This window comes from Malus domestica, chromosome 01 (assembly GCF_042453785.1).
Source record: "Malus domestica chromosome 01, GDT2T_hap1".
NCBI lineage: Eukaryota > Viridiplantae > Streptophyta > Magnoliopsida > Rosales > Rosaceae > Malus > Malus domestica.
In genome coordinates this window covers 15,414,969-15,482,737 of record NC_091661.1, presented here as the reverse complement: position 1 = coordinate 15,482,737, position 67,769 = coordinate 15,414,969, and the positions used below count along the sequence as shown (strand labels likewise).

At 39.0% G+C, this 67,769-nt stretch overlaps 11 protein-coding genes across 15 annotated transcripts in view; 7 read left to right on the top strand and 4 right to left on the bottom strand.

The window, feature by feature from the left end:
* The window catches only part of LOC103403583 (cell division protein FtsY homolog, chloroplastic), a 4,823-nt gene extending 2,529 nt beyond the window's left edge, over positions 1–2,294 (top strand). The window contains exons 9-12 of one of the 3 annotated variants that reach the window (XM_070823490.1): positions 682–750; positions 1,006–1,068; positions 1,205–1,329; positions 2,159–2,294. In XM_070823490.1, coding sequence (XP_070679591.1) covers positions 682–750; positions 1,006–1,068; positions 1,205–1,318 — 246 coding nt within the window. In that variant the 3' untranslated portion in view covers positions 1,319–1,329; positions 2,159–2,294. Of the gene's footprint in view, positions 1–681; positions 751–1,005; positions 1,069–1,204; positions 1,330–1,451; positions 1,876–2,158 lie in introns of those variants that run through there. The other 2 variants (XM_029090871.2, XM_029090861.2) reach the window with 2 other exon arrangements.
* LOC103431940 (uncharacterized) lies at positions 1,808–2,800 on the bottom strand. 2 transcript variants are annotated; one of them, XM_029090966.2, is made up of 3 exons: positions 2,361–2,643; positions 2,142–2,288; positions 1,808–2,052 (listed from the first exon to the last, which is right to left on the bottom strand). In XM_029090966.2, the coding sequence occupies exons 1-3, from the start codon at positions 2,628–2,630 to the stop codon at positions 1,909–1,911; spliced, it is 561 nt and encodes a 186-aa protein (XP_028946799.1). In that variant the 5' UTR covers positions 2,631–2,643; the 3' UTR covers positions 1,808–1,908. The 2 variants fall into 2 exon arrangements, with proteins under 2 accessions (XP_028946799.1, XP_028946780.1); XM_029090947.2 differs by having other exon boundaries at positions 2,142–2,800.
* Positions 2,801–2,886: 86 nt separating this feature from the next.
* Positions 2,887–4,782, bottom strand: LOC103446020 (uncharacterized). Its single transcript, XM_008385082.4, has 3 exons — positions 4,459–4,782; positions 3,713–3,859; positions 2,887–3,169 (listed from the first exon to the last, which is right to left on the bottom strand). Exons 1-3 carry the CDS (start codon positions 4,699–4,701, stop codon positions 3,026–3,028), a joined length of 534 nt encoding a protein of 177 aa, XP_008383304.2. The 5' UTR covers positions 4,702–4,782; the 3' UTR covers positions 2,887–3,025.
* A 2,956-nt stretch (positions 4,783–7,738) lies between these two features.
* LOC103406849 (16 kDa phloem protein 2-like) lies at positions 7,739–9,304 on the top strand. The gene is made up of 5 exons (XM_008345828.3): positions 7,739–7,805; positions 8,554–8,622; positions 8,744–8,870; positions 9,021–9,137; positions 9,241–9,304. The coding sequence occupies exons 1-5, from the start codon at positions 7,739–7,741 to the stop codon at positions 9,302–9,304; spliced, it is 444 nt and encodes a 147-aa protein (XP_008344050.1).
* Positions 9,305–15,759: 6,455 nt separating this feature from the next.
* On the top strand, positions 15,760–18,404 carry LOC103451480 (uncharacterized). Its single transcript, XM_008390883.4, has 5 exons — positions 15,760–15,956; positions 16,772–16,837; positions 16,947–17,073; positions 17,296–17,413; positions 17,679–18,404. Exons 1-5 carry the CDS (start codon positions 15,890–15,892, stop codon positions 18,159–18,161), a joined length of 861 nt encoding a protein of 286 aa, XP_008389105.2. The 5' UTR covers positions 15,760–15,889; the 3' UTR covers positions 18,162–18,404.
* A 1,331-nt stretch (positions 18,405–19,735) lies between these two features.
* On the top strand, positions 19,736–21,544 carry LOC103446049 (elicitor-responsive protein 3-like). Its single transcript, XM_008385108.4, has 5 exons — positions 19,736–20,044; positions 20,674–20,739; positions 20,821–20,947; positions 21,058–21,181; positions 21,298–21,544. The coding sequence occupies exons 1-5, from the start codon at positions 19,978–19,980 to the stop codon at positions 21,382–21,384; spliced, it is 471 nt and encodes a 156-aa protein (XP_008383330.1). The 5' UTR covers positions 19,736–19,977; the 3' UTR covers positions 21,385–21,544.
* A 141-nt stretch (positions 21,545–21,685) lies between these two features.
* Positions 21,686–26,871, bottom strand: LOC103446040 (uncharacterized). The gene is made up of 5 exons (XM_070823516.1): positions 26,513–26,871; positions 24,839–25,095; positions 23,651–23,752; positions 22,427–22,535; positions 21,686–22,053 (listed from the first exon to the last, which is right to left on the bottom strand). Exons 2-5 carry the CDS (start codon positions 24,908–24,910, stop codon positions 21,923–21,925), a joined length of 414 nt encoding a protein of 137 aa, XP_070679617.1. The 5' UTR covers positions 24,911–25,095; positions 26,513–26,871; the 3' UTR covers positions 21,686–21,922.
* A 411-nt stretch (positions 26,872–27,282) lies between these two features.
* On the bottom strand, positions 27,283–30,750 carry LOC103446060 (digalactosyldiacylglycerol synthase 2, chloroplastic). Of its 2 annotated transcripts, none has more exons than XM_008385119.4 (5): positions 30,553–30,750; positions 29,779–30,146; positions 29,090–29,356; positions 28,439–28,788; positions 27,283–28,046 (listed from the first exon to the last, which is right to left on the bottom strand). In XM_008385119.4, exons 2-5 carry the CDS (start codon positions 30,058–30,060, stop codon positions 27,545–27,547), a joined length of 1,401 nt encoding a protein of 466 aa, XP_008383341.2. In that variant the 5' UTR covers positions 30,061–30,146; positions 30,553–30,750; the 3' UTR covers positions 27,283–27,544. The 2 variants fall into 2 exon arrangements, with proteins under 2 accessions (XP_008383341.2, XP_070679608.1); XM_070823507.1 differs by having other exon boundaries at positions 29,779–30,118; positions 30,553–30,730.
* Positions 30,751–37,079: 6,329 nt separating this feature from the next.
* Positions 37,080–40,267, top strand: LOC103406665 (uncharacterized). Its single transcript, XM_008345651.4, has 7 exons — positions 37,080–37,254; positions 37,898–38,237; positions 38,384–38,477; positions 39,035–39,156; positions 39,322–39,471; positions 39,637–39,735; positions 39,896–40,267. Exons 2-7 carry the CDS (start codon positions 37,914–37,916, stop codon positions 39,968–39,970), a joined length of 864 nt encoding a protein of 287 aa, XP_008343873.1. The 5' UTR covers positions 37,080–37,254; positions 37,898–37,913; the 3' UTR covers positions 39,971–40,267.
* Positions 40,268–57,570: 17,303 nt separating this feature from the next.
* LOC114826088 (uncharacterized) lies at positions 57,571–59,596 on the top strand. The gene is made up of 2 exons (XM_070824628.1): positions 57,571–58,065; positions 58,658–59,596. The coding sequence occupies exons 1-2, from the start codon at positions 57,571–57,573 to the stop codon at positions 59,594–59,596; spliced, it is 1,434 nt and encodes a 477-aa protein (XP_070680729.1).
* A 2,563-nt stretch (positions 59,597–62,159) lies between these two features.
* LOC103406667 (probable O-methyltransferase 3) lies at positions 62,160–63,836 on the top strand. The gene is made up of 2 exons (XM_008345653.4): positions 62,160–63,030; positions 63,416–63,836. The coding sequence occupies exons 1-2, from the start codon at positions 62,206–62,208 to the stop codon at positions 63,737–63,739; spliced, it is 1,149 nt and encodes a 382-aa protein (XP_008343875.3). The 5' UTR covers positions 62,160–62,205; the 3' UTR covers positions 63,740–63,836.
* Positions 63,837–67,769: the final 3,933 nt, after the last annotated feature.

Below are 67,769 nucleotides of genomic sequence, written 5' to 3'. Positions count from 1 at the left end.
TAATAAAAAAAAAAAAAAAAAAAAAAAAAGAAAGCAGCCAAACAGAGTCGCCTGGACACCCTGAGGCCCGCCTCTGCCGCCTCGGCGGCTCCGGTGACGCCTTCCGCCCACTCCCTCAAAACAGAGGCAGCAACCCTCACGCCCAGCCTCAGAGGCCGGCTAGGCGCGCCCTGAGGCGAATGGAAAAATCAAGTTTAGTAAAGTGATAGCTGAGGGAAATTTTAGATATATTTTTTCCAGAAACCTTCTATTGGATTAAACCAAGGAACACCTTTCAACTATCTCATGCTCTCAAGCCTTCCAGCTAGTGTTCGTTGCAGATGTTTAATTGTATCTCTATGATAATCATAGCTTTCACAGAGAGTAATAAGTTGCAACTCATGACACAGGCTACAGGTTTCATTGCTGTATTCACCTGTATGTCTTTCCTTTTTTATGCCATATTTCAAATAACCTCTTTATGCTGTACCTGGCACCTGGGCCCTTCAATTGTTTGATATGTGAATCAATCTATTCATGCCTTCCATTACCATACTCATCAGTTTTGTCTGGTGTATTATTTGATTTGTATGTACCCATTTTATTTGTTGAGATATCTAGTAACTTCTCCAAATTCATACAATCTGTCTAGTGTACCATGTTTCTAAATGTGCCTATCAATATTTCTTTTAATACATGCAGGAGATCCTACTAGTTCTGGATGGGACCACGGGTTTAAACATGCTTCCACAAGCAAGAGAATTCAACGAAGTAATGTTCTTATCCTTTACCTTCTGGATTAAGATGGTTGACTATTCCTCGCATGATCTTGTTTGTCTCACCTCTCAAGAATGTTTAAGTTTGTTCCTTTCGTGTTCGTGTTTAGGTGCAGCATGTTATATTCCAATTTTGTCAGTTAGAGTAGAACTTGGATATTTGATTGAATATCTTGCCCTTAATTTGTACTCTAATTCTTTGTGCCACTTCATTCATGTTTCGATTGTTTGCCTTGTAAATATTTGACAGATTGTTGGTATAACTGGTTTGATTTTGACAAAACTTGACGGTTCTGCTAGAGGAGGCTGTGTGGTATGTTCAAATCTTCTGTCCCGTATAGTTTTCGATCTATTATTGAATTGAGATATTGATGTAGCTTCTGTTGTTTCAAGACTTAATTCTCAAGTTTTTTTAGCCTTCACTAATCATAAGATTGCGTCTATTTTAGGTCAGCGTGGTGAATGAGCTCGGCATCCCTGTAAAGTTTGTGGGTGTTGGTGAAGGCGTAGAAGACCTCCAACCGTTTGATGCAGAGGCCTTTGTCAATGCCATATTTTCATAGTCCGAATGTAGGTGAGTGTGCCAGTCTCATATGTCAAGTGACTGTGACTACTCTTCTGATCTCAGATATTATTATTTTTCAATGCAAGTAGATGTTAGTGATTTTTATCAGATGTTTTTCTCTCACTGTATAGAACTCCTGAATCCCCATATATATGCGTGCTGGAGGTCGGTGTTTATCCCTGTACTGAGCCAATAACAGCAGCCGTTTAATCCGAATGGGGAAAAACGGGGTTAGGATGAGACTTCCAAGTTGAAACTCACACGTTTGGTTCTGAGATGATCAGTACTGCACATGAAGTGCTGCTACTTTCCGCTATATTGGTGATGTAGGATGAAAGGTAAGGCTTAGAGTTGATGCAAAGTTGTGAAGCCTTAGGCTGCCGGGCGGTTGTATCTTCTCATCCACTCGAATGTATTCTCTTCCGATGTTTTGTCAGTGTATATTATTTTGGTGCAACTCTGTGATATCACTTTGTAGTCATAATCGAATTTAAAGACGTCGTGGATCTTATTTCAGAGTAACTCTATAATCCTAAGCCATAAACATTGATAAGATGATCATGTGTTAGACAATTTTAATCTCTGAATTCATAATTTTGCAATCGGCGTGTGATAGAAGGTAGCACGAGCAGTGTAAGCCAACTGTTGAGTTTCCTTGAGTTTGAAATCAACTGCTATCACGCTCAGATTTCTTCCACTCTTCACAACAGATCCTTCACCTATCAGCTCCGCCTGTAGCGTAATGTCGATGTTCTTTTCAGATTAAATACTGGTCAATCCGAAAGAAAGAAACGACCGGGGATTATGGTGGACTAACTCACATTCTTTGGTGCAGCAGAGAGGTAGGAGATGCTCAGTTCCCCTAGGAAAATCTCCTTATCCTCAGCCACTACCGTTCTTGCACAAGCTATCGACACTGTCTCAGCTACAGCAGCAATAGCTCCCCCGTGAAATCCTCCGCGGATATTCTGCACATTCATGACAAAATGAAAAGCAAAAGTTGAAACGAAGAAGGGAGAGAATAAGCAGCGAAATATTACAGCAACAGCAGGTTTTACGGAGACAAGGCAGGTGACGCGGCCTTTTCGGATGTGCAAAGGCTTGAGGATGCCGTGAATCAAGGCGGAGTGGTAGTCTTTTGTATTGCAACGATCCGGGATAGGGTCAGAAATCCCGACTCTATGAAGAAAACACACAACTTGGTTCAAGTGTTGCGGAGGAAAGTCCTCAGAAATTATTGCTGTGGAAGAGAAAGCACCGGAAGGTTTTGCCATCTTTGTGTTCATGTCGCGTCGAAAGACCAAACCCATCAATAAATATAATTTTGCAACAGCTGTCTTGTTTCTTTGCAGAGTATGTCAAGATAAATAGGACCGAATCCCAAAAAAATCAAACCGAATTTGAAAAATCGAACCAAATCGATTGAAACCGAACCCAACCCTATGTTTTGCTTTCCTCTCAAAACACACTTCTTTGGGTCTCCTTTCCTTCAAATTATAGAACAGTAGCAATTGCTCAACAATCAAAATATGGTTGCTGGGTATGAAATCAAAGACACTACAGATATGAAAAGAACTTTCATGTCCCCGTTGCACGTAATTGTATGCATACACGTAGATATAATTCATCTTATGGTTACTGAATAGCGATCTATATCGGAATAACCATGCAGATGGCAGCAAATTGACAAGATGTGCTATAGAAATCATAATTTTGCAACAGGCGTGTGGTAGAAGGTAGCACGAGCAGTGTAAACCAAACGCCCAGTTTTCTTGAGTTTCCATTCAAGAGCTATCACGCAGAGGTTTCTTCCACTCCGCACAACAGATGCGTCAACTATCACCTCTTCCTGTAAAAGTCCCATTGGTAAGTAAAAATCAAAACGGAGAGAAACCAACAGCATGAACAACGCAAATTATAAACAAGATTCACGAGTGTAAACTTCAGTTTACTGAATTGCCAATACTGGATAACGTAGATATTTCTCTTATCATGTCTCGGTTAGCTGATTGCACCTTAACCGATGTCCAATGACAAATTGAATACCTGATTAAATGACTCAAGAAAGCCGGAAATATAAGTTCTCTGCACCAAGACGCACGAAAGGCAGACCTTTGACATTCAAGGAATTGCACACAGAAGGTACAAATCCCTCATCACAATTTACAAATTTAAAGTGCCAACAAAATCCTAATCCCTAATTTCTTCCTCTAGTCATTCTACACCAATACCATTACCATTTGAAATGCCTCAGACGACCTTTCGATTTCCAATGAAGACAGCTAAAAAATCATAGTAAAGCTTTGAATTCATTTCAATTCTATTTTGGCATGCGCATCAAACTTTATATATCTACATTTAAAGGAACAAATGTACATTCTAAGGGCCTTACATTCTTTGTTGCACTAGAGAGGTAAGAAATGCTTAGTTCCCCCAGAAAAAGCTCCTTATCCTTAGCCACGAGAGTTCTTGCACAAGCCATGGACACAGCCTCAGCAACAGCAGCAATAGCTCCTCCATGAAATCCGGAATAGAAATTCTGCAGATTCATGAACAAAACATCTTTACATTTGTTAGGTAACTTAGGTTTCAAAGACGACGAAAACATATGAAAATTAACCCGACGTTCAGTGGCATCTTCTTTTCTCCCAAATACAAGAACAACTGAAACACCCAAATACAAGAACAATTGAAGCAGACATCAAATTGAAATACAACTACACATTAGTGAGCAAAATGGCGGAATTTGATGACGATGTTAATAGCTTTGAAATGGGGTCTAACAAAGCATCTTACTTTGCTTTGTATAAGATCAAAGTCCCAATCATACAAGCTAATAGAATGGGCCTCTATCAATATTAATTTTGAACTGGTTATACAAGTAACCATTAAATCAAGCAATTTTCTCAGCAAGCAAGCAAGAACACAGCTCAATTTAGTCAAACCCAGATAGAAAAACACGATGAAAACCCAATTCAAATCAAACACATCCCGAAAGGGTCCAATCCTATTCCTCCAATTTCCCCACTTTTGGGTATAAATAACCCATACCTAGAATTTTCTCAGCAACCAAACAGAACCACTGAAAATTGCAAATTGAAACAAAAAGAGAAAAATAAAGAGGGGAATATAGATTACAGTGACAGCAGGCTTCACAGATACGAGGCAGGTGACACGGCCTGGGGAGATGTGAAGGGGCTTGAGGAGGTCACGAATGATGTCGGAGTAGGTATCCTTTTTAGCATCGAACTCATCTGGGACAGGGTCCGAGATTCCAACTCCTCGGAGAAATTTCAGAACTCTGATTACATCTTCCCCAGGAATGTCGTCTGCAATTTTTGCTTCGGAAGCGAAGCTCATTGCAATGGAGGGTTTCGCCATCTTTGTTTTCTTTCTATATAGCTACGCTCCCCTTGCTCCTGTCCATTTGGAAACTATTCAACCAACTGCATGTTACCAACCGTTACTTTTTTTTTGCAAGTAGTATTTATCTTCATTGATAAGTTGGATCGACAAAAATGATTTTAAATCATATTATTATTAGTCTATTATAAGGTTTAGTCCATTATTTCACACCTCACCTCCTTTAGTTTAGCCCGAGTTTTACTTAATTTCTTAAAATTTTAAATTCAGTATAACACCCTAAGATTTAGATGTGTGTCATAAGTGTCACATGGCTAAAAAAAATTAATATAAATAAAAAAACGTTTTAATTCAAACTTTTCTTTGCATAATTTTTTTAAAAGAAAAAAAAAATGCTCCAATTTATGTCATGTACGTTGTGGCCTATAAATTAAGAGGTGTGTTATCCACATCCCTTTTTATTTCTCTCACATCCCTTATTAATTTCTGTCATTTGATATTCTTTAATTCATCCGATCCGGGTGTGAGAGAAGTAAAAAGGGGTGTGTGAATATCACACCCCTAAATTAACTAAGGGAAAGAGAGGTGCGGCAATAGAGAAAAAGAGATGGAGAATAGGATTGAGGAATGTTGTGTGTTAGTCTTCAGATCTTGTGCCTTTATTTATAGTAATAAGGAGGAGAGAAATTTTCTCTCCAAGTAAAACAAAGTATAATAGGAAATATTTTCTAGATCTCAAAGGATTCCTAATTTATCTCTACTTAGGATTTATTCAAAAAGAATTTTACTCTATTTTCTATAGTGGTTCCAATAGTAACTCGAATATCCTTAAAGCTCAAAAGCAGATTCCGTTAAAGTTAAATCATTGGACAACATAATATGGCCAGTGCCATGCCTCATAATCAGGTTGGATAAGCCTGAAAAGGGTTGTCGGGAAGGTGATTAGGTATGAAGTTAGCACATAGAACTAGACCGCTAACTGCCCCACAAAATATACCTAAGCATGATTTAATTGGATTAGTCGCATGTATTAACTTTTGTCAACTAACTCGAATTCGAGAATAGTAATGATATCCAAACACCAAACTTAAATCTGGGGACATAAGAAATTGTTCACAAAGTAAACCAAATGTACTAGGGGGTTAGGCCAACGTGGCCTTCCATGCCAAAATTTCGCTTTTCCAAATGTGTTAGGTAGAGCAAACTTAGTCTCATGATTAATTACGAAAAGGTGCATAACCAATGATTTTTTCTGTCAAAACGGAAGTAGATACTGTAGGGTTAAGGTTCTGAATATTGTCCCTTATTCTTGAAGTTTTAGGTCATAGGTACCAAGGAATCACGTTTTGGGTGTGATGTCACCCTTTGGCAGGCCTTGATTCTACCATATATTAAAAACAAACTTGATCGTGAGTGTGAGAGAAAGACAGACCCAGACGTGGTTTCGTGAGGTTCCAGCCAAAACTAGAGGAGTCTGTTCGACCTTTGCCGAAGCAAAGCATACCTTTCGGTGCAACTATGCTAAAGCAGAGCATGCATGTCGGTGTATCCCTCCCAAAGTAGGGTACCATCATTCAGTAGTCTTTAATCGAAGTTGAGTCTATACTGTTCGGTATCTCCTAGTCGAATCGCTGGGGTACCATTTTCTCACAAGTGTGGTAGTAATCAAATCCGATAATTTTCCAAACTTTTGCTCTCTGCACTGCTGTTGCAGGAGCAAGTTAGAGACATAGAAAGACGAGAAATTTTTTCTCTAGTCAAAATTCGATCGGATATAAACTTCAAAATTACCTATTCATGAACATAAAGGTTTCAATCATGTCTTGCTTCGGGTAAGAGATCATCTTTTCAGGATAGGAACGGTCTATATGAGCGAGTCAAAGAGCCATGGAATCCTCCTCAATGAGGTACTTCCATTTATAATGCTTCAGGCATAAATCTTTGAATATAGAGCATGGCGGAGGCTTATTCAACTCTTTTATGCCATAGTTGGCTTCAATGGTTTCGCAGCTTTTCGTAGTCAAGTGGAGCATCAAATCTTATATCCACATAAAATAGTTTTTGTTTGAAACATCCAAATCAGTGAAATCAAACTTGTTGCGGTTCGACATTTCGCTGAATGTAGGGAACAAGATTGTGATTGGTGCTATGGAAAATAAAATCATCATAAGCATCCAAATTAGAACATTTATGTTCTACAACATGTTTTGGTTTAAACGGATTAATCATGGAGAACTTCGAATCTCAACATGACTAGTGCGTGTTAAGAAACTTCAAGTTTCTATAACATTTTTCCGAACTTCGAGTTCGAAATTATGAACTGTACCTACAAACAAACGCAATATATACAAGACAATATATATAAAGAAATTGAAAACAAATAATAAAAATGGGTAGCTTCGGAACCTTTTGTGTGAAAGTTTAGAAAACGACCTTAAAGAGTATGGAGCTTTAGGTTAAAAAATAAATTATTATTTTAATCAGCTAGGTTGCAGACCAACAAGAGAGAAGTGGGGTTTATAGAATCTAGGCCCAAATATTAGGTAAGAAAGAAAATGTGAAAATCAATTCCCGTTATATGGAGCAGTTTTTCATGGGGCCCAAAAGAAAAAAAAAAAAAAACTTACCATACCGAGTTTAAAATTAAAGAGGGCTGGTCATGGTGGGGATGAAAATAGCAACTCTTCTAATATTTTTTTCTCAATTATCATGGAAGAATATAATAATAGTTTTTTTAAAAAAATTTTTATTGATAAATAGTGTTTTATTAATAGATACTATAGATAAAGATTGAGAATTTGGAATGAGAAATGAAGAGTGGCAGTCAACCTCTAGTCAAACGGTGGTCTTGGGAAGTTGGTAAGAAACGTCAATAAATAAATAAATGGAAATCCAGCCAAGGTTTCGTCATGCATTGGAGGAGTCAGAAATGCAAGTACAATTGTCACATGAAACTTGAAAACTGCACCATTCCTTCACTACTTTAACACCCTCACTGCTTCACTCTCTTTCCATCCAACAAATTCCAAACTCCAAAGAAACCAACCAAAGAAAGATGCCTCTCGGAACCCTTGAAGTCCTTCTTGTTGAAGCTAAAGGCCTCAAGAACAAAGATTTTCTCTGTAACTCTTTCCCTCTCTCATGTTTGAATCTTTGATTTAATCAACTGAAATGATTTTTGGTGAACATGGTTTGGTTTTTAATTTATGTTTCTCACCATCTGCAGATCTGAATTGTTTGGTTCTTCTATCAGCTGGATGCTGTTAATTTCAAGGCTTTATGAGCTCTTTTGTTGTTGTTCATGTATGCATTTGTGTATGCATGTTTGCAAAATTAGTTTAATATTCGATTGAATACCCAAACAAAAAATCATCAATTTTTTAAAAACCCTTTTCACTGATTCTTGGTAATATCAAGTGATGCAGAAAAGATATGATTTTATTTCTGGTGTTCGTTTTCTCCTCACTAGCATGATCTTTATGTCTAATCCATTTGTTTGTATTTTTCTTATATGTTGGTAGATGCATTTCATTTTCCTGTAATCGGCAAAAGATGAACATACATTTCCCAAAACAAAAGAGAATAAAGATACCCAAATGACAAGCACACACCTTTTTCAATATTACCATTGTTTTTGTTTGATTAATTCAATCCGATGGCCAAAACGAGGAAAAGGGGTGAACAAAAGGAGAAAAATGTTGCGCATAAATCATTTTCTTAAAGGGTTTTTAAGCAATTTTTCGTCTATATATATGATATGTTATTTTGATTTCTGATTTGAACACGCCGCTCAGTTAAATTTGTTTGCATTTGATTTCTGAATAGTGCTAATTAATGTATGTATGTCATGGGTTGAATACTTTGTAACAGTTAATAAGATGGATCCCTATGTTATTTTCACTGTGAAGACCCAAGAGAAGAAAAGCACCGTGGCTAAAGGTATACAGTTGTAGCTACCCCTTGTATATATATATATGCTATATATATTGTTTGTGCACATTCCGATCGGATCCATCTGGTGTTGTCTTCGATTAACTGTGATTAAAAATCATACATGCAGGGAAAGGATGTGACCCCGAATGGAATGAAAGTTTTTTGTTCACAGTTACGGATGATGTTTCTGAGCTTCGTTTGAAAATAATGGACAAAGATACCTTTACCAAGGATGACTTTGTTGGCGAAGCAATGTGAGTACTAAAAAATTTGTCATTTTTTTTCATTTCCATCTTTATAAGGTCACTCAAAAGTTATTTGCACCCTGTTATAGTGTTCTATCTCTGGTGAAGCTATGTAAAACGTGTATGGTTCGATGTCTAATTTATCTATGGCCAATGTAGCGTTCCTTTGGAGCCATTGTTCGCTGATGGAAGGCTTCCTCCGACTGCCTACAATGTTGTCAACAAGGACCAGGAATATCGCGGGGAGATCATAATTGGAATTACTTTCACTCCTGAGCCTCAGGTATCAATGTTTATAGCTTACCAAACTTAACCAGAACTTCCGTTTTTGACTAGATTCGAGGTAGTGTGTGGTGAATCGACAATTTGTTTTTTGCAGAGAAGCAGCTTCTAGAAGATATGATGAGGAGAACTATGGTGGATGGAAAGAATTATCTTTCTAGGAATGACCTGGTGATTTAAAATGCAATGTATGATGCTCATTTAGCTGATAGGTGTTCAAATAAAGAGCATTAGTCATGTTGAGGTTCCCTTTTGGTGTACTGTTTTTGCGTTTAGACTGATATCTATGTGCTTCAACTTATTTGGCAGAATTGAACATTCAGTTAATTTTACTCAGCGTCGCTTGATTTCATATTGGAAATGTTATTGGAACTCCAAACTCATGCTTGCCTTCATAAGAGGGATGTTCTTGGCACTCTAAAATTCAAATGTGTGCACACGTGAAGGTTATTGAAACCTTTTGCAATGCCAGTAACATTTCATATTATCGTAATCAAGATTTGAAAGGTCCCCTATTAGAACCGTCGTTAGCCAAACTCATCATTCAATTATTCAAAGTTATTGTTTCTCAAACCTACCAATTTTTTCTTCGCATCTTGAATTTGCATCTCTATTGAAAATGCTCTAAACCAACGAAAGTTGGACAATGCCAACCATGCAATACACACATATGGCTTTATTCATTACAGGCCTTGCGTTTTGCACAAATCAATAAGGTACACAAGGAAAGATGTCAAAGAACCATGAACTTGACAATGGATACACACGCATACTTGTCCACAAAGCACTTGCAAACTAGCTAAGATTTCGTGATGGGAATGATTAGTGACGAATTAAAAGTGTATTCAATTAAAGATCAAATTTTTGAGTTTGATGACATTTTTCACTAGAAAAACTTTACTGGCCGAGTTTCTTAATTTGTCAGCCATATTTTTGAGTCATACATGTTATCTTTTGAGAATGTTATATCCATCGGGCATTCACTTTTTTTTTTTTGAAAGCTACGACATTAATTCATTGATAAAAGATGAAGAGTGGGCTGGTAAAACCAGAAAATCTAGGCAATACAATCATAGAGTAAAACATCCATGAGAATCTCGGGATGCTCCTCGAACCAAAGACATTCAAATGCTCCTTAACTGGTCCATGTGAATATTCACATGGACCGTTAAGGCAAAACGGGCAAGACGGTGAGCAGCTTCATTATGTTGGCGGTGTGTATGAGTAATAGAAGCTCCAGTAATCACAAATAGCATAACATAGGAATCCTCGATAATGTGCCCGATGAGGGACGAATTCGGAGGACTCTTTTGCATGGCAGAGACGATCTGGAGAGAATTGCTCTCAATAATAATGTTATGTAAGCCCATTTGAATCGCCAGCAAAATTGCAAAAGCCCTTCTCTAACCGTAAAGGCTTCGATTAGGAGAGGTGAGGAAACATGCAAAAAATCTTTGTAGATGCAGCATCAAAATTACCGTGCTCATCACAGACTACAGCACCAACTCCACTAGATTTGAGTGACTCCATCCAAGCACCATCGACATTTACTTTGAGGAATCTCGGTGGAGTTTTAGTCTAAGCAGAGGCAAGAGCTCAATCCCGCAAAAGATAGAAGGGGGATTCCACATGGTTGTTGCAGAGCACACACATTAGATCAGTATGCACATGGTGTTTGTCAAGGGCAGATTTGGTGGGGATGATGTCTCGACAAAATCCTTGACTTTAGATATGCTAAAAAGTCTTTATGATTAGTACCTAATTCTTTTTTATATAAATAGACACTTGAGGTGGGGAAGGTTCCATTGGTGAGATTGATGACAGATAAGTTAGTCCACAAAAGTGAGGTAGCAGCCCGTAGGTTTAGGTGAGAACATTTGGAACTGAGAAGGGGAAGGTAACCATCGGTCCTCCCAAATTTTGGTAGTGCAACCGAATCGATCAACCAATGGGAACCCCCTTCAATAATGAGCCTACCAGCACAGATACTTTTCCAAACAAAAGATGCATTGCATCGAACAATACTTAAATGAAGTTGCTGGTAGGATAATACTTTGCCTTGGGTTTGAGCCACCAAAGAGTGGGGTTTGTGGATGAGTCTCCACCCTTGTTTGGTGATTAAGCCGAGATTGAACGCATACATATTTTTAAAACCTAAACCACCCTCTGATTTTGGGCCACAAAGTTTGTCCCAGAAGATCTAGCGAATCTTTTTAGAATCGTCGACGCCATTCCACCAAAACGCTGTAACCATGCGGTTAAGATCATCACAAAAGCTTTTGGGGAGGATAAAGCAATGCATGGTATAAAGAGGAATAGCTTGGGTGATGACTTTGACAAGCAATTCGCGACCCGTTAAGCTCAGAAGCTTGCCCTTCCAACCCTGCAACCATTTCCAAAGCCTTTCCTTGATATGGCTGAAACATACCTGCTTATTTCGGCCAACTAGAGTAGGAAGCCCAAGATATTTCTTGTGTTTGTCCATTCTATCCACCCCTAGTAGACAACTGAGCCCATCCTAATCGACACACTTGATATTGCGGCTGAAACAAATAGCATTTTTCATAAAGTTAACAAATTGACCCGAGGCCTCTTCATAAGTTTTTAGAACTTTTGCAATATGGAGGCAATTGTCAACATCCGCTTTGGTGAAGAGCAGGCAATCATTCACAAAACATGAGGTGATTGATCGACGGAGTGCCACGGCAAATGGAGATCCCCTAAATTCTCTCGTCACGGTTAAACTTGGTGAGCAGAGCCGAGATGCCTTTTGCACACATGAGGAATAAGTAAGGGGAGAAGGGGGTCGCCTTGCTGGAGCCCCCTTGCAGGGTGAAGGTAACCGCGAGGAGACCTGTTGATAAAGGAATGTGAAACAGTGCTTACACATTGCATCAACAGATTGGTCCAGTATAGAGGGAAGCCCATAGCTTCCAGAATACCTCTCAGAAACCCCCAATCCACACGATGGTATGCCTTACTACTGTCATGTTTCATAGCCATGAAGCCTTTTTTGCCTCATTTAAGCTTGAAAAGGAAGTGGGCAATCTTTGTGGCAATGATGGTGTTGTCTGAAATCAAGCGTCGAGAAACAAAAGCGCTTTGATGGTGGGAAATAATCTAACGGAGGATTAGCTTGAGATGATTGGTTAAGACCTTGGAGGCAATTTTGTAGACGACATTGCAAATGCTAATAGGGCGAAGGTGGGACATCTCGTTGGGATTTGCTTATTTCGGGATGAGAGAGACGTAAGTGTAGTTGATTTTCTTAAGCATTTTCCCGGATTCCATGAATGAGATGACTGCCTTCGAGACATCAGAGCCGATAACGTTCCAAAACTATTGGTAGAATAATGGTGGGAGTCTATCTGGGCCTGGCGTAGTCAATGCATCCATTTGGAACAAGGCAGCTTTGACTTCCTCATCAGTGAAACCAGTATTGAGAGTCGAAAACATCTCATCATCGAGTTGTTGACCCACACCTCAAATAATTTCGTCGCCTCATTCCCACCAAGTTGACATTTGAAGATGTTGGAAAAGTAATCCAGCATAATGTTTTCAATATTTCCTTCACCTTTAGTCCAGTTCTTCGAAGCATCCAACAAGCTGCAAATTTGATTTTTCACCTTTCTACCATGTGCATTGGAAACGTTGCCGCCAGTAAGACTCATCGAGGGAGAGGAGACCATCTAGCTGGGATAGTAGATTAGCTCTCTTAACGATGAGATTCTCGGCTAGTAGCTGATCAAGAAAGAAGCCTAGCTTTGACCATACACGAGCGAAACGTCTCATGATGCCATTTTAGGAGAGCCACACGAACCACCTTGATTTTCTCACAATATGGAACATAGGAATGCCCGTCACTAGGGTACTCCAAGCTTGGCAGATGACATCTTCACATCCCTTGTGCTTGTCCACATCTCTTTGAAGTGAAAGAGAGGACGATTTTTCCAAGTTGACATGGGTTGGTGCCTGACTTCCAAGAGCAGTGATATATGATCAAATTTGCTGGGTAAGAGGTGGTGCACCATAGAGAAATGGTATTTGGATTTCCAGTTAAACGTCGTGAGGACTCGATCGAGATGCTCTTTATTGCCACCATGGCAATTGGTCATCCAGGTAAACTTTCCCCTAGAGGAACCCAAGTCGCCCAAGTTGTAGTTGCCAATAGCTTGTCGGAAATTCAGAATTTGGTGGATGAGCTTGGTCCCCCTACCCTCATTTTCATCTAGGTGCATAAGTTCATTGAAATCCCACCATAGATCCAGGGGAACAAGGATTGGGCAGCCATATAATGGAGCAACGACCAGGATTTGGAGCGATGACTAGTTTAAGGGTGACCATAAAAACTGATTAGGCGCCAGTGATCAATGTCACCATAACCATCGATTTCTGTGTCAATATGGTTGGGGGAAGATGAAATGATCCGTAATGGGGTCGCTAGATTCCACATTAAGACCAGAACCCTATACATCTCACAGAATTAACACAAAAAGCCAAATCGAAACCAAGTTTAACTTTGAGAGCCATGATAGCAGGACCATTGCATTTGGACTCACACAAAAATGCAATGGTGGAAGCTTATTGTTGGATAAGCCCTGTTAGGGCTAGAATTGTCCGATGGTTCCCAAGCCCCCAACAGTTCCAGAACAATACTCTCATTGCTGTCAACAGGGTTGAGTGGGCTCAGCCGCCACCGATTTACCATAGAGACTATCATAGTTTATCTTCCTTCCCAACCAACTGGATGTCTTAACTTCCTCAAGTTCCTTAGAAGGGCTGATGCAAACCTAGCAAAGATTTTTATATGAAGGGACCACTAACCTGACCATTGACCCACGAGAGCCCACAGAGCCAACCTTTCCCCTTAGATGTTGTTTATTTCCCCTGATTGCAGTGTTAGAAAGATAAATAAGCTTCCCTTGTTTGGGATTGTAGGATACCCGAGCTTTCTTAGGAGATAAGCCTGTCAGGACATCAAATTCCGTCACATGATGGATTGGATTCACTAGGGAGTTGGGTTGAGTTGAAGGTAACACGTGGTGGGTTTGGTCCACATCTTAATGTAGCAAGTTGGGCTCAACCTTAGCCTCGGGTTCAGGCCCAAAGAATTGGGGCTCACAGAGTAGCATATTCGACTTCAAAATAGCCCAAGGTGGTACCTTGTCTACATCACACCACACTTTGTCATTTGAAAGTCGATTCACATCAATGGTTAGAAAGCTATTAGAGAATTGGGTCCCGAAACTGTCTGGGTGCCACACGTGTTCGAGGTCCATGAGGGATGCTTAACACATGTACACAACAACTTATGCCAAGCTCTGACAGGTCGCAGAGGTGTCGCACCCAGCGTCATTGTCATGCCAATTTGTGGCAGACACTGTTCGTGATTTATATCGATCCAAGTGGTTGATCGTTTGACATCTTCCTAATACTTCATCCTCGCCATGAATTGTTTGGCCGACTCTTCCCATGCTTCGTCGGGAAGGCCATAGAAGCCGCCCTCCGAGTTCCATTTACGTCACCAGTGGCGTTCGTTGGCACTCGTTGCAGCTGGACATCGGGAAGAAGGGGGAAGAATGGGGGAAAAGGAAAGTTGTGGCCAGTGAGGTATGGGAGACACGTAGCTAAGCAGAGAACTGGCTATCAACAGACCAACCCACCAACGCTTTCCATGGGCAGCCCCTAGAATTGCCCAATTGGCCACAAAAGAAGTAGAGCTACAAGAGACCTTCGTATTTAAGCCTAATGACTTGGGTACCCGAAGTGGGGCACAATAAGAGAACACGAGTGTGCAAAGGCTTAATGGCGTTGAAATCACTGTGCATGTGCAGGAATCCACAAAAACCCTCACCCACTAGGTCCTCCACTTCCAATACAGCCCCGAGTTTCTCCCCAAGGCAATGGGCATTCTTTTTGGTGCAAAGGTTGTGAGGAATCCTGTGGGCTTGAACCTAATAGATTGCCCGGTCGGCTTTTATGTCATCTAGTGAGTGGTAAAGCGGCCAAGGGTTGACCGAGAATGTGTAACCCTTGACAAACCAAGGGGTTACCTTCAAGTGTTCGATGAGCCACTGATTTATCCCCCACCGTAATGGAATAGACGTTAGGTTTCGCCTTGAGGACTCTGACGACTCTGAATCCGTTCCAGACCACTAGGTATTCACTTCAAATTAAAATTAAGTTACAAATTACTAGGGATTTGTAGCTCAGCTAGTTAAGAGTATTAGAAAAACAAGATTAAAACTAAAGATTTAAAAGCACTTTTCACAAATTAATTAACCACTCCTAGGAGTGATGTCAGAGTTAGAGTTACTCAGCAAATCATGGAAATCCTAAGCCACCAATTTATCAAATGCAACAAATTATCTGGCATTTGGAAACAATTTATATCAATTAATTGTTTTTTCTTATTAGCAGATATTTGTCTTTTAATTCCGAGTCCAAATACATGCATATGTTAAAAACGTCACCAGCCAGAATAGGTTAGAAACATATACGCATGGTTGTCACCATATGATTGTTGTGGAGGGACGGAGAGATGAAAACGACATGTAGTTTTATTTATGGGAACAGAAGTATCTCATGAACCTGTCAACCCCTAATTAGCCGGGCTTGGTAAGAAATGTAACAACATCGTAGACTTTCACCCTCTTAATATATAAATGAATTGATTGTCTGTTGTATTGTGTTGTGTTGTTTTGGGTGTGTTGATAATTTCATCTCATCGGAATCTCATCGGAAAGATGCCTCACGGAACGCTTGAAGTTCTTCTTGTCAGTGCCAAAGGCCTCGACAACAATGATTTTCTCGGTAAATTTTGATTAATTCTTTTTTATTTTCAATATTATTTGTAGAAAACAAATATATATGCATAAGAGAGATGATTTCTGGGTTGCACTTGCATTGTTGATTTCTGCTCCATCTTCTGTGGATCTCAAATCTGAATTCATAAATTTTTGGCTGTCCATATACCTAATGCTAGCTAGCTGTTACAGATTTTTCCAGGCCGGATGAACATGTTTTAATTAATTTCATGTGTCATGTCTGTGTATCGAATACATGTACATGTACGTATATATATATATATATATATATATATATATATATATATATATATAAATGTCTTCGAATGTAGAAGGTTGGATTATAGATTCAGTATCCCAAAAATAATCTCTTCACATCGAGCCGTAGTAAATTTTAAATGATGATATATAAATTCTCTCTATTTTCCCATGTTCCTGTTTTTCTGTATTTATGTGATCAAATTGTTTTAATATCAGTTTGATATTCGGGTATTTGGATTTAATTATCCTGTAATCAATCTACAATTGCCGTCAGTAACAAATCAGATGATCTGCTAACATAATTATATTATGGAGGTGTTTGTACGTGGAGATTCTTACATATACGCGTCAATATAACCTACTTTTCATATATCTCTCATTACGTGACTACCGAATCCATCCCTGGGTCAGCCACAAATCTCCTGCTTATTTGTAATCATTGAGATTATTATGATTTTTTCTTTTAGATTTGTCTCCACATATAGTTTCTGAATGCTAATTAAGTTGCTAACTATATGTATGCCTGTATGGATGATGGGGTTGAATGTTTTCTATGAGCAGGTAACATGGATCCCTATGTTATTTTAACTGTAAGGACCCAAGACAAGAAAAGCACCGTCGTCTCAGGTAATTTCCATATATCTCTTTCACCGTCTAGGGTTACATTGGTGTGCAGAATACAGTTATCAATTGATTGTACAACAAAAACAAATCTGTACATGCATGCATGCTGCAGGGCAAGGATCTGAACCAGAATGGAACGAAACTTTTTCCTTTACAGTCTCCGACGATGTTGATGAACTTCGCTTGAAAATAATGGACAAAGATACCTTTAGCTCTGATGATTTTATTGGAGAAGCAACGTGAGTACTTCTCCTTTTCGTCCCTTAATTATGATTCAAAAGCACTTCTAAGTTTTTGTCTGTCAAGCGTTAGTCTGATCAAGCTAATACTAGTGCTCGACAATTATCCTTGTAAAAATAAAATGTACTTGTAGAAATAACTTAGCACAGTATAATGTGACACATGTGTGTTACTTTAAATGTTTAATTAGCTAACCATTGGCCTACGCCTAATTAATGTAGGGTTGCTTTAGAGCCGTTGTTCGCTGAAGGAAGCCTTCCACCAACTCCATACAATGTTGTCAATCAGGACAAGGAATATAGTGGAGAGATTAAAGTTGGACTCACTTTTACTCCTGAGGTAATTTTACGCAGCAATCAAAAGTTGTTGAAACACTTGTAACTTATTAATTTTGTGATACGACTAAAAGTAAGTCTTGATTTAATTGGGACTTGATTGGATCAGCATCTCACATTTATAAGAAAAGATGGATGCCCTTTTTTCTACTTTAAGTCATTTTTGTTCATCATTTTCTTTTAATTTTGTCACAACTTTTATCTTTGATGTGGAAAGGCACTGCTACTATCCCATGACCCACTGCATATTTTCTTTGTTGTTATTGCAGAGAAGTGGCCATGGCGACAGTTCTGGAGACTATGGTGACTCGGAGGGCTATGGTGGTGAGAGGAAAGGATCACATAAAGGTGAGGAAAGGTATGGTGGTGGTGGTGGTGGCGGCAGTGACTACCGTGGAAGTGGCGGCGGCTATGGTGGGGGTGGTGGTGGCGGCTATGGCAATAGTGGTGGTGGTGGGAGGAAAGGATCACATAAAGGTGAGGAAAGGTATGGTGTTGGTGGTGGTGGCGGCGGTGATTATGGTGGAAGTGACGGTGGCTATGGTGGAGGCGGAGGTGGCTATGGTGGAGGTGGCGGTGGCTATGGTGATCATGGTGGTGGTAATGGTGGCGGCGGTGGCCTCGGTGGTGGTGGTAGTAGTTATGGCGATCGTGGTGGTGACTATGGTGGCGGTGGTGGTGGATGGAAAGAATCATCTAAATCTGAGGACAGCTCTGGTGGATGGAAAGAATCCTCCGCATACAGAGGATGAGTTTATTAGTATAATTGACAGTACTGTAATGTATGATTGATCATCATTTAGATGCCTGGTCTTATTGGACAATAAAAGAATAAAGTGCTTTAATCTTGTTCGAGGTTCCTTTCTACATGTGGACCGAAAATTTTACTATGTTACGATGTATGATATTATCGAATAATTAAAGTGTGAGATGTGCATCTATGAAGTTGTATTATTGTATTCCATGTTTTTATTGTCAGTGCGTTGCAAGTGAAAGGCTTTAAGTTCAAAATTTGTAGATAATGAATTCGATACTAAATTAGGTTGTTCACTGTGGCTTAGTCGAACTCTCACTCCCCTTAGACCATCTCCAAACCTTGGCTAAAACCTAAAATTTTTAGCCCAAAAAATTTAGGTTTTAACCTAGAAATAACTTTTTGCTCAAACCCTTATGAGTTAAAATTTTAGCCCAGATCATTAAAGAATGAATTTAGGCTAATTTTTTTCTTAAAATAGCTTTTTTAAAAGAAAAAAAAAAATTAGGTAGACTATCCTAATTTAATTTTATGAACATTTTAACCTAAAAATATTTAGATTCCGACAAATATTGAAAAATCACTAACAGACATCATGAAACTCATGAAACACTGTAAAAGAATATGAAACACATAAAAGAATTATTTTAATTACTTTAGTTGTTGGATTTAAATTTGGACCGTTAGATATTTTTTTACTGTTTTATTTCATCTAATTAGATCTTAACTGTTGGATCAATTAATTTATAAATATAAAACTAAAAATAATATACATATATGATGGACCAGCCCCACTAACTCAGGAGGAATCCTGGGCTAAATTTGGCCCATAATTGAGTTTTGAGTTTTAACTCATATTTGCCCCAAAGGTTGGAGCAAGTTCGGGTAAGTTTAGAATCTAAAATTTGAGTTTTATTTCAAGGATTAAAGTAGGCCTTAGTGTAAAGTACTTAAAAAAAAAGGGGTGAAAAAAAACAGAGCATACTTGAAGGTCTCTTGTAAGAGCATCCAATGAGGTATTTTATGTTTGGCACTACAAAGATTTTCAAGGTATGACCTTCACGGGCATGTGCTTTTGACATTTTTGTTTACTCTTAACACAATTCTCTGCATCATACACCAAATCATTCATGTATTAGGTCCACTGGCAACCAATCCCTTAAGGCTTAAGCTATTCTAAATCTTTTAATTAAAAAAAAAATTGTCAAGACGATAGTTGAAATTCTTATCACGAGTGTAACAGTAAATGCTCTAACTACTTAAGCTATAAGTCTAAAATTATTCAAAGATAACATTTTTGAGTCAAATCTTCTCAGTTAGCTTGAATAGTCCCATTACAAGATTTTAAATTGTACACAACAAATAGATATCAACCTTTTGTTGATAGAATTTGAACACGAAGCTTTTTCGAAACAAAATTAGTTGTCTTGTGACATCCAAACGTTCATTCACCAGGTTCATGCTATCGTCAATTCATTCTAAAATTTTCAGTGAACAAGTGTAATAACTAAACACAAAGAAATAAATTTCAGTTGAGGTTACTTAAGAATTGAAAACAGGAAGCCATATTTTGTAGAAACCGATCCAAGTGAACAAAGGCTCCTATTCAGATTCAGACAGGATTGGTAAATTGGTAAACTGGTAAAAGATGGTAACTAGTAACTCCTGAAAGCTCTTTAAATAGCTGACAAGCCAATGACTCAATGAGTTGCTCTTCCTAAAGCAATTGCAGCTTATAAAACTGCAAAAACCAAACTTGCAAACAACTCGGTCTTGTCTCTTTCTGTTGATTTCAATCTTCATCCGATCCAAACATGCCTCTCGGAACGCTTGAAGTTCTTCTTGTCGAAGCCAAGGGTCTCGACAACAATGATTTTATGGGTAATTATTTTCTATCCCCACTCTGTCTCTGTATGTGTAATATTTATTCATGAACCTTAGATCTTCAACATTAGTTTACGCTGATCATTTTTCTATATATAATTGTATAAAACCATTTCTGGGTTGCTTTCTGACCGATCTGTGGATCTCTGCTCTTTGCTAGTTTTGCTAGTTAGTTGAGTCTTTGATGCAGTAACCCAAAATAATGAATCCCATGAAAGTTCTTGATCCCTTTTCATGGATCCATACTAATGCAAAGTGAAGTAGAAAATAAACTTTTTGATACAAGCGATAGTAAGGAAGGGATCGTAAACTTTTTGCTAGTTTTTCTCATCAGTATTACTTTTGTGTTTTGACATGTTTATTTGGATTTACTTAAAATTGATCCACTCTTAGCATAGCAAAAGACCCGATCAACATTTCCTTATGAGTTTATGATCCTTGAGTGCTAATTTCCATATCATTAGGACATATATCCGGTTGAATTCCGGTTAAGTTGAAACGACATTTTTGTAGATTGTTTCATAATTTGATCTGAACCTGATGTTGCCTTCTAAAATCTGTCTGCATTGAATTTATGAATATGCTAATTATGTGTATACTAATGGGGTTGAATACTTTTTGAGCAGCTGACATGGATCCTTATGTCATCTTAACTGTAAAAACCCAAGAGAAGAACAGCAATGTGGTCTCAGGTAAAGTTCTAGCCATCTTCATCATTCCGGCGCATTTGCTGCAATAAAAATTGTGTTGCTTAAAACTTGTGCATGCTGCAGGGCAAGGATCTACACCAGAATGGAATGAAACCTTTCTATTCACCGTCTCAGATGATGTTTCCGAACTTAATTTGAAAATCATGGAGAAGGATAACTTCAGTGCAGATGATTTTGTGGGAGAAGCAACGTGAGTGTTTCATTATGATTCTTTAGTATGCGGTCACTCGAAAGAAAACTGCACCCTGTTCTGTCTGGTGCTGCCTTGGTCTGATTGACTTATGTGTGGCCTATATGCAGCATTTGTTTAGAGCCAGTGTTCACTGAAGGAAGCCTTCCTCCAGCTGCATACAATGTTGTCAACAAGGACAAAGAATTTTGCGGAGAGATCAAAATCGGACTCACATTCACTCCCGAGCCTGAGGTATTACTTCCCAAAAGTTCGCTGCTCAGTGTGCTAAATTTCGTCTGGTTGTTTTGTTTCTGCATTCGTGTTCAGTATTTTCAGACACTGGAACTTGACTGTATTCATTGTTGCAGAGAAGCGACAACATTCCTTCTGGAGGATATGGAGAGACCGAGGAGAGCTATGGCGGATGGAAACAATCGTCTTACGGGGAGGAGTAGAGCTATATCGGATGAGGATGGAGGAGCTTCAATCATGTTGGAGGTTTCTAATTTGGTGTGTTTGAGTGTGTAAACCTACATATTTATATGTGCCTCAACTTGTTTGATGGACCGAAATAATCAGTCAAGTTTATGTAGTTTGATTTCGATTGTTTTTGTAGCTTCTTTGTTTGATGGCGTTCGAATTTTATCTTTCGTTTTCAATCCAACATTCTTGCTCAACACAAAACAAAATTCTTAACAAATAAGTTGTCAAACAATCTTAACAAATAACTTGTTTGAAAGTTAATCCCAAAACACCTTGGATCGAATCAGATTGAAACAACAATCTGTCCCTTCTATTCGTTTTTATAATGAATCGTTGGCCTCTCATGCCATAATGCATACAAGACTAAAATTAAAATACCAAAGTAAATTCAGGAATTAACCAAACTGGAAATGCATTATTCCGAAGAAACCGGAGAAAAGAGCAATCCGACAATCAACAGAAAGGTGAATACTCCGCACCCTGCAGAGACAAATGGATAACCTCGGAGCCTTATTCTTTCATAGCTTCTGATGCTTCAAGGTCACCAGCTTGAATGCTCTTCTTCCCAGCCTCACCAGCTTCAGTGTCCTTCCCAGTATCATTGCTTTCCATAGGGTTGGCGGTTTCCTCTCTTTCTTTACCTGAAGAAGATGGTGCAATTAATAAATCATGAGAAGGTAACACAAAACACTACTAAGCGAACCAGCGGTCCAGCGGCAATACATTCCAGATAAAACATTTTCTTTTCTGTAGAAATTAAAAGACACCAATATAATGCGTAATGTACAAGCGAAAGCTAGCATTTTTTTAATGTTATCACATGATCTTTAACTAATATATATCTTCAAGTTTGAGCGCAAGAGAAAGACAACTTTGATGATATGATACGTGCAAAGCTTCGGAACAAATCAAAGGGTCCTTGCAGTTCAATCCTATTAAAAACAAACTATTTCTTATAACTTACTACAGAGAAAGAAAAGGAGGTGTCAAACACATTGTAGTTCAGAAATTTACCCAGATTCACAGGCAGCGGCCTTGAGCTTTGACCGCCAGAGTTTTTCCTGGTTAAAGATATAGGTTTGTTCTTCCTGCGTTTCCTCTTCAGTTTGTTGAACTTACAATCCTACAAGAGGATATATGAGTAAGACAACGTCTGACAGTATAGCATGTCTGATAGGGCTTCTACATAATTTCATGTAGTACAATTAGAGGGTCCCATAAGTACAACAACAACAAACAACAACAACAACAAAGCCTTTTCCTACTAAGTGGGGTCGGCTATATGAATCCTAGAACGCCATTGCGCTCAGTTAGTTCTGTGTCATGTCCTCCGTTAGATTCAAGTACTCTAAGTCTTTTCTTACAGTCTCTTCCAAAGTTTTCCCAGGTCTTCCTCTACCTCTTCGGCCCTGGACCTCTATCCCATAGCTGCATCTTCTAACCGGAGCGTCAATAGGCCTTCTTTGCACAGTCCAAACCACCGTAACCGATTTTCTCTCATCTTTCTTTCAATTTCGGCTACTCATATTTTACCTTGGATATCCTCATTCCTAATCTTATCATTTCTAGTATGCCCACACATCCAACGAAGCATCCGCATCTCCGCTACACCCATTTTATGTACGTGTTGATGCTTCACCGCCCAACATTCTGTGCCATACAGCATCGCCTGCCTTATTGCCGTCCTATAAAATTTTCCCTTGAGCTTCAGTGGCATACGGCGGTTACACATACGCCGGATGCACTCTTCCACTTCATCCATCCAGCTTGTATTCTATGGTTGAGGTCTCGATCTAATTCTCCGTTCTTTTGCAAGATAGATCCTAGGTAGCGAAAACAGTCGCTCTTTGGTACTTCCTGATCTCTGATCCTCACCCCTAACTCATTTTGGCCTCCATTTGCACTGAACTTGCACTCCATATATTTTGTCTTTGATCGGCTTAGGCGAAGACCTTTAGATTCCAACACTTCTCTCCAAAGGTTAAGCTTCGCATTTACCCCTTCCTGAGTTTCATCTATCAACACTATATTGTCTGCAAAAAGTATAAACCAAGGAATATCATCTTGAATATGTCCCGTTAACTCATCCATTGCCAAGTCCATCAAGTCTCCCAGATGTATTATGAACAGTAATGTGAAGATTCTCAAGGTAGCGATCATTACAATGTATGAGACGTGAAAATATGAACGAAGAAGACTAAATGTTTATAGAAGCAAAGCAACAACGATAAAACTCACCGGTGCATATATTGAAAGCTTGTTCTCCTTCGCATAGTTCACATATCGCATAAGATCATCATATGTTGAAAAATGCTGACCAGTTGCAGGACACAAGTAGTGCTATAACATCGAAACATTAAAACAAGCAATCACTCAGTTCTGAAACCAGTTGAAACATCGTGGGGAACACAAACATTTAAAGTCTCATAAATTTTGCTTTCAGAAAAATAGCATGCCATTCTAAGTAAGGTAATTTTATATTTTAAGCCAAGAAAGTGGAAAGTTGTCTACTGCCATTTCATGATGGAGAAAAGCATGCCACAATCAAAGAACTGATCAGGCTAAATATGCCAAATCAATTATTGATTACATAAACCGGTAAAGATAGCGCAAATAACTTGACAAAAATATTTATTTGTATCATCAAAGTTAAGAAACGGGCCTGCAAGCTACATAAATGTTCATCTATTCGCAAGCACAAGCACACAAGATGACAAAGAAAGAAATATCAAAACAATTATGCTCACTTATGGAAAATGCTTGACTAAGGACTCCTTTAACATGGATTAAAGATCTTGGAGATTTATATGAAAACAGTAACAGAAAGCTTCTGTTCAAACTGTGAAAAATTGATGGCTTAGAACCCTAGCATCATATGACTAAGGGTACGTTTCTTGAAACTCCACAAAACGCTACTCTGAAGAGTGAAATTAGTGCACAGAGGCAAGACTTCTATCAAAGAAGAAACCACCAAATACAGCGCCATCAAACATTCAAGAAGCAATCCAACATGTATGTTTTAACTAAAAAATAAAGTATTGTGCAGTAAGATTTAAACCAAATTTGCTAAGTTGATCTAACACCAAATACAGAATTCACTTCCCAATTTACTAATCTTATGCAGATGAAAATTCTATGCTAAATCACAAGAAGATTGAGATTAGAGAAATAAATGAGATTTTTGTTAAGTAAAAAAACCAATTGCATTTTCGGTTTAATAGAAAATTAAATTAAATTTCAACTACTAGGAGTTCATACAAAAGGAGAATTACATCAGCTGTCAATCTACTACCAAAACTGAAACATATTACAGCAGTAATGGAACTCATGCATGTGTAGAGCATAAGATTGGTTAAAAATTCAGATCTAGAACCGAATAAAATCAGTAGACATAAATGAGAGCCTGGGAATCAGGTGTTTAATTACCGAGGTTTTGGAGCCTTCATCCTTCAACTCCCACCCTTCAGGAATTGGCTTTTCCAAATTCTTATCTTCCATTGATGTTTCCGCTCCTGCGCTCTGAATAAACTCCCTTCTATTTCCACTCCGCTTAAGGTTCCTTTTAAACTTAAATTTCGATAACAACGAGGCATTGCAATGGCAATTCGATAAACACAAAAGATGCCTCCGAGTCCACGTGTTCCCATCTTCTCAGTGTGTTTGGACGAGGGGCCAAAACTTAACTGAATATAGAGAGAATTAATTTTTCCGTAAGAATATAGTAGAACAACTGGAAATGACAAGCCAAACAGCGCACCATTCACAAGAAAATTCAAACATTCAAAAGGGGGATGAATGCAAGATAGAGGCGGAAGTGTTACCAAAAACGAATAACAAAAAAATTTCAAACATTCAAAGGGGGATGAATGCAAGATAGAGGCGAAAGTGCTACCAAAAACGAATAACCAAAGCTTTGGAGCATTCACATTTCAGCCCTTATGATATTTGACTTTAGAAATCCGCAAACTTATGTGTTGCATACCAAATAAGCATATGAAGAAAATAATGCACATTTCTGACCTTAAACTGGAAATGACAAACTAAACAGCGCACCATTCACAAGAAAATTCAAACATTCAAAAGGGGTGATGAATGCAAGATAGTGGCAAAAGTACTACCAAAAACAAATGACCAAAGCTTTGAAACATTCACATTTTGGCCCTTATGATATTTGAGTTTAGAAATCCGAAAACTTATGTGTTGCATACCAAATAAGTATATAAAGAAAACAATGCACATTTCTGGTCTTAAACTGGTTAACAACCACGAAAGGAATCAATAGGCAACACCTTGAGCCCAGTAGAAAATAAGATATGAGTAGCTTAACTGGGGTACATAAAAACAGTAGAATCCATCAATGTCAAAACACATTTGATTTCTTATACGCCCACTTGTTAAATTCTTACACACACACACACGCACACTTGAATTAACAATTTCCAAATTCTGCATTCAAGATAGCTAGTAGCCAACCAAGTGAGAAACAAAACCCGAAACCCTTAACATTCATGAAGTTCTTAATAAAAATTTCCATTAGTCTTAACAGCTGAATTCCAAAACCCAAAAAAGCAATAATCACTTCATAAAAGCTGAATTGCTACGAATTGCCACAACATACACTAGATTTTCTTGTCCCATGAAATAAAAATGAGTTGAACAACACCAAATAAAGATCGGAATCTGGAATCCGGATTAAATTCAAATACCTCTTGCCTCCAATTGGACTAATATATATATATATATATATATATATATATGTATACACACACACACACACACACACACACAATCATGCAATCAAACAGAATGAAAAATCAATTCAATTCCATAACAATTCCATATATGCAAATATGTTCTAACAATACACACCAAAACTAGAAAGTAGTATCTGTTAACTTTCTACACAACTTTTTTCTAGGAGCACTACTAAGTTTCATGAAACATTAAAAATTTAAAAACCAAACAAAGCAATATGGGAGAGAGTAATAAATTTTCTCTTCCCGATCAATTAGAAACCGTTGGCCACCACTTTCTCAGCAACCAAACAGAAAGAGTAACAACTACACTAAGACAAATACAATTGAGAGGGTTCGGTTCTACCTTCGGATTTCGTCTTCTTCTTCTTCCTCATGATCCGCGAGCTTACAGAGATGAGAGATTGCTCCGTAGCTTTGCTGTGTTGACAGTTGAACGGCACAGCTCCAGTGTTGGGTCGGTGGGAATTAAAACCCCTACATCAAAACGCCACGCAACGACACCGTTGGATCGGCCTCCGGAAAGGTACATGGGCCACATTTTGTAACAATGCCCCGACGGAGTTCGAACTCCCGCGGCAGTGCAAGGAGAACACTTCTCTCCACTACTACTGTTGTGAGGACCACTTGCACTTAAATTTTGCGTAGTTGCATGACTTATTTCGGCCTTGAAAATAATCGGTGTAATTTCCGCTCCTAGTAGTTGAAAAGGCCAGTGGATGTGGGGTTTATAGATCTAGGATTTTGAGGAAGGAGGAAGAGCTTTACGTAGAGAGTCACGAGAAAGTTTATATTTTTGTGTTTGATTCAGTCGCCCTAAAAGTTGGAGTTGCAGGAACTAGATTACCCAAATGTAAGCCCACGTTACATTGACATCTATGCCCCAAATGGGTTGTCATAAGTATGCTAGGGTTTATTTGAGATCACGCTTAGTTTGAGTGATGCGGGGTTTATGGTTGTTTATGCGACTTTTGTCCGCTTTAGTTTTGTATTTGGCTGTAACTACATTTTCTTTTTACCTCGTCCTTGGAAAAGCAGGATAGAGCGAGCAATACAGACTATAGGACGCAGTTAGAGCACCGGTCCAAATATTGTTGCTGCATAAACAGTCTAGCGTGATGAAAAATACCAAGTAACCACATGCATTAAACGTAAATAGTATCCACAACAATGTATACGTACATTGCAGTTGTAATTACGCATCCACAACAATGTATATGTACATTGCAGTTACAATTACAAATGCAAATTCTCCCTCCCTCTTGTCCAGAAAGACTAACAATGACAAATTAAACACGACGTTATACGCAACAATGAACATGAACATAATTCGACTCGTGTATTTTGTATAAATTATCCCTCGATTCCCACCCAATTCTCAATTTCGTTTACCTGCAGGCATGGCAAACCCAAGCTCTTTACATTGTTCCTCATCTGGTTGCAAACTCTTCGGGATTGCACCGAATATCTTCCGTGTTGTTTCAAAACCAGAAGCCACATGATGCACATATGCTGATGCATCCTCCATTGTACTCCAAGCACCTAATGAGGTAGACATAAAGCTTTTTGAAGGATTTTTTGATAGCTTCCTGGTAAAAGCCTGGTCTAGCTCAGCAACCCTTAGAAATCGTTCCGTGGCAGTTTCCCATGAAAGCTCATGCCTCTGTGCATCAGTCAGCTGGGCAGGCTCTTCAGCAAGCGCCTGCTGTGTGAGCTTAACAAACTCATCAGCATTGTCATATGTTCGACAATTTGGGAATTGCTTGAAGAATTCATTTGAGGGGTGATTGGCACATACAACGATTTTACCCATTGCCAATGCTTCTGCTGTGGTTGTGCAAACCACATCCGTGGTGCTTGGATTGAGGAATACCTTATAACTGAAAAAGTACAAGGATAATCTGTCAATATCCAACCAGGCCGATCATCTCTATGAGAGAACATCTCAAATGAATAGAGGTATTTTTGGAAAGAGAAAGGTACAAATTGGTAATAAAACTGCCCTTGAACAGCCCACTGATAACCATGAGACTAATTCAATTTCAACCCCCAGAATAAATACAGTACTTGTATAATAAGGGTGAGCCATCCTATCATTTCAGTATCCAGAAAAAGAAACGATTGGTCAAGGACAACCATTTTCCACAAGAATTATTGATCGTGTGTAATGCAATGTTGACAACTAAACTTTCTTTTTCTGAATGTCATTAAAAATTTAGACAAAATGAATTTGAGCTTATGAGGAAGCTGGACAGATAGCAAGGAAGCTTACTCGTGAAATTCAAGATCAGCATGGTCACGACCAGGGTGGACTCTAACGGCCAGTTCCAATCTTTTGGCAGCTTCCTGAACTTGATCAGAGTCCTCCCCGCTTCCATATAAATCCACTTCAAGTCCATTTAATTCCTTTTGATGATCCTGCAGAAGCTTGAGTAGCTCCTTGTAGCCTTTGCTCCATACCATCTTCCCAATGTAATAGGCACCTTTGGTGAAGGCCTGTACTCCATTTTGTTGTTGCTCTAGCTTTTTCTTGCCTATCTCCAGAAATTTTGGGTTGACTCCATGAACATTGCAAACAATGGATTTAGGATAATCCTGGGTGGCGGCAGATAACCGGATTACCTACATTACGGCATAGGTGAGATCTGGTTAGCATGTATAGCATGACAATGACAATGATATCTGCATTCATCTCTCTCAAACTTCATCATCATCAATCATAAGCAGACTTATAAAAAGGATACAACAAACTAACAGCACAGCTTTGTTCTCAGACAGTAACAACTTGAAACGGATATTTACCAAGTCTAACGCAAAAGCTAGAAGAGGCTAGATAAAATAAATGAAGGAAGGCAAAAGATATATTACTATTCACTATCAAAAATAATTTATATAAAGAAAACTAATATTTATCAAGATGTACCTTATGACAATATATTCCGACAACCCAATTATTTATATATTTAAGAAGAAATGCTTGCATTCTTCCATTCCTCTCCCTTCTCACATATTCCAAATAATTGGTGTGGATGATTCCTACAACCAGCCGGAACTTAATCTTCCATCTCTTCCCGTGATGAAACCATGTAAGGTGCTCAGGCTCCTCAAGGATGGCAACATCTGCATTTTCATCAGGGATTACTTCTGAAATATCTCCAGCAGCGAGGATGCTCCTTTTATCTAAGGAAAACTGCGATAGAATTGACGTCACAAGTTGGTACTACTACACAAGGAATGGAAACAAAACAGCAGACATCATTGAAGGTACCAAAGTAAGAAAAAGGAGAATATTGGATAGGTCACGGTAAGATGGGTCAACTTGGATGTCCACCCAGGTTGACTCACGACATGGGCTTCCACCATCAGATAGACTAATAGTTATTAAACTCATAATGTATTGGACTGAACAGAACATGAAAGATCAAAAATGGAAATTAAATAAATATGACACTTTCTTTTTTCTCAAAACATCAGAGGTTTCAATAATAAGAAAAATGGACGGCCACGCAGCCTCCCCTTAAAGGCATACACAGTTATTCCTTTTATATTATGAAACCCTTGACTAGCGAGTAAACTGGCTTGTACTTGTATTAAATCTTTGGGTATATATACCTTTCCAGGATAAAAAAGTATACTGAAATCAGATTTGAACCCAATCCTCTCGTCAAGCCAGTGACGGACATAAGCCTCCTGCTCCGTAGGTCTGCTGAATGTGATATTGTTAGGATATACTAGTTTTTGATCTTTCAACGATAACCAAGGGATAACCAAAGAGACAAGTCTCTCCCCATCTTTTGCAAGATAGGCTGCACGGAATAGAGGGTTGACGGCAGTTCCAGTCATCCATGGAAGGCTTGCAGTAGTAAATATCGCAATATGTCGCTTTTGATCCATCCAATCATCAGGAACGCATGCGAAAACCAATCAGCTCTGTACACTACTTCAGCACTCTCTATCAATTTGACCAAACAGATTGTAAACTGCAGTAAGTAAAAAAAAACATGATCTATCACTCAAGTTGCATAACGAACATTGACCGTTGCAACACATTAAAAATCGAAGCAGCCCACGTAATTTTCAGCATAGTTTGTATTCTTTGCTGCGAATTCGATACTAATTTCCAATCACACCTAGTTATATGATTCTTTTACACACAAAAGGGACAATTTCTAAGTATGATTTACGGTTAATACTTGATTAAATTTTATCGAGACGGATAAAATTAGACAAGAATTCGGCGATATCCTCAAAATTTCTATGATCCAACATGCAATATCAAAGCGACCTAATTCGAACGATACAGCACAAACAGGTACAGAAATTTCATAAATTAAATTAAAAGCGTAAAAAGTATATAAAATTAAAAAGTTTCTGGGAAAATAGTACCTTATAAATTTTCAGGGAAAAAGGGAGGAATTGAAGCTCAGGTTTTGAAGGAATTTCAGGCAGAGAGATAGAGGGGGAAGGGGACAGGAAAGTTGGTCGCCTGGTTGGATACGTTAAGTGGAGGAGGCGGAGAGGGAATAAACGGTATCCGTCGGTGGAATTTTACGCGGTTTGACCCAAAGACATCAGATATTTTTCTATTTATACAGTTACAACTGATGTCCTGTGGACCGGTCGGATTGAAAAATCTCTCCAAAGACATGACCCAATATTAAAACACCTGTCATTTAAACTCTCCATAGACATTTGTTGTCACGTTGGGCTCGCTGCTGACTTCTTGATCTTGCGACTGCGGTCAAGGAAGGAACACGTCTTGGCCTTCGGGTTTTAGAGCCTGAAGACAAGACTGTTAGTTTTTCAAAGTTCAATATCAAATTCGGCTTCAATGTACCGAGCGTAGTAACCTGCAACACCTCACTTCGTCGAGAAGGCTAATGAGATGACCGCTATCAACAAGGACTTGAAAATCCTTGTTGACCGAGACTTGGATAAATAACCAGTCGGTCTCGAAGCAGTGCTGTTTATCCAAACCGAAGGTGCTCATTGGTCGGTTGATTCTACGACTCTAGTGTTGTTTATCCAAACTGAAGATGTCGACGGTTGCCTACACAGTGCTATTTATCCAAATTGAAGATGTGTTGGCTGAAAAAGAAAATAAAAATCTCAAGGTGTTTGAGAGGTTTGCGCAGGACAATTTGTGTGTTGAATTGGAGTGGGCCTTAAATGATGCACTCCCTTCCTTATTTATAGCAGCAAACCCTCTCATGGCCGAGCTAGAACCATACTCATATTAGAACTCCTTAACCTAATCTAATTAGGTCTCGGTCAATCCTAATTCCATTAGGACTTCAAACCAACCTCATTTAACAAACCAAGTTCATTTCCTGAGTCTCAACATCTTTAGCCTATTAAGACTCCTTATTGCATTAGGTCTTGACTACTCTATCTTTATCTAAACTAATCCGTCTTGCAATAGGACTCAGCCAGTCCTGATTGGACTGCCCACGATAATTCTAGAAAAAGACTACTAGGCCAAGAACAACCCTAAACTTGGCCCAAAACAATATTTTGGGCCCAAAGATTGCCCCCTTGCTTCTGAGGTCCTCGACCTACAATCCTTGGCCGAGTTTCGACCTTGAAGAAGCGAAATCAAACCCTTGGCATATCTCTGAAGGGCACCAAAACGTCTCGAATTTCTCAACCACTCACGCGCATTTATGAAGCACAATTACACGATCCTAATTTTGTCAGATGTCCTACCACGTTGCAATTCCTCAGCTCACTCGTCAGTTTTTACTAATGACATTCGAATCGTGTAACTATCGAAACATCTCTTCGCCATTAATTTCACTATCACACGCAAACGTGCATCCTCAATCCACGAGTTCTTCGGTCCCTTCACCTGGATTCTTTGATTATCCGTCATGATTACCAAATCCTCCGGTCGATTTTACCCCCATTATTCAAAAACCAAATTGTTGATCTTTCTCCCAAAACGCCTATAAATACTCAACTTTCCTTCCTCCAAACTTTCAAAATTCTTGAATCTCTTGCCATTTGCCCTCAAAACCCAGAAAAGAAACCATACCTTAACATCTAGAAAAAACCATCTTCATCAATGGCGTCCAATACCTTTATCAATAAACTCATCGAAGAATGCAACAGATGCCGAAACATCACCTACTAGAACAATACCAAAATCATCTGATTTGACCAAACTCTTGGCCTACTTTTCAAGGATGATGTCTTATAAGCGATCACCGAGATGTTGCAAGATCATTGCCTGAAACCGTTGTTATAAGGGTATGATTGGTAGAAATGGGAATTGGCTAAACCCCAAGGTGTCTGGCCCTCGACCACTGCGTCCTGGGCCTCTTGGGTCACTTGAATGGAGTTATACTTTGGCAACAAGTGGAAATCTCTCGGCATTTTTGATGCCATCAAACTCTCAACCATCGAGATGAACATGGATCGAGAACTTGTGAAGGCTGCCTTAAGTTTCTGGTGCTTAACCACCAACACGATGGTCCTTCCTCTCGGCCCCATTGGCCCAACGGTGCTGGATATCACGTCCATACTCGGCACTTCCCCCTTCGGCCTTCCAATCGATACTGCTATCTTTGAGTCTAAATTCGACCTAGATCTGAAAACAACCTTCGAGGAATGCGCCATTGAGGCCTTGACGAAAGAAGACCAAAGGCAGTTGATAGAAGATGTGCAGAAACTACACAAGAATTTTTTCAACTACAACACCCTGATCACCCACTTCGCCGGTTCATAAAATGAAGATCTTAAGAAGGGAGAACACGAGGCCTTCTTATTCTACTGGTACAACAAATACATTTTTTGTGCCAAGTCAAATAAGTGTTTGGCCGAGAACATGCCAGTCGTCGAGGCCCTGGTAAGTGGTCATGTCCTAGACCTTAGTCCGGCCATCCTCGCTAATCTCAATCTGTGCCTAGCTGATGCTTTCGTGGGGAAAATCGACCCTCACCAAAATGGCCCGCTCTAGGTCTTCCAGCTTTGGCTGCATGTGTATTTCTCGACATTGCGACCAAAAGTCCCACGCTTCAATTCTTTCGAAGCAATGGGTCTTGAGCTGGCTTCACGCCCCATTCCTCTTCACTCGGCCGAGAAATCTTCAAATATTTCTTCAGCCTAGAAGACATGTCAGACGATGAATTCATAGTCTCGTCGTCAGATGACATATCATTCTTCCCCAATCAATGTGGGAAGAGGCCAAGGAAGCCGATCTTTAACAATCCTACGGGTCATTCATCATTACTCGCGACCTACCTTATGGTTACGAAGCTCGACGAGGAAGCTGGGAAGTTTACCATCCCAACATTCCGATTCGACAATTGGGCTATCTCCAAGGGTGCCCTATGTTGCTAATTGCTTATCGCTCACTTTTGAGTCGAGAACGTTTCTCCGGCTCTTCGGAGAGAGAATGTAAGATGGTCGAGGATGAGTTCAAGGGGCGGTGCACCAAATTCCACCTTCGACTGAACACTCTAAAAACCCAATGTGCCAGCATCTTTGCCGAATGGTGAGATACTTACACCAATGATTTCTTTAGTACTTCGGCCGAGGAAATCTCACAGAAACATTTTGGCGACCGCCCCAAAAAAACTCTTGCTCCAAAATCCAAAGAAACGGCCCAAGGTATACATCTATGTCTACTATTTTCCCTTGATTGTTCATTTAATACTTTATTTTAACTCAACCTCAGTTTTTTTAGGTAGCCGTACACTAAAGCGGGATGATGTGGTAGCAATGGTAGCGGCCAAGAAGAAACTTGCCCTTTCTTTGAAGAAGATTGCAGCCGCTACGCCGACCATGCCGAGCAAACGGCCTCACCCAGAGGCCGAGCCAGCTGGTGATGCTCAATTTCTCAAAAAGCATGTCAAGAAATTGGCAAAGAAAGGGGAACGTGAGATTCATGTCATCTTTAGCCAAACCACAGGAGCAACTGCTCCTAGTGTTTCTCCTTCCACTCCTATTATCCATGTCTAGATGGGAGTGCAGCAAAACCTTCTAACGGATCAAGCGCCTGAAGTTCGTTCCGTCCCTCAAGTTATGGTCAAACCGGTTGTTGCTCCGTTGGTTAAAGGACTTGTAGCTCTGGGGCCGGTAGTTGCTCCTCAAGCCAGCCTAGTAACTGCTGTCTTGGAGAAGGTGGCCACAATGGCCGGGAAAAGCCCTCCCCCAAATCCAAAAAAGAGACCGATGATCGTTTTGGAAGAAGAAGTACGACTATTCCTGATGACAATTTTCTTATCTCTTAACTGGATTTCCAAATATTTAAAAAAAAAATTGTTTAGGAGGATGAGAACGAGGGAATCCCGCTGATGAGGCTCGCGTTGGGCTTGCTTTGGTAGCACGACTTGGGTCGTGGTAATGGTGACACCATGCACCTCGCCACGGGTGGCTATCCTGGTAGCCACTGTGGTGGTTCCCGTGGTGGAACCTTGTGGTGGTGGTGCCGCTCCCCTTAAGATTACATTTAGTCTCGTGGATTGCCGCAGTCCCATTTCTTGAATATTGAAATTTTCACTTGTGGAATTTTTTAAATTTCTAGCCATTGTATTTCTCTTTTATGTTTTATCAAAGAATCTTTGCAAATAAAAAATTCTAATAATAAGAACATATAAAAAAAATGCAAGTGTACTAGAAAATAGAGAAAAACCTTTTTATGCGAGAGTCTTCTACGAGTGTGTCTCTTGATCTTGGACAATATTGCACCTACAAAACAATTAACACCTTCGGGTCAAGGCCAAGAGCCTCACGCGCCCACGATGAATGGGGAGAGGCTTTGGCCGAAGAACCTCCGATGCCAAAGTTAGAATTTAGATAGAAAAGTGTTTAGAGAGTTTTTGGAGTTTTGCAAGAGTGTGGACTTAGTCTTTCAAAGAAAATGGAGTCCTATTTATAGAAAATGGAATTAATCCATTAATTAGCCTAATTAATTTACTTTATATGGAAGGTTTTGAAGGTTATGGAATGATTTCCTTGTAGAGGATATGGAGTAAATATGGATGAGATAAATTTGAACTTGTTACCTATTTTGGGCACTCTTGACTCGGTTGATGGATGATTCTCCACTACTCACGTGTAGGAAACTCGGTGTGTCTCGAGGGTAATTTTGTTCTCTTCACCTAAAAATCCACGTGTCGCCTCTTGATTATTTTTTGGCTCCACAGTCTGTACTCGAAGCAGAGCCATCCATGATGATCAACACGTGGACAACATGGGCAGTTTGATAATTTAACTGTTCCAAGTTGAAAAGGGAAAGGGACATGGAGAAGAATTTTTAACTGTTAGTGAATAGTTCTTATTAACTGGGTTTTACTATAGAAGGATTTGCAGAATTTGGGCAAACTACGTGTGTAGTTGTTGTAAGTATGAGGTGTCGATTTAAGAGAAACCATTACATGATAAGTTTTTTGTTTAGACGGTGGAGAAATCTTTTTATGTACTGTAAACACAAACCGATACACTATGTATCATAATAATTAATATAAAGTTTGTTTTTTAAATATGATGTAAAAACTTGTCTGATGACACATGATGTTGAACTTGTGTTTCAAGTATACTACTGTTTAGGCCCAAAATATCAGTTTGGGTCGAGTATAGAATCATTCTCGGCCCGGAAGGCCTTACGACAAGGTTACCATGGATCGTTTAATTCGTGGGCTTCCAAGCCTAGGACGGTTAAGTCATGCTGCAAGACGAGTCAAATCCTGGCACAATAAGGAGTCACGGCGAGATTAATAACCAGGAAGTGAATCCAGCTCGATAAAGGACTGGGTTCAAAATCGTAGTGAAAATAGGACTGGTCGAGTTGGAGTTTGATTAGGAGAAGAAGTCCTAATCCGAGTAGGGTTTTAACTCGACCTTGAAGGTATCCGGTGTTATAAATAGAGAAGGCTGTGCATTGTTCAAGGCTCTCCAATTTAACACACAACTGCCCTGCGCAAACTCTCTCAACAACTTGAGATTTTTTATTTTCTCTTTTCGCTGACACATTTTCCGTTGGCATCAATAACACTGTGGAAGCAACCGGTGATATCTTCAGTCGGCATAGATAGCTCTGTCGTCATATAATCAGCCGATTTCGCAGCATCTTCCGTTAGCATCAACAACACTGCGGCGAGGACGGTTGGTTACCTATCCAAGTCTCGGTCGAGAAGGATTTTCGAATCCTTATTGGTCGAGGTCATCTCATTAGCCTTCTTGGCGAGGTGAGGTGTTACAGTTTATTAGGCTGGGCACATTACATGCCGAGTTGGTTTATGATTGGATACTCTCGAGTGGGATTTAGAGTTCGGCATTCCGACGGCCGAACCACGTTTATTGTTAAGACACATATCTGCTTTGAGTATTTGTGCCCTTACACTTTGGTGTCAATTCGGCGAAAGTTTACTCTGACGAATACCATCACTGTGGCTGAATCCGACGACGACGATTTGTGAACTTCATAAGAATAGTAGCCTTGTCTTCAGGTTTGAGAACCCAAGAGGCCGAGACGTGTTCCTTCCTCGGTCGCAATCGCAAGACGCAGAAGTCAGCCGCGCACTCAATGCAACATCAACAAATTTTACTCCTCGGCCGACGAGTTGGCATGCCCTGCATTCAACCGAAGGACGTAGTTAGCTCATAGATTACTCGGCCTGCGCGCCACGTAGGCTTGGTAGTTTTTAGGGTCAACAACTACAAAATCTCTTTGGGCGGTGCACGTTACATCGTTTCCCACAGCCGGGAATCTATTTTTAATTGTGTAGTAATTGTTAACTTTGTTATGGTTATTATTATTATTATTTTTTTAAGTAAATGATATTATCTACAATAATGGATTGGAAAAGTGAGTTAAACCTTACAACATTCTAATAATAATGTGGTTCAAATTCGGTATAGACAAAAATCAAATCCCTCCCTTAATAAGTGAAGAGACCAAGCCGTGAAGAAACTTCCTACCCAAAAAGCAACAGAGCGGTCGGACCGGTTGTTTTGGCTGATGCTTTGATGAGCACCCCAACTCCGTCTTAAATTACCAAAACACCTCCCCAAAAATCCAACATAAAATCCTCTAAATCCCCAGATTCAGGCAGGACTGACCTCTGCAAATCGAAATTTTTCCAGGTAATACTATCCCTTTTCGTTTTCCTTTCCCCCCCATTTTACTTATTTATATTTCCCTTTCTATCTTGGTCTCGGTTTTTTGATTCGGTAATGTTTATCCGGGAGCTGCTTTGTACTCTCCTTCTTGTTTGGTTGCCCAGAAAATCGACGGAAAATGATGCCCTTTTCCTTCTTCCCGTTGTTTCAATCATCACAAAGTTTAATACTTTAGCTTAAGTTACGTAGATGATTAATCATTAGGCGTTATAATCAAGCTATTTACTTTGTAGTGGAAGCTAATTACTTGGTCTAAAACGAAATCTTGAAAAAAACTGCACGCTTGATCTGGAAGTTATAATTTCAAACTCGATTTTAAGAAAGCACTTTTTAAAAAGTGCTTTTTTTTATTATGCTTTTTCTTTGAGTTAGAAGAAATTTCCTCAGGCAAATAATTTCAGTGTCTTATACTGCATTGCAAGTTTGCGACCCTTTTATCTCATCATTTGTCCCAATTTGTCATCATTTGTCAGTTCAGATTCTCATAAACCTTTTTGGGCTTTCAGCAATTATGGTGTTAAGAAAGAAACATTGCATCCAAATGAAAAAGTTGACATCCTTTGAAATTTTAGTGCTAATAATGATGCTGTATGTTTCTGATTGCTAGTTTTGAGTTGGAAGAGATGTTGATGGGTCATGCAGACGGTACATCTGAGCCTCGGTCATCCAAGGATCGGTTACTTCCTTATGCTGAATCATCCGAGTTAGATGATGTTGACACTGCAGACTGTTCTGAGCAAATTCTTCACACGGCCTCCTTCGAAGAGCTTGCAAAGAATATCGTTAAGTATGACACTGTTATATGGCTTTCTATATCGCTGTTGCTGGTTTTAGCTTGGGGAGTTGGCATCATCATGCTTTTATATCTGCCCTTTAAGAGATATGTTCTTCAGAAGGATGTTTCCTCACGAAAACTATATGTTACGCCAAGTGAAGTAGTTTACAAGGTGCACACCTTACTTGAATTCTTCCCATATTTCTAATTGTCTTTAAACTAAATGGAATTATTCTATTTTCGCATCGTTGATCACACGAAAGAAAAACAATGCATCGAGGTAATACTTCTTCTCTTTCTCGTCCTTTTTCCACAAAGGTTTCGAGGCCATCTTTCATACCCTTCTGGGGCATCACTACAATTGAGAAGCATGTACCCCTTTCCCTGGTGATTGACATCATTATAGAACAAGGTAATGATACTGGCCTTACTGTGCTCTATAACCTACTTCCGTTGATTCATATGCCTGCATGTATTACATGATTAATCTTTGTAATTGTTGATGTTAGTTTGCAATTTGAATTCATGCATATAATTTTGTTTCCAAGTCATCAGTGTTTAGCGTGAAACTATTATATTTCCAAAGCTGCATTGTTGAACAAGATAGATGCAGGGAGTAAGTAGTCCTGTAAAAAGGTGGCGGATAAGGATTTGGCATGCAAAACCAGGTTTATTAAGTGCATAATGGATATTTAATGCAGAAATAAATGAAGTTACCACAGCTAGAAGTAGAATTCCAGAGAGCACAAGGTCTCTCAGTGCCTAACACTGTATAAAAGTTTGATAATGTGAACTGTAATGGATGGAAAGTTGCACATTGGTTTGGAACTTTGCATCATACATCTCCACATTAGCATGTTGATTATAAATTTGATATCAATATTCTTTTGGGTTAGCAAAACTACATGACGTAGCCAGAACAAGTGAAAGTTTAAAGACTAATGGTATCTTCTGTTGCATTATGCATAGGTTGCTTGCAGTCAAGGTATGGAATTCATACCTTTAGAATTGAAAGTATAGCATGTGGAAAAGCCGCAGCTGTAGATGAACTACAGGTTCAAGGGGTTTCTAACCCTAGTGGTTTGAGGAAGGTGACTAAAACTGCCTTTTAGTTGTGTTCTAATTTGAATCAGCAAAATTAATCAGATTCTTTTTTATATGTGTTTTGGTGGCGTACTATTGTTTAGTCTTACAACCGTTGAAAAACTTGTGATGTTAAAGTATAAATTGGGTGTTTGTTGTTGTATGACTAGTAGGTAATCATAACAGAAGCTTCAAAAGCCATACGAGAAAGTGGTGTAAGTTGGAAGCCTACTGCCACCACTGCTGAAGGGGAAAGCATGGCTCGTACTGGATCATTGACCGAGGGACCTCTTGTTTTGAGATCGCCATCTAAAAGCTTAAAGGTATATGTTGATGAAACTGCTGCAATAAGAACTTTTTTCCGTCTTTGTCAAACTTGTTTCAGTTCTAATTTTATTGACAACGCACTCAATTCACAATCCCTGTCCAGTTTTGTAAAGTAGATCGATGGTGTATTGATTAAACATGTTTTTGCCCATATGATGCAGATGTCAGCATCACCACGCTATGCTTCAATAGAACGCAGAGGCATAGTACCTGGGGATTTACTACTTAATAAACTTGACGAAGTCAATAAATCTGTGAAGGTATCTTCACCCTCCCTTTATTTTATTTTTCTCTGTGGAGCGGACAAAAATAAAATGATTTCATCTCGATAGCTGCTTGATTAATGATTTGCAAACTTCAAATTATTTAATTATAGGTGTTCAATTATTTATTTTCTGAAACTACTCATCTTCCTAACAGAGAATCGAGTTGTTAATTGAGAAGTCCCGTGCACACCCCGAGTCCTCAACTGAAATGAAGTCAGATGTACGCTAGGCCTGTGGATGTACCTTTAACAAACAACAAACAGCAGTGAAAGAAGAGAGATGTATAAATATTTCTGCATGTGTCTGTAACTATTGGAATGGGTTACTAAGGGCTCCCCGGTTGCCTCGGTTGTAGCTGTACAAGATGTTGCAACCTAAAAGCGTTTTGAACAGCGGCTCATCACGATTCCCTTTTGTTTATCTTATGGTAGAGATTTGCAGTTTCTTACGATCTTTGTAGTTTCTCATTGACTGTGATATTGCATAGATATAATTCACCGTATGAAATTTCAGTTTTTAAGATGCATTCGTTTATGTTTCGAAAGGGAAGAAACCTCAAAGATTTCGGGTTCTCATTACGAATTGGTCATGAATATTGTTTCATAGGGCCATGTTATATCATGATATGCAAAGGACCTCTGAGGATATTTTTCTTAGCCTTTGCCAAAGAGATGAAGGTCCACTGAGTGAAAGGGCCAATTCATCATCCACTTCTACCGACGGAATCCTAACTTGATACATTTAGTCAGTATTCTCCAATGCTCAAATTAGTCTATTTGACTAAGTTAATCAGTATATTTACGAGACCATAAAGAAATTAAATAGAGAAATGAACATATAAGGCAGAAAAGCTCTTGTTGAGCATTTTCAAAGTACATGTTGTTTTGTTCCATTGTTGAGTCCCGACGACGATCTATGAAGATTATGCCGCATGTACTAGACCAACACATAATACATCAACGAAGTCAATGCATTGACATATTGCATTTAGATCACATCAGCAAAGCATCAAAAGATTGAAGTCAAGCAATCCGAAGAACCTTGCCGACCTCTACACAACTTCCCTGCCAAAGTCTACCTTCCATAAGCTTGTTCAAGGAATTGGTACACATAACTATCTCATTAGCAATGTTTGTAGTTCTCATTTGGAAGTTTTGTCTAAGTCAAGGGGAATATCCTGAAGTATACTCATTTGACCTTAATGTACTTTTTTTTCCGTACAATTATGTCTCTACCTTACTAGGTTTTAACGAGACATTCATCCTGGCCTGGTCATACTCTTGTGACCGTTCTACTTGCATACCGAAGACGTATAGTTTTGACTTAGTGCAACTTCTCATGTTTCTTCTTAAGCTATGAGTTTTTATTCTATCTTGGGTTTTACCATAGTGAGGTTTTGTGGGTTTTACTACCTATGTATTCTTCCGTTTGTTTTGAGACTCGCATTGGCTACTTGTGCCGACTAGACAAGATGAGTTTATCAACTGTTTCTACATTTGCCTAAAGACCTGATACGCTATCCATTTGAGTATTTACACACTCAAGGAAAGTGTTGTGAATATACTTCTAGCACAAGTGTGATTGTGTAAATCATTAGTAGATTGTACTTAGGATAATAGAAGATCATTTCCCTTTAGAATTGTATTACTTGCAAGGCAAGAAATTCTCTTTGGTTTACTATAAACTAGTATATGCCCACATACAAAGTATGTGAAATTTTTTACTTTTATTTTAAATTGAAAGAGAGAGAAAGAGAGTGAGAGAGAACGTGGGAGTGGGGAGGAAGGGAGAAATGTTATTTTTTTATTTTTTTACTTTTTGTAAATGAGAAATGATAAAATTACCTGTAGGTGAGGTTTAAAAAGAACAACAAAATTTTGTTTTGTGAAATTACATTATTGTCCTTAACTTTTTTTTTTTTTTTTTTTTTTTGTGATAGAAAACAAAAATGTATTTTCACTCTCTTTTAGTTGACAAAGAGGGTTTTATTTATATGTAGTTTAGATAAAGACACAATGCATGGGGAATAACACATAGAATTCCTCAAGCCTATTCTCTCAGATAAAATAAGTCATAACAATTAGGTTATTTTGTTAAGAAGAGTTTAGGGAAGCCATTTTCATTAAAGCTCTCAAAATTTTTATGAGTGTGTTGTAGGCCTATTTAACTAAGCTATTCTAGGGGAATAGAGAGAGGGAGGCCGGCGGTAGTGAGAGAGAGAAGAGAGAGATTTAATTGTGAGGTGTGTGTTGTATCACCCTATTATGCCTTTATTTATAGTAGTAGGATAGGTTAAATCCTTACCCCTTTAGGATTACAACTCTAATAGGAATTAGACTACTAAAAGGAATATAAAAGATATCCCTAGATACACTAGGATTTACACAATCGCATTCCTATTCTAAATATGGCTGTAACACTCCCCATTGAGTGTGTAAATACTCAAACAAAACATCGCATCAGATCTTTAGCAGATAAGGTATAACAATTGATGAAGTCGGCAACATAACGGGCGAGTGCGAGTCTCAAATTAAAGAAAGTATGCATTGGTAGTAAAACTCACAAAATCTCGCTATGGTAAAACCGAAGGTGGGAGAAAAACTTATAGACTAAGGAGAAAGGTGAGAAGTATGCATAATGTCTAAAACAAATGTCAAACAGGACGAAAGTTGTGAACTCAACGGAGTATGATCATCCTAGGATGGGTGCCTCATTGTAATGACCCGTCCCTAAAAATTATGGTTTTTATAATTTTAAAATGTGGAATTACGAAAATGCCCTTCGAGGCAAATATGTTGACTTTTGTGGACTGCCTTGTCCTATCACATAAGATCTGTTTTCTTGGAGTATCCTCATAGTACTCATCACTACGAACACGTGGGTGCAAGCGAAATCAAATTTGGAGTTATAACGAAGGAGTTATTAACGAACGAAGTTGAGGGCAAAATGGTCATTTGACCATAAATCTAGAAGGCTCTAGATTTTGCTGGAGCAATCAGTTGATGCCACGTGTGTGGCTGAGATGGAAAAGAAAGGAGAGAAAATGAGGAACTGGACCAATCAGAAAAAAAAAGGGAGGTGATGAGTGACCAATGAGAAGAGAGAGCAAGGAGGGAAATGAGGGAGGAGAGAAGGAGGGGAACCGGCTGGGTTCCCCTTGACCCGTGTGACCCAACCTTGTTTCCTTGGAAATTTCCAATGGTTTTCCGTTGATTTCTCTGGCGAACCATGTCAAACAATCATCTGTGAACCACTCCACGTCTTTCCCTCTACCAATCCCACCCCAAAATGGAAGAAATTGGACCCGATTTCAAGAAGAATAGCACTGATGGGTGCGGTGGTTCCATGACGACAATTTGTCCTTTTCTGAAGCCAACTCCATTGACCACCACCACCAATGGACTCCCCTCAACCTCAGGAACAAAGCCCAATGCATTGGTTGTGGCGTCAGAGCTTGTTTGGAGTCAAATCAAGAACACCTAATTCTAGGATTTCCGGCAGTTCGAGGGTGATTTGAGGTGTATCCTAGCCTAATTGGACTTTGGCCCAGGTATGAAAGTTGTTCCCCTCATTGAGATCTTCATTCCTATAAAATTTGGAATTTTTGGAGTTGAATTTTCCTACAAGTCGGGGCTGTCGGCCTTCGCGTGGCCCTTTGGCCGCTGTCCCATGACAGCTCGTGTGGTGATGCATGCGAGAAAACCCGAGGTCCCTCATTCGGTTTTCGACGTGCCGGATTTGAATTCGCCATCCGTTTTCCCAAATTCTAACATTTTAGTATAGTTTTACTAAATGGTCCCCAATTTTGTTTAGGCGCGTTGGCGGGAAGCGACGTCATTCTAGCTAGCTCAAGCAGCTCCCGGGCAATAAAATATCTGTCAATGGACCCCTTCTTAACTATTGTGTTTTATAAAATATTAGCCTAGCATGCATTGCATATTCTATGATTTGAATATGTTTTATATTATGCATTATGAACTTTTATAATCATGGTTTACGAAATAGTTTGATTTATCAAAATCACGTTTTATTAAAGGTTATGAAATATTGAATTTGCAATTATGGATTTCTATGGATTTATTATGGTTATGAAGATGGTTTAAGCTAGAAAGTTATATGATTTTATGAGATGATGCTTTGAGCATTTGAACTTCGAGATTTAATATGAGTTTTTGAGACATGTTTTTGCTACTTATCTAATGGATTATCATACGGCACATCCGCACACCACGGGTATGGTCATATGACACAGTTGATGAGGAGAAGTGAGATAGGATATATGATATACCCCCAGCTTCACTGTCGAAAGCAGTGTCAGATAGCTTCACTAGCCACGACTAGTGTCGGTGTGGATGTATGCTATTTTATACAGCTTCACCTTCGGGTAATGGATAGGTTATTCATCTTCACCTTTGGGTGATGGATAGGTACTGCCTTCGGGCGACTATGATATCCCTAGTTGAGTATTTCATTGATGAGATTTAAGGAATTGCCTTCGGGCGGCGTTTTCAGCATTAATGAGCATGGTTTTACACATACATGTTTTACGAATGTTTTGCATGGCATGCTAAGGTTTTTCATAAAACCTATATGTAGTATTATATATGTGTTTTCAAAACAAGGGGTTATTATGGTTAGAATAAAAATGTTTTCCTATTATTAGTATATTATTATAAACTTTGGTCCACTCACCTTTTTGGTTTTTGCGCCCCCTCAGGAGTTAGGATCGAGGCACATGATCTTGGCATCAAGGCACTTCAGCTTAGGTATCTTCGAACCTCTTTTGTGTGAGCCTCATTCCTTGGCTCGTACCTTTCTATAATAATTCTTTCACATTATTCTTGCTTAGTTGTATGCTTTGAACACGATTCTACTTTGGTTTAATCTGTTCTAATTACATCTTTTAGTTATATGCATGTTTAAAATGGCTTCATCACCCTTGGGGCGTGTAACTCATCAAAACCTCATTAGGTATCAAAAACCCAGTGGGAAAAATGCTCCTAATCGTAGGAAAAAAAGTACATTAATATCAAGTGAGTATGCTCTAGGATACTCCCCCTGAGTTCGACATAACTTCCAAATAAGAGAACTACAAGCAATTCAATTCAGATAATTTATGCATACTGATTCCTTGGACGAGCTTCTGAAAAGTTGACATGTGCAATGACTTGGTAAAGAGATCGGCCAGGTTGTCTTGGGAACAAATTTGCTTGACTTCAATGTTATGATGCTATTGTTGCTGATGAGAATAAAAGAACTTCGGTGCTATGTGCTTGGTCTTGTCTCCTTTGATGTATCTTTTCTTTAACTACTCAATACATGCTGCATTGTCTTCAAAGATTGTCGTAGGAAGGTTAACGATGGAAGTAAGACCATTAGTGCTTCAAATATGTTCCATAACTATTCTTAACCAAAAACACTCACGCGATGCTTTATACAGGGCTCTCAACATGGTTCGAAGAAGTTGCAACTAGCGTTTGCTTGGTATACCTCCAAGATATAACGGTGTTTCCAACGGTAAAGACATAGCCCGTTTGAGAATGTGCCATATATGGGTCAGACAGATATCCAGCATCTACGTAACCAACAAGGCATGAATCAATTCGAGAATCGAGGGGGGCGGCAACTCTCAAAGATTCGCAGGTATAGAACAAGTCCAAATCCGTCGTACCCTTGAGGTAGCGAAAAATGTCTTTAACACCATTCCAGTGTCTGCGTGTGGGAGCATTGCTGTATCTTGTCAAAAGATTAACAGTGAAGGAGATGTCAGGTCTAGTGCATTAAGCCAAGTACAATAAAGCCCCAATTGCACTTAAGTATGGAAGTTCGGGCTTCAAAATCTCTTTCTCATTCTCTTTTGGATGGAAGGGATCTCGTTTAGCATCTAGTACAAACGACCATAGGAGTACTCGAAGGCTTCGTTTTATCCTCATTAAAATGTCACAACACTTTTTGGGTGTAGTTTGATTGATGTACTAGGATTCCATCCAAATAGTGCTTGATCTCTAGGCCGAGGCAATATTGAGTTTTTCTAATATCTTTCATCTCAAATTTCGATTTCAAGTGCACGACAATTTCCTTAAGCTCTATGGGAGTTCCGATGAGGTTCATGTCATCGAAATAAATTGCAATGATTGCAAATCCAGAATGCTACTTCTTTATGAACACACACGGGCATGATTCGTTGTTCACATAACCCTGACTTGTCAAATATTCACTCAGATGGTTATACCATATCCGCCCGGATTGTTTCAATCCATAGAATGATCTCCTTAATCTAATAAAGAGAGTGTTCTGTGGTCTAGAACTATTTGAACCAGTCAATGGAAGTCCTTTTGGAACTTTCATGTAGATTTTTGTATCTAGATCCCCATAGAGATACGCGGCTACCACGTTCATAAGCTGCATATTCATTTTATCATAAACTACCTAACTGATGAGGCAGCGGAACGTTATAATGTCCATTACGGGGGAATACGTATCCTCGTAATCAATCAAGAGTGCTGAGAGAAGCCTTGCGCTACGAGGCGTGCTTTGTATCATACTATTTCATTCTTCTCATTACGCTTCTTCATGAAAACCCACTTGTAGGCCACAGGTTTCACTTGTGGTGAAGTAGGAGATATAAGTCCAAATACCTTACATTTCGCAAACGAATTGAGTTCGACCTGGATTGCTTGTTTCTAGTTTGACCAATCTGTTCTACGTCGGCATTCAACAACGAAACGTGGTTTAATCTCATCGCTAAGCATGATGTCAGTAGCTACTATGTATGCAAATGCATGTCCACGATAATCTCATTCCGATTCCAAACCTCATCCAATACTACGTAGTGGACCAAAATCTCGTGATTCTCGGGTGGTTTGGTTGTCTCGTCTAAGACATAACTGTAATCTAGAATATTCTCATACGTTGGAACAAATGAGTGAGTGATGGTCGGATTCAAACTAGGGTCACTAGTGGTGCTGATTTCATCTTTCAGGGTTGTGAATCATTTGAACCAAGGGGTCTGCCACGCTTTAGGGTCGGAGCAGATGATTGGATAGCTGCCAATGTAGCAAGCCTCATGGAAAGTGTGGCCTCTCCACCTTCGGGGACTGTCTGGCCTTCCCAGGCGAGATTGTGATGTACGCAGGGTACATCTATCCTTGTAGGTGCATTTGTAGTAGGTATATGTGATATTGTCACCTTAGCTAGATCATTAAGAGCATCCAACATGCTCTGAACATAGGGTACAAGATGTTCCATTTCAATCCTTACTAATATGCAATAATCGTCAAAAGTCTGCGACTTAAACTCTCCAACGTTATCCAGTCAAATCGACTTGATCGAATAATCAGGGTGGTGAGCTCTTAGCTTAATAATTTGTGCTACGAGTTTCACAAATGCAGCATTACGTGTGGACAATAGGCAAACATGTGACCATCTTGTCGATGCATTAACCAACACCATAAAATATCAAAATGGTTTGTATATTGGTTGGATAGGTCCATAAATATCCCCTTGAATCGTTTGAAGAAAATTAGGAGGGTTGTGAATAATCTTTGTAATCGAGGGTTGAGATTCAACTTCCCTAAAAAACAATATTTGCATGGCGGAAATCCAACATAGGGAGGTAAATGATGCCCATGTGATGATTTGAGGATACGGCGCATCATGTCACATTTGGGATGTCCCATACGGTTTTGCCAAAGTAGCAAAGTGCTATGGGTCACATGGCCGGCCACATGGTGGGCTTCTATGCCGTGAATGGTTGTTATGTATAACCCAATCGGGAGACGTTCCAACTTCTTGTGAATATGCTTTTGGCCATATTCGTGCGAAGTGATGCAAAAAAATTCAGATCCATTATCTTCAGTGGTTTCAATATGATATTGATTATCTCGAATATCTCGAATATCTTTAGAACTCAGTAACGTTCTTCTGGAATATGGAGAATAAAGGGCCTCTTTAATGGTTAAGACAATACCATTGGACAACATGATACGAGCCTCTCTGTATCCTTCAATTAGGTTGGATGAGCCTGAGAGAGTTGTCAGAGGTGCTTTCTTAGGTACAAAGTTAGTAAACTAGTGTCACTCACGCAATATGGTGTGTGTGATAGTACTATCAGTTAGACAACCAACTTCCCCACTAGACATACCTAGAAATAAATTGATTGAATTGGTCACATACATAAAATATAATTCCATTCATTCAATTAATCAATTCGAGAAATAATATCCTGATAGGATTAAAAGCACACCACAAAGTAGCACACAAATGTCCTATTGATTTTCCTTATTAACACTAAGATTTTTCAATTGTAGCATATGAAAATAACGGTCTTTCCTGCAAAAGATTGTTTTATTTAACTACTTAAAATGTCACAAAAACTAGTTGCTGTCCCTACTGACCAGCCACCGAAATTAGACCAACTTACACTGTTGATGCACAAAACCGGATGGTCTTGGAACAACGTAAATCCGACCGTGAATCTGCAAGTAATGTAAATAACACAAGATGTATCGTGGTTCACCCCAAGGTTTGGGCTACGTCCACACTGATTATGTATTTATTTGAGGGAATAGAGAGGGAGAGGGTGAGAGCTTCTGAGAGCTTCTGAGGGTGAGAGAGGGGATCTCAGGCCTAGGAATTGGCCTCCGAGAGTGAGAGTGAGGCCTCTCCTAGAATGAGGGTAGGAGTCCCCTTTTATAGAATAAGGGGCTCCTCCTCTATTACATATTTGCCCCTTCCTTTATCCCATAATTACATTTAAGTCCCCTGAGTATTTGTACGAGATCTAAATACGAGGCCCTAAATATGGTATAAACAGTAGTCCCCCAAGTCTTCAGTCAAGAGAGTCTTTTGGCTGGAGACTTGAAATTCAGTCCATGTGTGGGCCGAAGTAACTAGATGTCGTCTAGAACTAATGCTTGATATGAGGCGGTGCCCAATCTGAAATGATGCTCAACTAGAAGTAGCACATGTTGCGAGGCCGCTCTGCTTGTAGCTTGTGTTGCCTTGGTTGGCTCAGCTTGTGGCGTTGAAGGTGAGGGAGTCCCTTTTATAGAATAAGGGCTCTCTCCTCAATACATAAGTGATGGGCTAGAGTTGATGCTCGCAGTGAGACAGTTGCTCAGTAGGCGGCGATGCTCTCTAATGGTGGTGAGGGAGTCCCTTTTATAGAATAAGGGCTCGCTCCTCAATACATAAATCATGGGTGATCTTTCAATGAAAGTGAGGGAGTCCCTTTTATAGAATAAGGGTTCGCTCCTTAATACATAGATAATGGGCTAGAGTCCCCCAAGTATTTTTCATGAGGCCCAGTTGAGGCCCAATATATGGTACATAATGTAGTCCCCCAAGTCTTCGGTCAATAGAGTCTGTTGGCTGGAGACTTCAAATTGAATCCATGTATGGGCCGAAGTGGCGGTTGTTCGGAGGCGGTATTTGTATACCCTGCACTGAAGCTTTGTAGGTGAAGCTTTGTAGGTGAAGCTTTGCAAGTGAAGCTTTGAAGCTAGAGCTCTGTAAATGAAGTCTTTTGAAGCTAGAGCTCTTGTAAATGAAGCTTTTGAAGCTAGAGCTCTTGTAAATGAAGCTTTTGATGCTAGAGCTCTGTAAATGAAGTCTTTGAAGCTAGAGCTCTTGTAGATGAAGCTTTTGAAGCTAGAGCTTTGTAAATGAAGTCTTTGAAGCTAGAGCTCTTGTGAATGAAGCTTTTGAAGCTAGAGCTTTGTAAATGAAGTCTTTGAAGCTGATTTGACATGAGTAATGCTCATGCATGTTTATGTTGATTGACATGAGTGATGCTCATGGATGTTGTCATGAGTGATGCTCATGAATGTTAACATGAGTGATGCTCATGAATGTTGACATGAATGATGGTCATGAATGTTTATGTATGATTATCATGAGTGATGCTCATGAATGTCTATGTATGAATGACATGAGTAATGCTCATGTATAATTTGGAGTACTTGGTGTACTTTTGATCGCCTGGTTGGAGCTATTTTGGGCTTATGGGTTTTCGCCCTCTACACAACATTCCAGCCCATTTACTTTGGGCTTTGCCTTTTTTTTTTTTTTTTTTTTTTTTTTTTTTTTTTTTTTTTTTACCCTCTGATGGGGTTTATACATATTACCCGCTGATGGAGTTTATACAAATGTTTCCAAAATAAAAGGAAAATAAATTACATCATTCTGATGGGGTTTTTATTCCATGCTTTTGCAGTGTTTTTCTGTTGCACCCTCTCTGTTTCTTTATCTGGCAGACATAAGGAATCATAATAATAGGAAGATCTTTTGCTTTTCTCTTTTCCTTTTGCTTTTGTTTCTGTTTTTCTCCAGACATCCATTTTCTTTTTCTTTTGCCGTGTCTTCCACTTCTTTGTGGATTTGTTTACAATTCCACTAACACCTTTTTCTTTCTTTATTCCTTTCCTCCATTTTCTTCTTCTTTTGTCGTGCCCTCCATTTCTTTTTAGGTGCAGAATAGTCTTCCACTTCTTTGTGGAATTGTTTACCATTCCACTAACACTTTTTTTTTTCTTGGCCGACAATGGGGTGTGGGATATTTCCCACCAAACCCGTTCCACTTTCTTGTTATTCCTTCTGTCTCTTCTTTTGCTGTTGGGTATGATGGAAGGTGGAGTGGAGCTTCCACTTCTTCTGTTCCTCACTAATGTTGCTGCACTCCCTCTTTTTCCTGATGTCCTGCACCTGCACTTGCACCTGCAAATCATGTGCAGTGGTACTACCCAACACTTTGCCCAGATTAGACACTGTTGTCATGTGATTCAACTGCACCTTTTAGTTGATAGAAAACTTGAGCTTCCGGTGATTTAGGATCCAAATGCAGAGATTCAAGACATCTGGAGATATTGGCAGAGGCCTTGCAAACAGGAGGCAGGCCCAAAGCAGGCGTCACATCATTCTGCAGATAAGTTCAGGACCATTGCAATTTTTAATAATAACACAAAGGCCTTTCTTTGATCAGGCCAATTACTGGCATGCACGCCGCACAGAGCATCTCGCCGATCTTCAGCAAGCTCGTGCCTGTAAAGCTGCAGGGCGAAATAATCTATACGAAATAGAAAGTCACGGATTCGCGATCTGGGTTTCTCAGCCATCAGCGTTTGCACAGAGAGAGAGAGAGGAGAAAGAGTTTGATGCACTGGGAACATAAGCCGATTCCCTGGACCGACTCGGAAGATCCCAGAAGGCGCGAGTCACGGACATTGTTGACTCGTCGAGCTCTGTCTTCGCGTCGTTTGATTAACCGGGGCGAGCGGCGCAGCTAGAACCCCAAGATTAAACTTTAACCTTCCTGGAACTGCCTCGTGGATCATGGAGGACGAGCTTGTCCAGGCCATTGACGCCCTTGCTGGATTCAGCACTGGGATGAAGGCTTGCGTTAGCATTAGCCACAGCGCTAGCGCCACTGCTAGTATCAATTGATGCATTCATGGCCGCTGCAGCAGAAGCAGCGGTTGGACTCATTCTTTGTGTAAATCGATCGATCTCGTTAATGGGTTATTTTTTGTTGTCAATGTTGCTTGAAAACGGCGTCACCGTGGGTCAATTGGAGCAGCGAGTCGTCTTCTTCCGTAATTTCGATGAGTGGGACGTCAGACTCCATCTCTTTCTCTCTCTGTCTCTGGATATCTAGGAAGATGATGGAGCGGCTGGGCGGAGAGAGATGAATAAGGGTAAAGATAAGATTCTTGTTCTCACAAGAATATGGGCCTGCAGCAGGATCGCATGGGCGTGCAGCCAAGCGACCTGTCTCTCTCAAAACCCATCAGCAAAGCGATATGTCTCTCTCAAAACCCATCAACATTAGTATTCTTCCGCAAATGAGTGTAGAGAGAAATCGCAGAGGAAGGTGCGGCATTGGCGGTGGAGCCTCGGATGACGATGTTGAAGAGGAAAAGGTCGAGTCTCGGGATAGAGAGGAAGAGGTCACGTGCGTTGCGCATGACCTTCAGGTCAGAGAACTTGTGGGTGAACTGGTGCAGCCCAAGCCGCTGTCGTCGATCAGACCCGAAATGACTGGAGGTCGTCGATCCGACCCGAGAGGATCTTGGTTGACTCGGTGACTACTCCGTGTATTTCACCTGCACCTCCTGCAGCGTCCCCACATCACCGCTGCCCTCGATGACGTGGCAACTCTTGACAAAATGTTTGTACGCCTGCGGGTTGTCGAAGCGCTGCACCATCGACCATATGGTCCACCGACCACACGGTGGGCACGGGCGCCGCTCCATCATTCACAAGAGAAAGCAGATCCTCCTCCTTTTTGGTTTTGGTACTGTGACGACGCCGTGTTCGACGTCGCCGAGGTGGCGATGTGGACACGATGGTTCAATACTGAGGATTTGGGCAGGTTGGGTGGCATCTGAGTAATTTCACTCTGGAGCAGATTTAAAGTGGTATAGTTTTTTTTTTTTTTTTTTTTGGTTATAAATGGTAAATTTGGAGATCTGCTTCTACGGTAGAGGGAGGCTCTTTGGGGAGATTTTGTTTGCGTTTGAATACAACTATACACCAAATGTTGAAATGAGATTTGAGTGTTTTGATTTGTTTGGTAAATGGGAATGGAGATCCGTAGGTGTTTTGGATTTCGGGGAGACTTTGTTGTGGTTTTTTTTTTTTCTGGGTTTTGTCAAATTTTGCAGATCCACGGCCGAGGTGAAAAAATGAAAGAGAACCGACACAGCTTTTCGTGTCGTTTCCCACAGACGGCGCCAAATGTTGATGCACAAAACCGGATGGTCTTGGAACAACGTAAATCCGACCGTGAATCTGCAAGTAATGTAAATAACACAAGATGTATCGTGGTTCACCCCAAGGTTTGGGCTACGTCCACACTGATTATGTATTTATTTGAGGGAATAGAGAGGGAGAGGGTGAGAGCTTCTGAGAGCTTCTGAGGGTGAGAGAGGGGATCTCAGGCCTAGGAATTGGCCTCCGAGAGTGAGAGTGAGGCCTCTCCTAGAATGAGGGTAGGAGTCCCCTTTTATAGAATAAGGGGCTCCTCCTCTATTACATATTTGCCCCTTCCTTTATCCCATAATTACATTTAAGTCCCCTGAGTATTTGTATGAGATCTAAATACGAGGCCCTAAATATGGTATAAACATACACTAATCTAAAGTCTACGAAATTTTATATGAAGACACTAGACACACAGAGCTACACTTCTACAAATTTTTGGGATTTTTGGAGTTGATGTGCTATTTAAATTAAATTGAACAAAAACAGGGCAGAAATAAATTTTAAGGAGTTCACAAATTTAGAAAAACAAGTTAGGGGAATTGCTATCCACCACCAAATAATCATGCAAACATGTTATGTTTCCTTTTATTTCCGGATGAAGATGCTCAAGTTGGATCAATGTTAGAACTCAACCTATTACTCTTTCTTATGTAGTATGTTAAGAGAATGACGTTTTCAACTTAACTTAGTCCCTAGCATGCAATCTAGAATGGCTTGTTCATAGATTTAATAAGTAGAAATCATTAAGAACGAAAAGAGTTTGAGTCATCACAAGGCATTGTAAGTACTGGCGTTGTCTTACTTATCTTAGAAATTGGTTCACATGTTAATCGCAATTAACAAGTACTACTCTAGAACATATGTAGGTCCTCATTCAACAAGGGTAGGCACACACATATTTATAGCATTAGAATCCTAGATATGCTTACTAAGTATGCATCCGTAGAAAACACATAAAGAATTCATCAATGAGACAAGTAGTGAACCAATTTTCATCCATTCATAAAAGTAATTCAAACGAAATGTCATAACAAAGTTACAATCACATCTGGGGCTTCAAAACAGCCCCTAACTACTAAAAATTTAGTTACACACAATCTTTAAGTAAAAACAAAAGATAGACATGAGTTTGAGAAGATAGAACCGAAAGAAATCGACTGAGGCCTCATCCTCCTTCCTTCCTTCCCCAACGCTGCTTTTAAACCAATTCTTGCTGCATCATTTTCTTCTCCTTAACTCACCCACTAATAGCCATTTAGTGATGATAATAAGTGAGAGGAAATGGTAAAACAATTGTAACTCTTTGGGTAGCCTTTATGCCAATTACTCCCTCTTAATCCTCATCTTTAATTCCATTCCCTTTTATATTTGAATAAGTATCAGCTGACTTGTTCTTGGTTGCATCAGTTTTGGCTGCTAGATTTATTGGATTTATTGCTTTCATTTCAGTCTTGTTAGTTACAAACTGCTCAGCCTCTTGGTAACCTTTTAGTGTTAAAACGACTATAACTTCTTCTAGTCAAATGATATTAACAATCCATGAAATGCTCCAGAAAATAGACATCTGTAGCTTTCCAAGCATATAAGGCTCACTCTCTAATTCATTCTGAGCTGTTCGCAACTTGCTTCCAAAGTCAGCTGATCTGCACAGGCAGTTTTGACGAATTTGTTACTTAAAATCCCACTTGTGCTATTTTTCTTTTCTTTGCTTGACAAATCCTAGAAAACACAAAAACAAAGTAAATAGCTCAAAAATATAAGGAACTAACTAAGAAAAAACAAGTGAATTTGATGTAAAATATATATAAATATGAGCTTATCATATCCATAAAACAATTATCCATAATTCAAAACAAACCAAAACCAAACAAATTATTCCAAATACTTAGAAAAATTGTCCAAAATTAAACCATAATTCTAGAAAAATAGGGGGGCTCCGGCCACTAAGGGTAAAACACCCTAAAACATGTCTAAAATTGATTCGTCCATTAGAACCGATGCCTCCTGAAAATCTGATATCTCCATGTATGTAGTAGCATCTTTCGAATGTTCCACATGTGCAAAGTTAGACTCAAGACGAGAATGATACTTGGCAATAGCCTCGAGGGTAGCTCGGCATGTGCATGACCAATGATCCTTTGATCCACAGTAGTAGCATAAGTCTATTTCAATGGAAACCGATTAAACGGTAGCTTTTCCCTTGTTCTTGAAGTTTGGGGCCTTAGGGGCAAAGGGTTGGTGCTTCTGGGTCACATTTCTTCCCTTGGGTGGGCCTTGATTCTGTTGACCTTGGGCCCATGGTGGGGCTTATTGCCCATTGCCATGACCACGACGATTCTTGTGTTGTTTATGGCTGCTAGAATTGGTCGCATGCTCTTCAGGCACGACGTTCAAGCTAGTGGGTCAAGCTTGATGATTATTCATCAAAAGCTGGTTTTGCTTTTCAGTGAGAATTAAAACAGAGATCAAATCTGAAAATTTGGTGAACTTTTGTGCCTTATATTGTTGCTGCAGGACAATATTGGTGACATAGAAGGTCGAATATGTCTTCTCCAAGAGATCTGATTCAGTTAATTCCACTTTATAGAACTTCAGCAGTGATCGGATTCTACAAACTTCAGAGTTATATTCATTCATGGACTTAAAGTCTTTGAAGCAAAGATGCTGCCAGTATTGTCTTGCTTCAGGCAAGTAAATGTATTTCTGGTGATCGAAATGGTCGGCCAGAGTAAACCAGAAGGTGTGTGGGTCTTCTTCAGCGAGGTACTTAGTCTGCAGAGCATCATGGATGTGTCATCGAATGAAGATCATTGCAGTAGCTTTCTGAGCTTCGTCGACAGGGTTGTCGTCGTTAGGTGCCTCAATGGTGGCTTTAATACCCTTTGCAGTAAGATGAAGCTTCACGTCTTGAAACCACTTCAGGTAGTTTCTTTCAGATACTTCTAGAGCGGTGAAATCAAGCTTGTTTAAGTTTGACATGTCCCTAAAACGGAGAGTACAACAAAACATGGTTAGTCATATGGTAATCCATAAACATACATCGTAGAACATTCGGGTTCTATAGACATGTATTGGTTTAATTTAAGCATGAAAGCTATAGGTTTCATGTGGTAAGTTTTGAATGAAAACTTCTGGTTTTAAAGGCACCAAATATGAAACTACAGGTTCAATTTAGTTTTATGAACGATTAGTTCATAAAGGAGAGGTTCCTACAAGAAACATAGAATGCAATATGCTGATTTAAGTGTAGTGGATTTGAGTTTCTTCTGGAACTCAAGTGTGAGAGCTTCGGGACTACGAAAGGATGTCAACGGTTGAAAGTATACAAATAAATTATTGAATCGATAATGTCCAAAAGTGATATTCAGGTCAATAATTTTGGATTAATTATCAGATTAATGAACTACATGTCACTTTTAATTAATTCAATAGATCGGGACCAAACAGGGTCGATCGTGGAAGCAAAAATAATAATAACATTGGGTTAAAATGATTTAAAATGCCAAAAATTAGCATTGGATTCGAAAAACCCTAGCCCAACAACATCATGGGGAATGTTTTCATGCTTTGTGGACGTTTCAAATATCTTCCTTTATTTTAAGCATACCTGATTGGCAAAAAACAAATAAAAGCCTTTGAATTTGGTAGAAGAGAGCCTCCTCCTACGATCCTTAGTTCCTTAGCTTCTGGCAAAAGCGTGCTGATAACATGTTGTAGGCCAATTTAACTGAGCTATTCTAAGGGAATAGAGAGAGGGAGGTCGGCAGTAGTGAAAGAGAGGAGAGAAATTTAATTGTGAGGTGTGTGTTGTATCACCCCATTGTGCCTTTAAGGTTAAATCCTTACTCTTTCAGGATTACAACTTTAATAGGAATTAGACTACTAAAAGGAATATAAAAGATATCCCTAAATACGCTAGGATGTACACAATCACATTCCTATTATAAATATAACTGTAACAGAGTGTAGTTTTTAGTTTTAATTGTTGTGATTTTTGGATTTTAAATTTTGTGTTTATGATTAAAAAACGGTTAAAAGTTCTGAAATATTAGATACTCCGAAACATCATAATGTTGAGTGTGTGGCAATTGTGTAGTGGCTAATGATATTGAATTAATTAATATTGTCGTCACACCCAGGGGCGGATCTACTAAGGGACCAAGGTGGTCTAAGGACCACCCAGAAGCTTGGATAAATGGTTGTGAGGACCTTGAAGGACCACCCAAATTTGGGCAGTGGTGGAGAAGAACAACATCCATGGTTGTTGTGCGCTGTGCAAAACAGGAGGAGGAAGAAGAAAGCTTTTTTTTTAAAAAAAATTGACTTGGCCAAAACGACATCGTTTTGAGCCAAATCATTAAAAATATTTTAAAAATTCACGTAATGCTCACTCACACTACCAATTTATACATTTAATAAAAGTCAAATCGTTTAAAATATAATAAAAGCCCATTCATTAGTCAGATTGCTTTCTTATTCACACTACCAATTTTTATATACCTAATTGTCTGCCTCTCACGCTTCCCAAGCCAGCCAAAAGCCAACACCCATCAGCAAACCTACTGTTCGGCTATTCCTCACACTTCCCAAGTCAGCCGAAGGCCATCACCCATCAGCATCAACTTTAAAATTTCTGTAAGTTTTCTAATTTAGTGTTAGTTCTTACTTTTTAGTGTTAGTTGATACATATTTTTTAGGATTTTTAGTTTTAGTTTTTATTTTTTATTTTTTCAAAATATCACTAATTAAAAACAAAGGGGCCGAATAGACTACAGTTGATGCTTAGAGTTTTTCATATCTATTTTAGGATTTTTTTTTCTTAGGATTGTTGAACAGCATCAACATTATTTATTGTTAATTTCTTAGGATTTTTTCATATCTATTTTAATGTTAGTTCATACATATTTATTGTTGATTCGTTAGAATTCTGATATTACTTGGATTGTGTTATAGGGTTCTTTTTTGTTGTTGAATATTGTGTTACAGTGTTAGTTCATATATATTTTTTAGTTTCATCAATTGATATAGAATTTTTTTTATTAATTGATATGTGTAGAAATTAGAAGTATGGAACGATATTACAAGCGAAAATCATCATTGATTAGTTCGGACAATCATATTCCAAATAGTTCACCTTCAAACTTAGATAGTTCCAATCCTATTCCGAATAGTTCCCCAACTTCTGCTCCAATTCCAAATAGTTCTGATCCAATTGGGGGTAATTCCACTCCACAACAAAATGAGTTAAAAGTTGATTTGGATAATCTTGAGAGAGACCCCGGAAAGAGAATTCCAATGAAGGACTATCCTCCAAATATTCGAGATGGGGTCCGAAGAGCATATATATTAATGGAGCCTTTTAGAGCTAAAGATCATGATTTTCCATTCACTTTGCATTCGAATAAGAAGCGACGATTCGTTGGTAATTGGTTGAAAGAATTTCATTGGTTGAAAGAATTTCATTGGTTGAAATATAGTATATCTAAAGATGCTGCATTTTGCTTTTATTGCTATCTATTCAAAGTCAATTCTGAACAATCAGGCAGTGACGTCTTTACTGAGGTAGGCTTTCAAAATTGGAAGCATGCAAGAGCATGTTTTTGAAAAACATGTAGGAATGGTTGGTAGCTTTCACAATAAAGTTGTTGAAGTTGCTGGTAATCTAATGAATCAAAAGACACATATTGAAACAGTTGTGGTCTAACAGTCAGAAGAAGCTCGTATGGCTTATCGCACTTGCTTGAATGCGTCAATTGATTGCACTAAGTTTTTGTTACGACAAGGTCTTTCATTTCGTGGTCATGATGAAAGTGACACTTCAAACAACAGAGGTAACTATTTAGAGCTCTTGCAATTCCTTGCGGATCATGATGAAAAAATAAAGGACGTTGTGTTAGACAAAGCTCCGGGAAATCTCAAGCTAATAGCTCCTACAATCCAAAAAGGTCTTGTTCATTCATGTTCTATTGAAACCAAATGTAAGCGTCGTGATGCACTTAGAGAGATGCAACAAAAAGAACTTATGAAAGCTCTTGAAAATGATTCTCTTATGACGGGACGAGGATTAAATCAAGAAACTAGGCTCAAACATGCCGGAGCTACAAGATGGAATTCACATTATGGTACTTTGATTAGTTTGATTTCTATGTACTAGTCCGTGGTCAATGTGCTTGAAATGATTGTTGATGATAATACCAATGATAGTGTGGCCGAAGCAAATAGGTTATTGAGGGACATACAATCTTTTGAGTTTGTGTTTCTCCTATTTTTGATGAAATCTATATTGGGAATCACGAATGATTTATCACAAGCATTACAAAAGAATCATCAAGAGATTGTGAATGCAATGGCTTTAGTCAACACATGTAAAGAACAACTACTCTACATGAGGAATGATGAGGGGTTTGATCTTTTGGTTGACAAAGTATCGTCATTTTGTGTCCAACATCATATTGAGATTATTAACATGGATGAGGCATATGTAGCTCAAGGGAGGTCACGCCGTAATACCCACAAAAAGACCAACCGTCATCGTTACAAAGTTGAGCTTTTTTTTGTTGTCATTGATTCCCAACTTACAGAGTTAAATGATCGCTTCAATGAGACAAGTACCGAATTGCTCATATGTTTGGCTAGTTTGAGTCCAAATGATTCTTTTATAGCTTTTAACAAAGAAAAGTTACTTCGCCTTGCTCAATTGTACCCTCAAGATTTTACTAAGCAAGACCTGTTGGCGCTTAAAGATCAACTCGATATTTATATTCACTCTATGCATTCGAGAAGTGAATTTTCTCAATTGCAAAGCATTAGTGATCTTGCTAAGAAAATGGTGGAAAAAGGGTTGCATCGAGTATTTCAATATGTGTATTTACTTATTGAATTAGCTTTGGTTTTACCGGTTGCAACTGCTTCAGTGGAGAGAGCATTTTCTGCCATGAATATCATTAAGAGTCCACTCCACAACAGAATGGGGGATCAATGGTTAAATGATAGCTTAGTTGTTTACATTGAGAAAGATGTTTTTTCTTGTATTGACAATGAAACTATCATGACACGTTTTCAAAGCATGAAATCCCGTCGTGGACAAATTTAGTATTTCTAGCTTGTTTGCCATTTATTTGTTCACCGCTATTTTCGTCTATTTTTCTTGGAGCTTTTATATTGGGACCACCCTATGTTAAAATCCTGGATCCGCCACTGGTCACACCACAAGATAAGTGTGTGGCAGAAGTATCAATGTGATCAATTTTTGAGGGTCCTTCTGAGTGTACCGATGTAGATCTAGAATCTTATATGCTCCACAAAATCATATATGCTGGACTTCGAACAATTCAATTCGTTTGAGAGGCTTCCGTGCCTATCTATCAATATCCAATACAATATACATAGTGCTTTCACATCACTATAATGTGCAAGAAAAGTTTCAAATCCAATAAATAGTATACTCTGGAAAAATGGCTTGTAATTATAATTCTTTATTACATATTTAACTACTCTAAGTTGTGCGAAAGTGATGCTTTGAACCTAAAATGCAGTGATTGAAGAAAAAATATATCTTATTCTGCATGTTTTAATTGTTGCTTGCGTGATCTGCACTAGCTACATGCATTCCATTTAACTAACCATTTTATTACCAAATAATGACTTAATTACACTTATACTTGATTCATGTGACCTTCATAATATTGGCATGTTTCCCCGAATCAATTTTACATGATTTATGTGACCCTTGTACTATATATTACATGATTTATGTGACCTTTGTTCTTAATTACACTTTTAATAAATATTTTTACACTCTTTTCTAGCCTGTAGACCTTGTAACATCCAAATTAAGGTCCTAATTATAATTCACGTTATCATCTATGTCACTTACTGATTAAAAGCAATTTACATCACTCTTAAATAAGACCCTTGGATGTTATAATATCTACATGCTAGGAAGTTGTTGAGTAATATTTGTCAAAAAGTTTACCTGTTGATCCTAACCCATATTTAGTATGTTCCTAGTTGTGCTGCAACGACCAAGTAATGCTACTCACACGTAAAAAAATTATTTTTCTTGTATCATTCATTTTTTAAACGTTATAGTCGGAATCGTTTATTTTCTTTACCATCAGCTAAAGGGGTGGGCACTTGGAACCGAAAACCAAAACTGAAACACGAACCAAACCGAACTGCAAAATGGAAAAACTGTTTGGTTTCGGGTTTGAACATATAAAACCACACCGAAACCGAACCGCACCTTAAATTTAAATAAATATTTAACTCAATACCAATATTAGGTAATTTATATTGTAGGCTTTCTTTATTTTATTTTTCATTGTGTTTTGTTACTTTTTTAGGCTTTTTAAAGTTTATAACAACTAATGGAATGTATACAGTTTATGTTTCTGTATTGTATAGAGTTGGCCAACTTGAATTCAAGTATCGACTCTCTTACTCTTAATTCACAACCACATCAAGAAGCTCCAACCAATCTCAAGCTTCTAGTTCACAAAGGTTCAATAGATTCTCATCCAATGGTTTCACTTGCACAAAGACCAAGGTCTTCCTAAGTATTGCCTTCTCAAGCCCGTTCATAAGCTCAAAGGCCTCCTAAACATTTGAAGAGTAAGTGTCCAAAAGGTTGAGGAAAGATAAAGGGTTGAAACGATGCAAAGTAGTAACTTGAAAGTTCAACCACCAGACCTTTTTGTTGAATTGCATGAACAATTTATTTTCTTTGGTTGTACTACTATTGCCATAAGGCATTTTGATGTTGAAGTTTGTTTGAATTTTAGTTTTAGTATGATAAACTAAACTTTTTTCAATTGGGTTGTACTAAAGTAATGCAATAATGCATTTTGATGTCGAACTTTATTTCAAGCTGAATTTTAGTGTGGTGATCATGAATGTTTTATTTATTTATTTTTTTGCCCAATTGGGTTGTATTAATACCATAGTTCTTTTAGTATGCAAATGGGTTGAAACCGATCAAAACCGCAACCTAATGGTTTGGTTCTATTTTGGTTCAAGTTTCAAAACCGCACCAATCGCACTGACCAAACCGTATCCACCCTTACTAAAGATCATTTAAGGATAAGTTATTCAATTTAAAGACCCCTTCCCCTTCCATATGTGTCAAACAAACCGACGTAACGAATAATACCTCATGATGGACTATCAAGTTGTTTGATTCATATGAATGACTAAAAGCTTTCCAAATCGAATCATTTTTCTCAAGATAATCTGTAAATGAAACAAAGAAATCAAACAATGTACTTTAGCCATAGTTATCCATGAAAACATTACAATTGAGATTTCATAAAATCTTAGATATAATAGCTAAATTCGCAGTTTCCGTTTGGCACGATCTATACGAATCTATATATACAATCTTCTTCCGTTATCTTCCAAATCTTTAATCGTCCTACAGATCCCATCCCTCCCCACCTTTTTTTTCTTTTTATTTTATTATTATTATTATTATTATTATTTTATAAATTAGAAAGCATGCTTAACCTGTGCATGGAAGACGAAACGTCAGTAGACTCAGTACTATCGGAACTGTGTCGAATATTATATATTTTTCTCATAATTTGTGTATGTGAGCTGTGCTATATAAACTGATCCAACCTATCCATTTTTTCAAAATTAATATAGCAAGAGAAGAATCAATCATAATATTCTCGAAGCTATATACTTGATACTTACACACACATGGGTTTGAATAATGGTGAAGTGGGTGCTATTAGCCATGAGCTTCTTGGAGCTCAAGCACATGTTTGGAACCACATGTTCCAGTTCATAAACTCCATGTCACTCAAATGTGCAGTTCAACTAGGCATCCCAGACGTGATTCACAACCACGGCCAACCCATCTCTCTTTCCGAGCTCGTCGCCAGGCTCAATATCCACCCTTCGAAAGCTCATTTCATGTCACGCCTCATGCGGATCCTCGTTCACTCCGATTTCTTTGCACAACATGATCATGTTCATCATGATCGTGACGATGCGGAGGAAGAAGTGGCTGTTGTGTTGTATAGCCTAACACCAGCTTCCGGGCTTTTTCTCAAAGACGGACCATTAAACACCACACCGTTTTTGCTCATGATACTTGATCAGGTAATTACAGACCCATTTCACTCAATGGGTAATTGGTTACAGATGAATTGTGGCGATGATCTAGTTCCATGTACACCATTTGAGGTGGCAAATGGAATGCCTTTTTGGGAATTGAGTGCCAAGAAACCGAGGTTTGGTGACTTGTTCAATGAAGCAATGGAGGCGGACTCCAAGCTTATCGCTGGGGTGGTGGTAGAAGAGTGTGGAGGAGTCTTTGAGGGTTTGAAATCCCTGGTGGATGTTGGAGGGGGTACAGGAACAATGGCCAAGGCCATTGCCAATGCATTTCCCAACATCAACTGCACTGTGTTTGACCAGCCACATGTGGTGGCTGACTTGGAAGGGATGACCCACAATTTGGGATTTGTGGGAGGAGACATGTTTGAGGAAATACCTCCAGCCAATGCAATTCTGCTCAAGGTAATATATCTAACGCGCACAATTATTTATCTTAATCTTTGTTGTTCCATAACCAATTTCCTAATCAATACATTGTTGCTAGTAAACTATCTCATCCTTGGTTGTCTTTGGAATTTCTAGCTAGCTAGTTCAAATCACTTGTTAAAGTCCTAGCTAGATCAAATTGTTACCTGTAAGAAGGTAGTGGATTATATTTAATCAGACATACAAAACTGACACATTTGCTAATACAATCTAATCAGGTGGAACCCCATAACAATGGGATCCTAATAGAGTATGTTCCAAATTTTGCATGAATGCATTATTGATGTAGTTGTGTTTCCATATCCTCTATATTAATTTGGGTAAATGTTGTGACTAATTGAATAATATATGTGATGTTTAGTGGATTTTGCATGATTGGAATGATGAAGAAAGCGTGAAGATATTGAAGAAATGTAGAGAAGCAATATTTCTGAACAAAAATGAGGGAAGGAAGAAGAAGATTATCATCATAGACATAGTTGTGGGGTATGCCGATAACAAGACGAAGGTGGACAAGAAATCAATTGAAACCCAACTCATGTTCGATATGTTGATGATGTCCACCATCACTGGCAAAGAGCGTAGCGAATCAGAATGGGAGAAGATCTTTTTGGCTGCTGGATTCTCTCATTATAACATCACTCATATGCTCGGTTTGAGGTCTCTTATTGAAGTTTACCCCTGAAATTAGATCATCATGCTAGACTGCTAGTACTGTATTATGTGTGGATTGTATTATGCAAATAAAGAATGCCCAAAAAGTAGCAGGGTACTTTTTTTTTTTTTTTTGTTAAGTAGAGTGTGTCTGCAACTATGATTCAACGATTGTTACTTCCGTTGTGGTTGCAAAGTTTAGGTGATCAATGAATGTTAAGTTTTGATGCTTGAAAGGAGTTTCCCTGTTGAAGCTTTTCATAAACTTCATTTGATATGATCCTCTTACTGGATCTTGCAAGAAAAACAAAGACATTTCTCATTGTTGTGGATGCAAATTTCTTTTTTCTTGATCTTGGACAAAATTGCACCTACAAAACAAATAACATCTTAGGTCAAGGCCAAGAGCCCCACGCACCCACGATGAATGGGTGGGGGGGGACTTTGGCCAAAGGACCTCCGATGCCAAAGTTAGAATTTTGAGAGAAAAGTGTTTGAGAGATTTGGAGAATTTTAGCACGAGTGAGGACCTAGGTTTTTGGTGAGAATGGGAGCCTATTTATAGGGATAGCGTTCTTGATTTAGGTTGAATTTAGGAGTTATGGGAATAATTGACTAATTAATTTAGCAAATAAAATTATTGCCAAATTAGCTAGCTAATTAATGTGATAAAATAGGTAAATATGATGAGATCAACAAGGGTGGCCGGCCCTTTGGGATTTTTGGGTATATTTTGTGGGTGATTTAATTGGTGATTAATGGATTAATTAGGAATTAATCCATTAATTAGCTAATTAACCTCCACTTAAATGTAATGTTATGTAGGTTATAAAACAATTACCTAAGATAAGGATGGATGAGAATATCTTTGAATTGGTTATCCATTTTGGACACTTTTGACATGATTGACGGATGATTGTCTGCTGCTCACTCGTAGGAATCCCGGTATGCCTCAAGGGTATTTTGGTCCTTTTTTACCCAAAAATTCACGTGTCGCCTTGTGATTATTTTTGGCACCACAATTGTCATTAGCCAAATTGAAAAAATTAATTTAACAAACTAATTTGCTCTGATAATACGTTCACAATTAATTGAAGCAAAATCAATATGAATCCCAACAACTAGTCAATTGTAGATAATTACAAACAAAACTAGCTTAGTGTAGTTAATTTCCCAATTACATTTGCTAACCAAACAAGCTATAAAATGCTCATCTTTCTCAAAAATTTTACACATTGCAACTTGTACTGCTACTTCCTCCATTAGTACTAGTACTAGTAGTAGCTGGATTCCCTTTGCTATCGTCTTCCTCCAGAATATGATGGCCTCTCTTAACCAAGACATGAGCTAGGGATTAGAAGAAACAACAACAACAACAACAAAGCCTTTTCCCAGTAGTGGGGTCGGCTATATGAATCCTAGAACGTCATTGCGCTCGGTTTTGTGTCATGTCCTCCGTTAGATCCAAGTACTCTAAGTCTTTTCTTAGGGTCTCTTCCAAAGTTTTCCTAGGCCTTCCTCTACCCCTTTGGCCCTGAACCTTTGTCCCGTAGTCACATCTTCGAACCGGAGCATCAGTAGGCCTTCTTTGCACATGTCCAAACCACCGTAACCGATTTTCTCTCATCTTTCCTTCAATTTCGGCTACTCCTACTTTACCTCGGATACCCTCATTCATAATCTTATCCTTTCTCGTGTGCCCACACATCCAACGAAGCATCCTCATCTCCGCTACACCCATTTTGTGTACGTGTTGATGCTTCACCGCCCAACATTCTGTGCCATAGAGCATCTCCGGCTTTATTGCCGTCCTATAAAATTTTCCTTTGAGCTTCAGTGGTCTACGACGGTCACACAACACGCCGGATGCACTATTCCACTTCATCCATCCAGCTTGTATTCTATGGTTGAGATCTCCATCTAATTCTCCATTCTTTTGCAAGATAGATCCTAGGTAGCGAAAACGGTCGCTCTTTGGTATTTTCTGATCTCCGATCCTCACCCCTAACTCATTTTGGCCTCCATTTGCACTAAACTTGCACTCCATATATTTTGTCTTTGATCGGCTTAGGCAAAGACCTTTAGATTCCAACACTTCTCTCCAAAGGTTAAGCTTCGCATTTACCCCTTCCTGAGTTTCATCTATCAACACTATATTGTTTGCGAAAAGCATACACCAAGGAATATCATCTTGAATATGTCCTGTTAACTCATCCATTACCAACGCAAAAAGGTAAGGACATAAGGATTGTTGATGCACAAAATCAGTGAGGACTTTGGTACAACAGAAAGTATTAAGTTTGTGATCTTTGCTAGATTACTCCGGTCATTAGTGTGGATAAGTATGTAAATGGATAGAGACAGGAAAGCAAACATAAGATGTACGTGGTTCACCCAGATTGGCTACATCCACGGAATATAGGAGTTCTCATTAATTGTGAATGGTTTACACAAATACATAGGTTCAAGCTCTCCTTTAGTGAGTACAAGTGAATGATTTAGTACAAATGACATTAGGAAATAGTGTGGGAGAATGATCTCGTAATCATGAAACTTCTAAGTACCGAAGTGTGGTATCGTCTTCACTTGCCTTATATGTCTCATAGGTAGATGTGGCATCTTCTCTGGAAGTACTCTTCCTCCATCCAGGGGTGGTATCTTTAACAGGTGGAGATGCACAAGGTAATGTATCAATTTCACTTGAAGCTTACTTGTAGTTTCAGGCTTGGTCAAGCGCGATACAAACCATGTAGTAGGAGTCCCCCAAGTCGCCGAGCTAGGGGATCTGCTGAAAGAGGTGACAGACAAGGTAAGCAATCAAAGCTCCAAGCAATCAGTCTCAGATCAGAAGTTTGATTTCAAGTTTCGACTGATTGTTCTCATTCTCCCTCTCTTGCAGGCAACATGAATGATTAAGAGAAGAAAAGGAGAAGAGATGATATGAGATACTTTTACTTTTGAAGAAGTAACTTTCCACAGGCTTATTCTTGAACTGGGCTAGAGGGTTTTCTGGTTTCCTCCAGAGTATAAAGCCGACTAAAGAATTTGAGGGGTCAAAACAAGTCCATCAAATCTAGAGTACATTCGACCCTGCTGATATGGGATACTTTTGCTGTTGACAAAGTAGTGGATGTATTGGCACGTGTTTTATTACGCTTGTCTCCACATGCTTCCTTGTATCATTCTCATTTGCCTTATCTGTTCCTCAGGCAGATGTGGTATCTTATCTGGAAGCATAAGATGTTGAAGATGAGTACTCGAGAGCAATGCCAGGTAAGTAATCAGGTAAGGGGTTCCAGGCAGTCAGTTCCTGACTGGAAGCTTGATTCCAAGTGCTGACTGATTGCTCTTTTTCTCCTTGTCTTGCAGGTAAGAACAAGGCCAAAGGAAAAGACAGGGAAAAAGCATGATATGGGATACTCTTTCTTTTAACCCTGATGATATGAGATATTCTTGCTCTGGTGTAGCTTATTTGCAGAGGTATTATCGGGGGGAAAGAAAGCTGAGTATTTCGAGAGGCTTCGTTGGGAGTGCCCTCTCAGATATGAGGAAGGGTTGAGCATTTTTGCAGGTCCGCCTGTCAGTTGAGGATGGAGGTCGACATATGTAGGAGTCTCTCTAACAACAAGTAGTAATGCTATTCCTTTACCCTACTTGGTCATAGCACGGTAGTGGGAGCTGTCAGCTTCACGTGTTTTAACTCTGTCAGAGCACTTTGAAAAAATGGTTTGTGGTATCTGGAAATATGATGTTGCGTGTGAAGATTACAGACAAACTTTATCCAATGAGATCTGGCTCTCAAAGTTGAGAAAGTGGTGCCTCTTCGGTTTTTGAACAAGCAATCCTGTCGGGATTTGGCTCTCGGGATTCAAAGAACGGTGCCTCTTCGATTTTTGAGAAAGCAATCCTGCTGGGAGTCTGGCTCTTGAGATTCGGAGAGCGGTGTCTCTTCGATTTTTGAGAAAGTAATCATGTTGGGAGTCTGGTTCTCGAGATTCGGAGGGCGGTGCCTCTTCGATTTTGGAGCAAGCAATCTTGTTGGGAGTGTTTTCTCGAATGTG

Excerpts from the sequence above, each read along its gene's own strand:
- LOC103431940 (XM_029090947.2), bottom strand. The coding sequence starts at position 2,630 with ATGGGTTTGGTCTTTCGACGCGACATGAACACAAAGATGGCAAAACCT. Across the intron at positions 2,053-2,141 it reads TCTCTGCTGCACCAAAGAAT|GCGGAGCTGATAGGTGAAGG; the intron begins GTGAGTTAGTCC and ends ATTACGCTACAG.
- LOC103446020 (XM_008385082.4), bottom strand. The coding sequence starts at position 4,701 with ATGGCGAAACCCTCCATTGCAATGAGCTTCGCTTCCGAAGCAAAAATT. Across the intron at positions 3,860-4,458 it reads CTGTGAAGCCTGCTGTCACT|AATTTCTATTCCGGATTTCA; the intron begins GTAATCTATATT and ends ATGAATCTGCAG. Across the intron at positions 3,170-3,712 it reads TCTCTAGTGCAACAAAGAAT|GAAGAGGTGATAGTTGACGC; the intron begins GTAAGGCCCTTA and ends GGACTTTTACAG.
- LOC103406849 (XM_008345828.3), top strand. The coding sequence starts at position 7,739 with ATGCCTCTCGGAACCCTTGAAGTCCTTCTTGTTGAAGCTAAAGGCCTC. Across the intron at positions 8,623-8,743 it reads GAAAAGCACCGTGGCTAAAG|GGAAAGGATGTGACCCCGAA; the intron begins GTATACAGTTGT and ends TCATACATGCAG. Across the intron at positions 8,871-9,020 it reads GACTTTGTTGGCGAAGCAAT|CGTTCCTTTGGAGCCATTGT; the intron begins GTGAGTACTAAA and ends TGGCCAATGTAG.
- LOC103451480 (XM_008390883.4), top strand. The coding sequence starts at position 15,890 with ATGCCTCACGGAACGCTTGAAGTTCTTCTTGTCAGTGCCAAAGGCCTC. Across the intron at positions 16,838-16,946 it reads GAAAAGCACCGTCGTCTCAG|GGCAAGGATCTGAACCAGAA; the intron begins GTAATTTCCATA and ends TGCATGCTGCAG. Across the intron at positions 17,074-17,295 it reads GATTTTATTGGAGAAGCAAC|GGTTGCTTTAGAGCCGTTGT; the intron begins GTGAGTACTTCT and ends TAATTAATGTAG.
- LOC103446049 (XM_008385108.4), top strand. The coding sequence starts at position 19,978 with ATGCCTCTCGGAACGCTTGAAGTTCTTCTTGTCGAAGCCAAGGGTCTC. Across the intron at positions 20,045-20,673 it reads CGACAACAATGATTTTATGG|CTGACATGGATCCTTATGTC; the intron begins GTAATTATTTTC and ends CTTTTTGAGCAG. Across the intron at positions 21,182-21,297 it reads CATTCACTCCCGAGCCTGAG|AGAAGCGACAACATTCCTTC; the intron begins GTATTACTTCCC and ends TCATTGTTGCAG.
- LOC103446040 (XM_070823516.1), bottom strand. The coding sequence starts at position 24,910 with ATGGAAGATAAGAATTTGGAAAAGCCAATTCCTGAAGGGTGGGAGTTG. Across the intron at positions 23,753-24,838 it reads ATGAAGGCTCCAAAACCTCG|CACTACTTGTGTCCTGCAAC; the intron begins GTAATTAAACAC and ends TCGATGTTATAG. Across the intron at positions 22,536-23,650 it reads AGCTTTCAATATATGCACCG|GATTGTAAGTTCAACAAACT; the intron begins GTGAGTTTTATC and ends ATCCTCTTGTAG.
- LOC103446060 (XM_008385119.4), bottom strand. The coding sequence starts at position 30,060 with ATGGATCAAAAGCGACATATTGCGATATTTACTACTGCAAGCCTTCCA. Across the intron at positions 29,357-29,778 it reads TACTTTTTTATCCTGGAAAG|TTTTCCTTAGATAAAAGGAG; the intron begins GTATATATACCC and ends ATTCTATCGCAG. Across the intron at positions 28,789-29,089 it reads TCGGAATATATTGTCATAAG|GTAATCCGGTTATCTGCCGC; the intron begins GTACATCTTGAT and ends GCCGTAATGTAG.
- LOC103406665 (XM_008345651.4), top strand. The coding sequence starts at position 37,914 with ATGTTGATGGGTCATGCAGACGGTACATCTGAGCCTCGGTCATCCAAG. Across the intron at positions 39,157-39,321 it reads ACCCTAGTGGTTTGAGGAAG|GTAATCATAACAGAAGCTTC; the intron begins GTGACTAAAACT and ends TATGACTAGTAG. Across the intron at positions 39,472-39,636 it reads CGCCATCTAAAAGCTTAAAG|ATGTCAGCATCACCACGCTA; the intron begins GTATATGTTGAT and ends CATATGATGCAG.
- LOC114826088 (XM_070824628.1), top strand. The coding sequence starts at position 57,571 with ATGGAACGATATTACAAGCGAAAATCATCATTGATTAGTTCGGACAAT. Across the intron at positions 58,066-58,657 it reads GCAGTGACGTCTTTACTGAG|TCCGTGGTCAATGTGCTTGA; the intron begins GTAGGCTTTCAA and ends TCTATGTACTAG.
- LOC103406667 (XM_008345653.4), top strand. The coding sequence starts at position 62,206 with ATGGGTTTGAATAATGGTGAAGTGGGTGCTATTAGCCATGAGCTTCTT. Across the intron at positions 63,031-63,415 it reads CCAATGCAATTCTGCTCAAG|TGGATTTTGCATGATTGGAA; the intron begins GTAATATATCTA and ends TGTGATGTTTAG.